Source organism: Juglans regia, chromosome 11 (genome assembly GCF_001411555.2).
Source record: "Juglans regia cultivar Chandler chromosome 11, Walnut 2.0, whole genome shotgun sequence".
NCBI lineage: Eukaryota > Viridiplantae > Streptophyta > Magnoliopsida > Fagales > Juglandaceae > Juglans > Juglans regia.
Window position 1 is genome coordinate 6,209,123 of NC_049911.1, and position 72,089 is coordinate 6,281,211.

The following is a 72,089-nucleotide window of genomic DNA, read 5'->3' on the forward strand; positions in this document are numbered from 1 at the left end:
GATTTATTTGTTTGTATGGGTTTTTGACATTTTTCACCCATGTTTACTTATTGTATCTTGTAGATATTAGCTTTATCATATCTTCCCTCTCATTCTATTTCGATGAAAGTGATAGTTATTTGGGTGGAAGGCCTGTGTGCTAATTGGTTCAGTTTTTTTGGGAATTGATGGTATGTCGAGCAATAAGAAGTGGGAATGCTCTATTTTCATTTGAGTTGTATATTTGCTTAAATAGATCCAAAGTAGATAGTGTTCCGTTTAGTTACACAAATACATTATTTTAAAGCAGGTATACAGATATGTAAAAGACTAAAGCTAATGCAACTTATGTATATGGGGGGAGCATACAAACACCTAAACTGGAAAGCACTAACACTAGAAAGATGACTTGATAGGATGTGTTGGCCCTGCTCTACTCTCAGAAGCTTTGATTATTTTGTTCCAGCCCAGTACTCCACGTAAAACCCTTTTCAGGATGACCTTCTTTCTGCAAACTTTGCATGCTAACTGTCAGCAGCTCTGAAGACCCAAGACAATGCTGCAAGGGATGATCTACATACTCATTCCTTCTGCACATGCATCAATCAATCCCAAATTGTGCTCATTTAATCAAATTATCTTCATCAGGATTGTCTGGAGAGCTGCTGGAGAAACAAACAAAGCCACGTTGGTAGAACCATGAGGTCACCAAATCTTGTAATATTAACATTTTGCCTGTCTTGGGGCACTGAAGTGAAAAATTCTGACACTAACATGTTAGAAATGAACCCTGTTGCTATTCCCCTCCAGAAGCAGTGTATCACAAAAACCTATAGACACCCATTCACCAATCAGCATCAAGACTCTTGCTAGGAAATACACACACACACATATATATATATATCAATCTTTATGGAAATAGAAGGTGGTTAAGATACTATATACTCTTGATTTTATATTTTAATGCGTGTCTTGTAAATACGAGTGATTTTGTTTTTTTTTGCTTGAGTTGTACTTACACGGTATTTGAATTTTTGGTGACTTACAGCTTTAAGTAGCTCTTAAGTGAAGTTTCTATGCTATGTATTTGCCTCATAGTTTGCAGTTCAGTTTTATTTCTCCACGGTTTCACATTATTTGGCAAATATTTAATTTATTTACTTGTTTATCATGCTTTTTCATTGAAGGTTACATAAGCGATAGATTTGGTTAGCTAAGCAACATATTTTGTGTTTTGAATTGGTAGTTTACTATCAAGTTAGATCATTTTGCCTGTTTTAGGTGAGCATATTTTATTATCTCGATGCAGTTGGAAAATATTATGCTGTTGGATAAGCATAAGATTGAGAAGGAGCAAAATGCTCAGCTTAGAAATCAAGTTGCTCAGCTATTACAGTTGGAGCAAGATAAAAAAATGCAGATACAACAACAAGAGTCGACAATTCAGACTTTGCAGGTTGGTCCTTTATCTTTTTTTTTTTTTTTTTTGTCAAAAAATGTAAATACACAACTCACGTACATGCACGGGATTTAGTCCGTGACTTCACCCTCAATCCCTTATTTATGTGTGTAGGAGATGCCAATTGGTCCGAGGGCCATTGGGAAATTGTCAATGTTATGTTGATAATTGCATATCGATATTTTGGTTCCTCTCATGTATGGTAGACATAATAGTTTCTCCTTCTTGATAGATGTCTCTTTTGACATCATGAGTACTTGGGCTGCACTTTTGTGCTTCTAAATGAAGATTTATGTATTTATATAACAAAAGTTTCTATTGCAAGTTTCCATGCACTGCATTGGAATATCTTTTCAAAATGTTATTGTTATATTGATAAATGCTCAACTGTTTGTTCTTTATCAAGAGTGCTGAAAATCATTCTATCAATTAGATTGGATAACTTGGGAACATGTAAATTACAGTTGTAGTAATTACTCAATAGTAGTTATTTACAACACAGATTTTTTCATATATCTATTTATTTGTATTTTTGCCTTTCTCTGCTGGAATCTGGGTGACATATGCAACTGTAAGAAAAATGGAAAACATGTAATAAATTATCTGTCAAGACTGCAATATCTTCCTTGTGAAGGAAGTTGGATTAAGGACCCGAGTTATCAATGTATGATCAATTAGCAGGTTCCGTGTGAAGGAACTTGGCTGTATGCTATTTTGACTCAAATTTCACTTACTATAGAAAGGTACACTTTTCTAATCAAGAAATTTCTTCTTGACATGTTGCTACAGTATTTTCTTGTTATCACCTTTCTGATGTAGGCCAAAATTAGAAGCATTGAATCACAACTCAATGAAGCTCTTCATCCTACTGAAGCCAGATCAAAATCTGGCTCAGAAGGGCCTGGAGTGTTATCTTCCAATGCAACTGTGGATGGCATAGATTCTTCAGCAGTGACTGTGACCAAGAAGCTTGAAGAGGAACTCAAAAAACGTGATGCACTGATCGAGGTCTGTTATACTCAACAATCTGACGAGTGCAATCTTTCTAATGACGGCTAACTAGCTAGCTTCTTATCTTTGTGGGTCTGAGTCATAATTGTGAGGGGTCTCAAAATTTCATTGATGAGTTGTCCCTTTACTCTTCCAACTCTCCCACCATAATCATGACAACAAAATTGCCCGCTCCCACCTCTCTGCCCATCCCACTGATGGAAATACGCATCTATATATACATATAATTCTCAAGATTGTGGAAAAGCTTGTTTCCATGTGTTGACTTTTGATTCAATACTTGGGATACTTATCATAGCCAAATGGTAAACCCACGGCTGCCCATCGCTTGCTCTAAAATTTTTTTGTGAATAATATTGGATGCCATTCATGTGTTTCTAGGATCAGGTAGGATGGGAGTCTGTCTTTAGCCAGAGCCAGTATTGAAATATGCTCTCAATATTTGTCTCTTTTCTTTTGTATTTGTGGGAGGACGTATGTTTAGATCCACTTTTTAAGTCCCTGAAAATGAAAAACTTGAGCCATTGTGCACCCTTAAGTAGTATGTTGTATTAGAATGATTTGTATGCTGTTGTTGCAGAGGTTGCATGAAGAAAATGAGAAATTGTTTGATAGATTAACAGAGAAAGCAGCTTCACTCGGTTCGGCCCAGGTAGATTTTCTGTCATCTAAGATTGGAATAATCCTTTCTTCTAATGGTGTGAATATCTATATTGCAAAATTATCATTTTTAACATTCCCGTATGCATATTTCGACAGTATCCAATCTTAACATTTAAAGTTGTGTATATGCTGCATACTTTCCATTGGAATTTGATCCAGACAACTTTAATGGTGACATACAGTGCACATTTGATGTAAAACATGAGGCAGACCTATTGAAAGTAGGCATAGAATGGTCAAGTGGTAGTTATTAGTAGAAACTCTCTTCATTTCAGCCAATATAAATTAACCACTGTGCCACCTCCAAATATTTTTAAACTCATTGGTGATTGATTCTTCAATGAAGCTTGAGTGATCCAATTGAAACTTGGGTTAAGCTGGCGAGTTAATAGATTTTTTTTTTTTCAAGTAATAGAGCTCATTCCTATATTTCAAGGTCTTTAGACATGTAAGATAAGAATAGGATGATGCCTTCTCAATGACGTGGTTACCACAAATGGGACAACTGACCCACACCTTGCATCTATATATTTCCAAATTAACAACATTCTGTTCCTTGTTTGCTACTCTTGAGATATCTTTATGTAGGAAAGAACAATTTTTGTACCTTGAAAAACTGTTGATTATTGTATATGATCATAAATATATATGTATCTGATGCTTTGCCAAATTTTTTTAGCTATGGGACTTTTCGTAACTATATTTCTCTGTTTTGAAGGTTTGCATGCATTAAAGTGAGTATGGATTTATTTTGGTGGTTATGCCACATGAGTCCATCTAAATGGTGCCTCTGCCTTTTTATTTCTTTGATTTTCTTTTAGGCATCAAGTCCATTACCCAGAGGATCGGTGAACGTTCAGCCTCGGGACCAAGGGAGGTATACTTTCAATTCTTCATTGGGATTGCTTTGTGAATTTTACTTTTTACCATAATATCTGCTTATGGAATTTCTGTCATTTTTTAAAAGCAGGATTGATAATAATAACTATAATAAAGGCCGCTCTATGGATGCTGTTCCTTTGCCATTGGTAGCGGATAAGACAGATGGCACTCTTGCTTTAGTGAAATCTGGCTTTGAGAAAGTGAAAACAACGCCAGCAGGAGAGTATCTTACTGCTGCCTTGAATGACTTTGATCCTGAGCAACATGACAGCCTTGCTGCCATTTCGGATGGAGCAAACAAACTTTTGATGCTGGTATGCTTTGTAATTCTTACGCCATACAATCTGGAGTTTACTGTTACCTTATGATTAGATCTAAAAATGGATGAGAAGGTTTCCATCATTTTACCTTTTGTATCTGTCTTTGAAGGGAAAGTTGACAATTGTCTGTCATGACAAGCCTTGCACATATAATTTGTCAATCCTCTATTTTGAACCCTTAGGGTTTGGCTCTAGTGGTAAGAGCCTTGGTCTTAGTAGTTTGCTCCTTCTAGGTCTAAGGGTAGAAACCTTTGGGTGCAAACAATTTCTTGGAGCCATTGGATTGGGAGTAATGCTAGATACAGTCCTAGGGTGTGCAAGACTTGCACAATTCATTTGAAAAAAAGTGAGGCCCACCGTGAAAAAGTTGTTTTTTCATGCGGGTCCAATGTGTGGCCAGCTTTTTTTCAAAGGGGCTGCATGGAGCTTGCACACTCTAGGACTGTACAAATAATTTTCCTTGGACTGGGGGAGTTTCCCCTTGAACTACATAAGGTACGCTTGCGGGAAACTCTTTGCTGAGAGCTTGTGCACCCTTGAGATTAGTCGGAATTTGGTTCCCAGACATTGGGTTGCGTCGACTCTGGTTTGAAAGAAAAGCTCTAATAGGTTGTGACATCGGCGATCTGCTTATTGTAATTTGGCAACACATCATCATTCTTTCTGGTTATCAAATATGCACACCATCAACAATAATATCTCTCTTTGGTCGTGATGTATTTCTGTTGTGAATATCCTTTTTTTTATTATGTTCTGTCAGTGAGTCCTTACACCCAGAGAAAATAATGAAATGAATTAGGGCATGTTTCGGAAACTAATCTCATCTCATCTCAAAATTTCTCATAATTTTCTTCCCAAACATCACTTTAACACAAACACTTTTTAATTTAAAATCTTTAACTTTTTTATCTAATCATTACAACTTTTCCAAACTTCCAAACAAAACACAAAAATAATACAAAATTTTCAAATTTCAAACAAAAATAATATTAAAAAATAATATTTTAACAATATTTTAACTTTATAATATTTTTTATTCAACTTTTTCTCTCTCAATTCTCAAAACTCAATAAAACATCTTAACTCAAATCATTTCATTACTATTCACAAAATTCTCATCTCATCTTATTCCCCAATCATCCCCTAACTGTCCAGTTTCCGCTTTGCAGGTTTTGGCCGCAGTAATTAAGGCAGGTGCCTCTAGAGAGCATGAAATACTTGCTGAAATTAGAGATTCGGTGTTCTCTTTTATACGTAAAATGGAACCAAAGAGGGTAATGGATACCATGCTTGTTTCCCGAGTTAGAATTTTGTATATTAGATCTCTGCTTGCTAGATCGCCAGAACTCCAGTCCATCAAGGTAATTAAATTTCAGTTTTTACCTCTCATTTGAAGTATGTTCTTGCAATACTTTTTTGGCTTTCATTGAATGCAGTGTGTACCATTATTTTGGTTTGCAGGTTTCTCCTGTTGAGTGCTTTCTAGAAAAGGGTAATAGCGGACGCAGTAGGAGCTCCAGCCGGGGTAACAGTCCAGGGAGATCTCCTGTGCGCTATGTTGATGAGCATATCCAAGGCTTTAAAGTTAATCTAAAACCAGAAAAGAAATCCAAGTTCTCATCAGTTGTTTTAAAAATGCGAGGAATTGATCAGGTTGCTCCTATTCAAGTCTTGTACCTTTTTATTCACGTGTTTATTTACCGACTTTGAAGCCAATCTTGCCCTCTCCCCTCTCAACTCATACACATATGCATGCACGTACTTGTTCTAATTATTTACTAAAAGCTTTCATACTAAGATACTTCTGCATGTTGCAAATGGTCCACTGTACAGGATAGTTGGAGGCAGCAGGTAACTGGTGGAAAGCTTAGGGAAATACAAGATGATGCCAAAAGTTTTGCAATTGGAAACAAAGCACTTGCTGCTCTTTTTGTCCATACTCCAGCAGGCGAGCTGCAACGCCAAATTAGATCCTGGCTGGCAGAGAACTTTGAGTTTCTGTCTGTTACTGGAGACGATGCATTAGGGGGGACAACTGGTCAGTTGGAGCTTCTTTCAACAGCAATTATGGATGGTTGGATGGCTGGACTTGGTGCTGCGCTGCCCCCTAGTACAGACGCTCTAGGGCAACTTTTATTTGAGTATGCAAAGCGGGTCTACACTTCTCAATTGCAGCACTTGAGGGTATGTCCTAGGTGGGAGCTATTTTAAAATAGCACCTGCAAATTTGCAAATGTGCACATGGGCTTGATAAAATCTTTTAGGCATCTATTCTGCATCATCACTTGCTTACATCTTTTTCCTCAACCCTTCATTCCCTTCCCACTTTCCCTGGTGAAAGAGGGATCGACCGCTAGGTGTTTGCCACCACGTCTTAGTGTAGCTTTATGCGGCACAACCTCTGCTGCTGCAGTGAGGATCCTTGCGTAGGTGCTTGGTTCTTTATATTACCACATCTCAATTTTAAATTGTCTTTCAAGCGTACTCTACTTGTATGAGGGGAGGAGTTGAAGATAAGAATTATTTTCGAAGAAAGGGAAGTTCACCGTCCGCTCTTTCTACCAAGTCATGAATATGCATAATGCAAATACATTCTCATGGAAGAGTAAATATGGAAGGCAAAGGCACCCCTAAAGAAAATTTTCATTGAATGGACAGTTTCCTTGGGGAAGATTCTCACACTAGACAACTTCAGGAAACGCCGAGTTATTGTCATGGATTGGTGTTGTATGTGCAAAAAGAGTGGGGGAGTCCATTGATCATTTACTACTTCATTGTGAGATTGCCATTACCTTGTGGAATGAATTTTTTGCTTGGGTGAGATTAGCTTGGGTGATGCCGAGAAGGATGATCGATGTTCTAACTTCTTGGAGAGGCCTTTAGGGAAAGTCTCAAATTGCAACAATATGGAAGATGTTCTAACTTCGTTGGTTGGTTATAATTGATTTTAGTAGCATGAACTTTCATGACTTTCTTGTATCACTAAACTAGCACGCATAGGTGTTGCTCTTGTATATGTCCTATATACTTGAGCTCGTCTATTATTATGATCACTCAAATTTTGTTTACCGATAAAAATTTAATTTGTCTTTCAACATTTTCATAATGTACTCGAAATGGCATATTCTTTTTTTTAATCAGTAAATAAGAATTTTATTAAAATAGGCGAGGCCAAGTACAAATGGCATATACTTGTTTATTCTTCCTGTTCTTTGTTTATGATGGTGTCCTATTTCTGCACTCTAGAAGATGTTTTGACTAGATCTCATTGGACTCATGCCTATTATTTCATTCTTGTATCAGGATATTTCTGGTACCTTGGCAACAGAAGAGGCAGAAGATGCAGCACAAGTCGCTAAGCTGCGTTCAGCTCTGGAATCTGTTGATCACAAAAGAAGAAAGGTAGTCATATTTGTTAAACCATCATTGTGTTGCATGCCTCGATAAATATGTTATAATTGACATTTTTTTTCTGAAATTTAGAGCATGCCCTCAAATTACATGCACACACGCATGTGTGTGTGTGTATATAAAATTTCCAGGTTAGCACTGCTTTTATTAAGTTTTTGTGAACTAATATTATTTTGATCTAATACATAAATCGGCCCCCGACACCAGACAGGGCCGGCTCTTCCATTAGGCAAGTTAGGCAATTGCCTAAGCCCCCCCCCAAAAAAAAAATATATATATAAAGTAGAATTTAAAAAAAAAAATATATACCCAATAAAAAACTTTAATTAACTCAATGAGAATGAGAATGAGAATTTAAATAAGATCAAATAAATATTATATCATTATTAGTTTTTAAAAGTATCACATATAATAATTATTTTACCTATTCTCCTTCTAAGAATACATTTCTCTTTTGTCATTATTAGTGTAATATATAATTAATGTGAAAATTATAAATAGCAAAATTTAATTTTCCATGTTCATAAAAGGTTTTTGTATAATCCTTTGAAGATGCAAGGGCCCCTTTTTTTTTCAAATGTGTAAGTTGCTTATAGAATTTTATTGACAATAATGATTATAATTGTGTCTAAGAGTCTAAAGTACTTGTAAAACTAGATTTGATAAAATTCTCTATAAATCACAAATTTCCGAATAAAGATTAAAGTCAGTTATTAATTAAAAATGTGGTATATAATCTTAATAAATAATTTTACTTTACAAAATGATAGGAATTATTTTTAAATAAAAATATAATATAAAAATAAAAAATAAATTTATTTAATTTTACTTTAAGAAAAAAAAAAAGGCCTCACTCAGAATTTTAGCCTTAGGCCCCGGAACTTATTGAGCCGGCCCTATCACCAGATATAGTTCTTTAATCAGTACAAACCACCTCATAGTCTCAGAACCCAACAAAATTCACCCACCTTTAATGCCGAGAACCAATTTCCTGAGTATTCTCCCACGTCAAGAGGTACCTCAACCTCCCAAACCCCATTACCATCTGTGATTCTGTAGTAAGGTCTTGGACTCAAGGCCAAGTGCCAAGCTCCAGAGTTCCTGTAAAGTCAATACAAAATGTGGGGAGGTTTAAACCTTTACATGTTGATGTTCATTTACTTATAAAAAAATGTGGGGAGGCCGAAGAGGCCATTGCTTGTGCCTAGGGACCACAGCCTGATGCTCAGAACCTTCAGTTGATCTCATCGTCATTTTTTGTGCCACCTTGGAGCCACCACCTTTACAGATAGTTGTTTATTCACTGTCCACCTGAGCTGCGAGAGATATGCAGAGAACGATCCCTTTTAAGAGGGCTTTTGCTGAGAGTAGTCATGGCACCATGCCAGTGAGAGACAAAGCCTTTGAAGGAAGGTGATAGAGATAAAATATGATAGTTCATGGGGGTGCATTTGTGGCCTAACAAGGTTAATGGGATTTTATGGGTAGGATTAAGGAAGAACATCTGAAGGGGTTGGCGGCAGTTCTCTAGATTCATAAGATACGAGGTTGGAAATGGCTCAAAAATAAATTTTTGGTATGATGTGTGGTGCGGTCCTCTTCACTATTGTATTGGTTAAGGATTATTTGGTGGCAGATAATTCACAGATTTTGGAAGGCTCCAGTCAATGAGAAGTGAATTTAATATTGTAGCCTAGGATTGGGATTTTTTTTTTGATAGGTAATCAAGAAATTTTATTTATTTTTTTGAAGTAAGAAATTTCATTGATCGAACATAGGGAGTATTGGGAAATGGATTTGCTTGTTTCATCAATGCTCGGTTGTACTAAGTTAGGTTAAGCCAGAAAGAGAAGACGCTGAGGAATGCCTTCCAAGAAAGGGGCCTTTGAAGTGTAATCACTTTACCGAGTGTTCTCCCATGGAAGTTCTCATTTCCAATGGAAGAATGGTTGGAGTAAAGTTCCCTTGAGAGTGACATTCTTTGTTTGGGAAGTGGGCTAGCAGCATTAGGGGAAATCCTGACATTGGATAATCCAAGGAGGTGGTGGGTTATAGTGATAAACCAGTTCTGTATGTGTAGAAGGATTAGGGAAACCGTAGGTCATTTATTTGTCCATTGTAATGTTGTTGGTGCTTTATGGCAACCTGTCTTTAAGGTCTTTAACTTGAACTTGGTAAATGTCAGAATGGATGATGGACCTTTTCTGTTGCTGGAATGTTTGGCTTGACAGTCAACAGAAGTGAAGGCTTGTGGAAAAATGACCTTGATTTGTCTAATGCGGTGCATGTGGAGGGAGGATAATGATTGAAGCTTTGAGGATTGGGAGAAACTAAAACTTTTCCTTGAACACTATACATTGGATGTCAGCATACACGTTTTCCTTCAGCTATAGCTTTGAAGAACTTATTAGTCTTATTCTCTTTCTAACTAGGTGAAACTATTGTATATGCTTTGTATAATTTAATGGTGCCATTTTTGTTAATTAATAAACCTATCTTATTTATCCAAAATTTTGTACATCGAAAAGGAAAGAGAAATACCATACAGAAAGTATGGATTAAATTTTACTAGAGTACTTGAATTATACAAAGTGCCTTTTTTATGTAGTGATTAAGTTCTTAGCACGTTTGGTGCTTCCTAGTCTCTACTTTTCAGATTTGTGTTTTTTAATGCATATGTATATTTATTTGTGTCAAGATAAGTCAAAATATTGTGTCTGGTCGAATCAATGGCAGATGAGTGATCTGTATATTATATATGAACTTTACAAGATAGCTATACATGGAAAGAAACTAATTGCCGAGTGATTCTAGCCCTATATGGAAACTATATTCTGTCAAAATGCTAACTGTACAAGCCTAAGTAAATTAAGGAAAGAAAAATATACGGAAAGAATAATAGAAGGAAAGAAGAATGATTATGGACAGCTTTGCTGTCTACTGACAGCCCCCCTCAAATTGATGCGGGTTGATCAATAAGCATCAATTTTCTACTTAAGAAGCAATGTCGATGGCGAGTGAGAGCTTTGGTGAAGATATCAGCAATTTGTAATTCAGTGGAAACATGTGAAAGAGTGATAACATGAGCTTCAAATGCTTCACGGATAGAGTGACAGTCGACTTCAATATGCTTCGTGCGCTCATGATAGACAAGATTGGCCATGATTTGAATAACACTCGTATTATCAGCATGTAGAGGTGTAGGATCAGTCTCAGAAAAATCTAGCTCAACAAGCAAACCTTGAAGCCAAATAATTTTGGAACAAGCAAGAGACATCGCCTGGTACTCAGATTCTGTAGATGACTTAGAGACTCTGTCTTGCTTCTTACTCTTCCAGGAGATCAATGCATCACCTAAGAACACACACCAACCAATGATGGAACGACGTGTATCCGCACAACTAGCCCAATCAGCGTCGCTATAAGTAGTAAGACGAGGAGAAGTGCCTGAAGGAAAGAATAAACCACGGGTAGAAGTGCCCTGAACATAGCGTATGATCCTACGGACATCAACCAAATGAAGATGACGAGGAGTCTGAAGAAACTGACAGACTTGCTGTACTGCAAAGGAAATGTCCGGTCTAGTAATGGTGAGATAGACAAGACTACTCACCAACTTCTGGTATAAATTGAGATAAGCAAGTAAGTCACCCTCTTCTTTGCGAAGCTTGACATTCAATTCCATGGGAGTATCAACAGAGGTGGCCTCCTGCAGTCCGGCTGTAGCTACCAGGTGACTAGCATACTTCTGTTGGTTGAGAGAAATATCAGATGGACTACAATGCACCTCAAGACCAAGAAAATATGTGAGAGACCCAAGATCTTTCATATGAAATGACTCGGAGAGATGAGTCTTAAGTTGGCCAAGTAAAGCAGAATCAAAATCAATGATCACAATATCAACATAAACCAAAAGAACAACAATACCCAGGTTTGATTTCCGAAAAAACAAGGAAGTGTCATACTTGCTTTGCTTGAATGAAAATTGTAATAAAGTGGTTCAAAAATTTTCAAACCAGGCTCTTGGAGCTTGTTTGAGATCATAAAGAAAGCGACGGAGTTTACACATGTGAAGTCAGAGAGGGAAACAATCCTGAGGGTGGTTTCCTATAAATGCACTCTTTAAGATCCCCGTGAAGAAAAACATTCTTGACATCCATCTGATGTAGTGGCCAATCATTAGAAGCAACAAGAGCTAGAATTGTACGAACAGTAGTCATCTTAGCCATATGAGCAAATGTTTCTTCATTATTGATACCATATTCCTAATTATTACCAAGTGCAACAAGCCGAGTTTTGTAATGATCCAAACTTCCATAAGATTGAACTTTGACTAAGTAAACCCATTTGCAACCTAGAGGAACAATGGTGGGAGGACAAGAATCAATGTCCTAGGTGTGATTGGCCTCTAGAGCGGCAATTTCTTCCTGCATAGCTTGTCGCCAACAGTCATGCTTGACAGCGTGTGAGTAGTATGTAGGAATATCAAAATTGGACAATGCAGCAGTAAGAGTTGAATAGAATAGCCATAACTGGAAGAAGGAAACCCATACCTATCCTGAGGTACAAACACTCGATGAGAGCAACATATCGATGACTTTGGAGGTGTTGCAACTGACTGATTCTGGAGCGTGGTAGGATCAGATATCGGGTGATCTACCGGAAGAGACGGTGGGCGGGAGCGTCTAGTATACACAATACCTGGTTTAAAGCGAGAGCTGACTTGATGAAAATTTGAGGATTGTTGCTTAAAGGAGGGGAGGACCACAATAGAAGAGGAGGGCACATAAGACACATAAAAGAAATGTTGATTTTTGAAGAAAATAACATTCCTAGAAATGCGTGTATGATGTAATGTAGGATCATAGTTAACAAATCCCTTTTGACACTTATATCCCAAGAATGCACATCTAACAGATTGAGCAGATAATTTATGTCGCTCATGAGAGGTAAATGAACAAAACATACACAATCAAAGATACGAAGATTATCGTAACTAGGTTGCTTAGCAAACAAGCGGAAATAGGGAGACTCAATGTGTAAGACTTGGGAAGGTAAACGATTAACCAAGTGAGTAGCAAGTTTTCAGAGCCTCAACCCAGAACATGGATGGAATAGAGGATTTTAACAAGAGAGTAGATACCACATCTAGGAGATGATGATTTTTGCATTCGGCTTCTCCATTCTGTTGTGGAGTAGCTGGGCATGAACGTTGATGAATAATACCTTTAGAAGCTAAGAATGCCTGAAACTCAGTAGACAAATATTCACCACCAGAATTTGTGCGTAATGTCTTAATAGAAGCAGAAAATTGATTGTCAACATACGTTAAAAACTCAGTGAAAGTTCGAAAAACCTCAGATTTAGAGCGAAGAAAATAGACCCAAGTAAATCTGCTATGATCATCAATGAAAGTCACATAATATTTAAATTTTTCAAGGTCCCCAAACATCACTATGGATAAGATAAAGGCAATGAGAAACTCTACTAGCATGCAAAAGAAATGGAAGAGTTTTGCTTTTACCAAGTTTGCAAGAATCACACTCGAGATAAAGAAGAACATTTTTTATTACCAAGAAAACTAGAGTGCAATACAGGAGATAAGATCTGAGTATTAAGATGACCTAAATGACGATGGCACACCATACTAAGATTTGGAACATTATTACAAGCAAAAAACTTAATAGAAGAAACTAGAGAAAGTGCTGGAATAGGCAAAAGTAGTGGAAACAAGCACCCCACTTTAGGTCCCTTCGTGATCGGCTCCCTCGTTACCTGGTCTTGCACAACACAACCATCGCCAAAAAAATTAACATCACAATTGTTATCAATTAATTGACTAACAGAAATAAGATTCGTGGAAAGCTAATGAGCAAGAAACACATCAATGAACTTAGAAGAGGCATCTCCGACAGCAGCTATTGGCAAAGAATTTTCATTGGCAGTCTGAATAGCAGATTGACCAGCGTAGGGCCGAACATGACACAGAGCAGTGGGAGTATTTGTCATGTGATTAGAGGCCCCCGAGTCCACGTATCATAGTTTAGTAGAATTGTTACCTTGGAACCTCATTGCTGATAATGCCAAAATTAGCATCTGTTGCACCATTTCTGGTGTACATTAATTCGCTGCAGGAGGTACAGGAACAGAGGAAGCACCTGAAGAAGAGCCATGTGCTACAAAAGTCGCTGTTGGAGGGGCAATATCAGAAGTCTGAAATGCTTGGGCCTACGTATACGACATTATTTGATAATGTGATCCTTCTTCTTGCAATAAGAACAGTATTTCTTAGGACAATTGGCAATAATATGCCCATATTCCTTACAGTAGAAACACTGCAAGTTTTTAGAATTCATAGGTGGTCCTCGTCCTTGGGTAGCATAAGCCACAATTTCCGTGCCTGAACTACCATGAGATTGTTCCAGAATAGCTTGAGTGCTAAGACGTCGTTTTTTGCGAAGTAACTCACCAAAACAAATATCAAGAGAGGGAACAAGAGATCTGTTCAATAGAGAGGAGCGAACATATTCATATTCCGGTCGTAGTTTCATAAGAAACTGATCACGCCGGCTAGTCTCGTGAAGATTTTGAATAGTCAAAAGAGCGGCAACAGGAACATCTGCGGTAACCAAATCAGTATATTCATGCCAAAGAGTTAGAAATGCCGAGTAGTAGTCTTGGATGAAAAGACCACCATGTTGAAACATGTCAATCGCATGTTCTAACTGAAAGCGATGAGCATAATTATCTTGATGATAAACCTTCTTCAAGTAATTCCACATGGATTGAGCGAAGCGATGAGCCCGCAAGTTGGTGACAATATGTGGCTCCACCGAACCAAGAAGCCAAGACATGATCTGAGCATCAAGTGCAACCCATGAAGGAGAAGCCCCGAAATCTTTGGATTTTTCAGTATTGGATGTTTGTGCGACATCCGTGCCATCAATATGACTCCAACGATATTATCCCTTGAGGAAAAGTTCAAGCTGAAATGCCCAAGTAGAGTAATTTGTGCTCGTAAACTTGACACACACAGATGTAGAGTCCATCACAAATAAATGAATCTCAAGACAAAGCAAAAAAGAAAAAGCAATGGAAATCAATAGAGACCAAAAATTAAAATGAAAGTTTCGGAAGTCACGAACCACAGTTCAACAGAGAAACCAAGAACCATACAATACACTGACCAAGCCGAAAATCCCACGTGAGGGTTGCTGCGACAACAGAGCACCCAGACCAAGTCGAGAAACCCACGAGAAGCTGCTGCGACAACAGAAAAAAAACTTGAGAAAACCAGACGTGCCGAAAGTCACCAGAGGGCTACGACGACAACTACGAACACACAGAGACGCCGAAAACACCACCAGAGGGCTGCTCCGACAGTCACCCAACCACAGAAATTTCCGAAAGACCTAGAGAAGTCTGCGCCGACAGCCACCCAATTACAGAAATTGCTGAAAGCACCACAGACCCAAAACGGGATTGCCGAAAGTCTCAAAAAAATTGAAGAAGGCAAGAAAACTAGGAGATTGCTCTTGATACCATGTCAAGATAAGTCAAAATATTGTGTCTGGCCGAATCAATGGCCGAATGAGTGATCTCTATATTATATATGAACTTTACAAGATAGCTATACATGGAAAGAAACTAATTGCCGAGTAATTCTAGCCCTATATGGAAACTATATTCTGTCAATATGCTAACTGTACAAGCCTAAGTAAATTAAGGAAACAAGAATAGAAGGAAAGAAGAATGATTAATGGACAGAAAGCTGTCCATTGACAATTTGGAGTAGAGTCAACCAAGGTTACTGAGTTCTTACAGGGTAATTTTTTATATGCCACAGGAAAATTGGAATTCAGATCGATGGTTTTGATCATATATTCATTTCACATATTCTAGTGCATTTTCTTTTAGTTCTTCAATGGATTTCTGATGACTTCTTATCCCCGGTCATTGTGCCTGTTAAATCAAGAGATTTCTGATCTCATTTGCAAATGTTGCTATACTATATCTTTATTTTTCTCCATGTAGGCCTGAGCAAGTTGACTATGCTTGACTTTTTATCTAGTCTAAGAGCACTGGCATTGGCTTAGCCATATTCCAATATTAGGTAAAATTTAGCTAATCAGACATAAAAACCTCTGGCATTGGATTAGGTATAGTAATTTAACTTTGGTTATGAGCTACAGTACTTCAGCAAATTTGTCTGTGCACAGTAACTTTTTTTTTTTATTAGTAAGAAGTAATTTTATTAGAAATGAATGTATAGGCAAAGCCCATGTATACAAAAGAAAACACCTAGATACATTGTAAGAAACAGAAAGCAACAACAGAAAATCGTGAACAGAAGCTCCGTTAATCACTATAGCGGAAAACCTAAGCAATAAAGAGTGCACAAAAAAGTTCTGGATTTGCTCCAAAGTATGCTCCTTGTCGTTAAAACACTGCTCATTCCTTTCCATCGAAATGCACCACATAAGACAAAGGGAACCATCTTCCAAGCCTCATCCACTTTAGCACAACCATGAAGCCCGGTGCAACACGCAATAAGATCAATCACTCTCAAAGGCATCACCCTAGCCAAACTGATTCTACAAAAGATGCCTTCCCGCAAATTATGACAAAAATACTAGTAGATATGCAAAATATGACAAAAAGAAATTAGATAAAAATAATAATAAAGTAAAAAATAAATAAATATTTTATTATTAAATAGAGTTTAGATGAATAATCCAATGTGGAAATATTTTTTTGAATGAGATAGGCAAAATGCAAAAAGTGTGATTATAGGCAAGTTTTGTCTAACGGGATAGCCAAACTGATGCCAGTGCTCTAAAGAGGTTGCTTGTGGTATGTTTGGCACAAGGGTTAGTAAGCCTGATATTGGACATGTCTACGGATTCTATTTTAATGTGTCTATCCCTCTCTGTTGATCGTTGTTACTGAATACAGTTTTACCTTAGCCTATATGCATTTCCTGCCATGGAAAATATGTTAATATCAACTATACTTTTTTTTTGCTAAATTAATATCTGAACTATACACGGAAGCAAAAAATACTACCTCTACTATTACTACGTCTACTATATTTTGTTCCGAGTGTAAGTTTGAATGGGTATATTCTGATGCCATTTTGCGGGGTTTATAATCAGCTTTTGCAACAAATGAGAGGTGATGTAGCCTTACTGACATTGGAAGATGGTGGTTCGCCTATTCAAAATCCTTCTACTGCAGCTGAAGATGCACGATTAGCATCTCTTATTTCCCTTGATGGCATAGTGAAGCAAATCAAGGTTTTTTACCTTTCTTGAAACTAGTTTGTTACTTTATTGATGATTGGTTATGTGGTATGGAAATAATCAAGTTCGTAAATGTATACTGACCAGGATATATTGAGGCAATCCTCTGTAAGCACCCTCAGCAAAAGTAAGAAGAAAGTATTGCTTGCATCTTTAGATGAACTTATGGAACGGATGCCTTCCCTTCTTGATATTGATCATCCATTTGCTCAGAGGCAAATTGCTGATGCTCGTCGTGTGGTTGAGGTATGTAAAACTTCTACATTTTCAAGAGAAAATTTGTATTCAATTCTTGTTTCCAGTTTGTTGGAAGAGAATATAGCTTGATTGTTTATATTTTTCTATTAGTGTATGCTTTACTGGCGGGGCAGCCTTGGCTACAATAGGGTATAACAAGTTTACAGAGAAAGTATGAAAAATATATCAGGGTTGTCGTGATTGAGAAACCAGGCATATTTCCAATACTCAATGTTCATATCTTTTTCCCTTTCATGCATCTCCGAGAAGATAAAATGGAAGAATGAGCTCATATAGTTACATTTGCAATGATCTGAGTTGTATAGGTCCGAAACATAAATTCAATTGGTGGAAGAGAGAAAATGGACATGTCATAAATGCATCTGGAACAGTGATGCTCTTGACATATTTTTTTCTTTTTTGGTCAAATACTACATGATAATAAGAGGATGTGGATGTGTGGAACCCTTGTATACCCTTTCTACGCCCATTGCTTTGGACTTTTGTCCAAGAATGTACTTGATAGATTTTTCTCTCTGTTGCTGGTCGATAAATTCAATTTTCCCTACACTGCTGCAGTCAATTCCTGAAGAAGATGACAACATTCCAGAGTTATCAGACGCTCGTAAAGCATCTGCCGATTTGGCTTCTGGTACTGAAATTGATGTGGCTCAGTGGAACGTCTTGCAGTTTAACACTGGCTCAACCACCCCATTTATAATTAAGTGTGGGGCAAACTCAAATTCAGAACTTGTTATTAAAGCAGATGCCCGGGTTCAGGAACCTAAAGGTGACGAGATAGTGAGGGTCGTTCCGAGACCATCGGTTTTGGAAAATATGACCTTGGAAGAGATTAAACAAGTGTTCTCTCAACTCCCCGAGGCTCTGAGCCTGCTTTCCCTAGCAAGGACTGCCGATGGTACTCGAGCTCGTTATTCTAGACTTTACAGAACTTTGGCCATGAAAGTTCCCTCATTGAGGGATCTAGTTGGCGAGCTTGAAAAGGGGGGAGTACTGAAAGATGTGAGGTCTTGAGTGCAAGATTGTGTTGTGAAGTTGTGTTAGATTCCACTTATGCGAGCTCTGTGTTTATATAATTTTGGGGGGTTTGTTGAAACAGTTTGTTATTATGTAATTCATGGCATGCTCTGCCTGGCCGACATTATCTTTGTATTTGCAACTGCTCTCTCCATAATGAACATGCATTGTCTACACCTTTTTTTAGGCAATTAGTATTTTTATTATATAGATATTTAAGGTCCAAAAAAAGCGGACTCAGATCATTATATTGCCAAAGAACTTCTAGAACCAAGCGTTGAAAGTTCAAAGAAACATAAAAACTAAAAACAAACATGGAAGTTGGGAGTAATGGAGTGGTTTTGATCTCATGATCTCGTGCCAATAGACTTGTAGTACAATAATTAGGGTTGAACCATTTTTTTTTAATCTGTAAGAGCTTTATTAAAAAATAGGCATAGCCAAGCATATAGGACATATACTAGTGCAGCACCTATGCATGAATTTCTAAAAATGTAAGGAAATCATGAATGTTCATACTATTAAAATTTATTACAATCGACCGTGAAATCAAGTATTAAGGAAAAAAAAATGAAAAATGTTCTAAGTATGTTCATTGTCTATTTACAATCCTTGAAATTTTGGCCATTCCTTTCCATCTATATGCACCACCATAAACATATCGAGTCTATTTTTCACATGGCTGCTATTTGAGAGTTACCTTGGATGCTAGTCGGCATGCAGCAACTATCCTTTGTGGCATCACTCAATGGAGTCCTACTCTAGCATAGATATCATCCCACAAGCTCATAGTTACATCACAATGCAATAATAGGTGGTCTATAGACTACTTTTCTTACACATATAACATCTGTGAGGGGAGAAAAAATAAAGGAGTCAAAACAGGCTTAACCACTAGGTCTAGCCCACTTGGATTAGGAGTTAGGGGACAAGAGGGGGGACAAGAAAAGTCAGGAGGTAAAGGGAGGTGTGGGGCTGTTAGGAGGTAGCGTAGGTGCCCGGGGGGGTTGGTGGGGTAAGGTGGGTGTATGACCTTCTTAAGGGGGGCGTGGTCAGACACGCAAAGGTTTGGCCTTACTTGCAGGGGCACACGCGGGAAAAAACAATCAGATAAATAGAGGGGGCTCTCTCTTCTCCTTGAGTTCTTCTTATTCTTCTCATTTCAGAGTTCTTATTCTCCAGAGAGAGTTTTTCCTTCCTCGTCTTCTCCTTCGAAACCAGATACGCAGGGAACTCCAGTGAAGGCCTCTTCTCCAGTAAATTTATATCCAGCATCACTATTATACAATGAGATATGAGAGACCATGAGAGAGTGTAAATAAGAATATTATAGAAGATTTCTCCTCCCCAAACCCTTGTGGACATAGGCTGAGTGCCGAATCTTGGTGTCATATCTCTTTACTTTTTCTGCACTTATTTTCTGTTTACCGCCATGGATGTACGCACTGTTGCCATACAACCGCACCGGAACGCTGCTGGGGGCTCCATATAACGTCGATCGAGGCCCAAGTCGCCCCAGTGGGCCGAGAATGACTATTTCTCCTCTTTCGGCCAATTGAGCGATTTTTACCGCATCAATAGTGGTGCCGTCTATGGGATCTGATTTCCTCTCTCAACCAGAGGTGGGAGAAGGACAATTTTTCGACTCACTGAATAAATCACCGGACAGACAAATAACACCATCCCAGATGAGTATTCTCAATTTCTTTAACGTTTACATTTATGAAAAATGGACGGATCGTGGGCGAGAAAAAGATTAAATCTTTCTTACCCAGGCGAGGGACTTAGTGAGCTCCACGCCCCTGCACTCAAATCGCTCTACCACATAAAAAAAAATACACTACTCGGGCACTTGCACTTCCGAGTTGTTAGTGGGCAAATACTGTGCACTTGATGCTCGATGCCTTTCGCGATCCCGCTTCCCACTCATGACCATTCAGGATGAATTTCTTCTTATTTTTGTTTATTTTCTTCTTTTTCTAGCCCGATGCTAGGGGTACCTTGTATCGGTTCAGGTTCTTGTAGCTACATGAATACTTAATGAATATAACTTTTGGCATTCCTTTTATCCTGTGATTGTGAGTCTGTGTCTTCTTGGTTTGTTGTCATCTTTCGATTTATTGGGGTCTGTCCTGTCTTGGCGCGCTAGCCTAGGGAATGAGTCTGGGTCAGAGGTCGTGACTAGGTAGGATCTGAAATTGACCACGTTGGGTGGCGAGGGGGGTTGGGACACTTGGGAGAAGAGTTTCCCCTACGCCGGTCAAAGCGCTAGCTTGGAACATCAACATAAGTAACTAGGCAGGATATGAAATTGACCGCACTGGGTGGCATTCTGACGTCGAGATGCGAGCGCGGAACATCGGCCTAAGCAACTAGACGAGATCTAAAATTGACGTCAGTGGGTGGTGAGGGAAAACTGGGGCACTTGGGAGAGGTGTTCCCCCTAACGCCAGTCGAGATTCGAGTGCAGAGCATCGACCTAAGTAACCAGGCGAGATATGAAATTGACCACGCTAGTTGGTGAGGGGATTATGACACTTGGGAGAGGTGTTCCCCTTGTGCCCGTCGAGGTTCGAGCGCAGAGCATTGCCCCTAGTGACCAAGTGAGATCTGAAATCAACTGCATTGGGTGGCGTTTGGACGTAGATGGTGGTCGTTGAGCTATACAATCCACATGTACACGCTTATAAATGAAAACATCACTTTTTATTATTTCCATCATTGGTTCTTTACATGAGGAGTCATCAGATGCAAAAGAAAGGAGGAAAAAAGGAGGCTTTAGCTTACATCGGAATGCCTCGGACCGCTAGTTGGCGAGACACTGGCTCGGTCGGCCAAGGGCGGTGTCAGGAAGCGAGAGGGTGTCCTCAACATTGACGAAGTTGTCAGTTTGGGATTTTTTGCTCAATTTCCGCCATGAAGGGGCTTAGGGGAAAAATGCCGCCCAGGAGTGCTGCCAAGGTGATCTTCTTGTTATGGTCATCCGTAGTTATCCACTCCTTGTTGAAGCGTACAAGTACGCCTTTAATCTCTCTTCCTCCCTTTGCTTCACTATGAGAAGGTAAGCAGCCGGTCGTCTCCTTTTCCTATTGGCCATGAATCGAGTCAAAAAATTAGCCACCCAGCTCCTCGAAGTTGCAAATGGTGCCTGGTCGAAGGGTGTCGAACCATGCCTAGGCAGAACCTTTCAACGTTAGGAGGAAAGCTCAGCACGCTATCTCCCCCAAGAAGTTATGGAGCATCATGTGAGTCTTGAATGTTTCCAGGTGCTTGGCCGGATCCTTCGACTTGTCGTACATCTCTATTTGTGGGGTCCTGAATTTTGGGGGAAGTGAGACTGCCATCACCTCAGCGTTGTAGGGTAGGTTCATGTTGTTGAGTAGCTAGTCCACGGTGGATGACCCTCCTGTCTTCTTTACCATCTCCTCATACTTGCTCATGAGACTGCGCAATTCGTCGCCCATCTGCTTATGCTCTTCGTATTCGGGCGGTGCCCCGCTAGTGTTTTGCAACTCTCCTTCCATCCGCTCAATCTTGCTTGGTTCGACACCTTCCTCAAACTCGGCATTCCCCTGCTTTAACATTTCATTATCTCGTTGGAGGGCTTCTGCATATGAGGTCAATCATTTCACAAGTTCATCAATTTATTTGAACCTTCCTTCCATGCTCGCCAATGTAGACTCTTGCTCGAGAGTCGAACGAGAATGCATTATGGCCGGCATACAAAAGGCACGCTGACACTATTAGGTTGAAATAATATCAAATCTCACAGACGACGCTAATTGTTGATGCGTGTTGTGTAACCGCTAGGCAACGATAGCTCCCTGTACTTGCGAGGGCAGAAAAAAGGGGTGGCAAGAGTGGTGGTGTCACCTCCGATGCCAAAGTTAGATCCTTTCTCTAGGTTCCGGGCTAGCTAAAAGCTATAAGATTTCTTGTGGGATCCTTCTGTCGCGGTAATGATCGCCTTTGTCTCGGATGACATGATATCACATTTAATGCGGCTACTCCTGTCGGCTACAGGGGTCTGGCCTTAGGGCTGTCCACTTCGAGCCGTATTTAATACGGTCGATCTTGCAGGGGACAAGATCTTGGCTTGTCTATTCCCATTAATGCGTGGTGACTAGAGGAACTGCTGGCTACCTTACCCCTTCATGGGCCCCTAGGTTCGCCTGGGCTTCCCCCAGTTAGGGGTCATGGGCCTTGGCATGAGGGGTCTAGGCCCAGCCTAACTGTGTACCAAAAATCCCCTTTCTAGTATCAATTTTATAACCTTTGGAAGTTCTAAGGAAGATGACATTCCATTGAGAACTACTAGATAGAGTCATAAGGTTTGCAATTGAATTCTCCTGTCTCCATGCAATACTGTAGATTGCTGGGTAAGCTTCCTTTAGTATTCGATCACCACACCATAAATCATTCTAGAATTTGATTTTGGAACCACCTTCAATTGCAAAACATATGTATTGAGAAAAGATTGTCAATCCTTGTCTTATGTGTTTCCAAAGCTCCACTTCATGTGATCCGTTCACCTCATTTGAGCACCATCCTTCTCACAATCCACTATATTTTAGATCTATTATAACCCTCCACAAAGCATACCTCTCTTTATGGTATTTTTACAACCAGTTACCCAATAAGGCCTTTATTGAAAGCCAACAAGTTCTGACTTTCCAACCCCCAATGTATCGGAGTGCAAACCGTAGCTGAATTTAACAAATGGAACTTGAATTCTTCGTCCATTCCTCCCATAGGAAATCCTGTTAAAGTTTCTCTAACCAGTTAGCCACCTTGCAAGGTAGTGAAAATAGTGATAAAAAATAAGTGGGCAAGTTGGAAAGAATACTTTTTGTCAAGGTAATTCTACCACCTTGGACAAGTATAGCCTTTTCCAGCTAGCAAATTTACGCTCCATTTTTTTCAACACCTCATCCCATATAGAGACTTTGGCTTAAATGAAGCACCCAAGGGAGGACTAGGATACTTCATTGGCAAGGTCGAAACTTTGCGCCACAGAATATTGGCCAAGATTAATATACTTGGAATATTTCCAACTGGAACTAGTTCTAACTAGGTGAGACTCACTTTCAAGCCCGACGCTGATTCAAAGCAAAGTAAGAGAGCCCTCAAAACTTGAATGTGATTTTGCATAGCTCTATAGAAGACAAGGTATCATCTGCAAGTAAGAGGCGAGTCATCTCAAGATTTTTGGTTCTTGCTTACCCCACCACAAATCCTGATATAAATCATCTTCCACGAGATCAGTGATCATTTTACGAAAAGCTTCTATTATGAAAACAAAAGTAATGGAGATGGGAGAACACCTTGTCTTAAACCCATCAAGCTTCCGAAGAAACCCATGGAATACTGTTCACTAATATGGAGAAACGTACGGTGGATATATAGAATTTAATCCAAGAGCACTATTTCTCCCCAAGGCCACACCTCTCAAGCATGTGTAATAAAGAAATTTAAGCTAACATGAGCATATGCTTTCTCCATATCAAGTTTGCATAGTAACCATAGTTCACCCAACTTAATTCTATTATCTAAACATTCATTAGCAATGAGAACCAAGTCAAGTACAAATGCATTTTGGGGCTTTAAAATAATCTTCTCCAATATTGTACTCAATCTCTTAACCAACACCTTCGAAAGGATTTTATACATTCCACTCACTAATCTAATGGTACAAAAATCCTTAATCTTTACCACCCTTGGCTTTTTTGGAAGGAGAGCAATGAAAGTAGCATTAAGGCTTTTTTAAAGTTACATCTTTCATGAATCTCATGGAAGAAGCTAATGATATCATATTTAACTAACTCCCAGCATAAGAAAGCCATAATGAACACATCTAGACCCGAAGCTTTGTCGCCTGCCATACTTTTAACCACAGTACAAATCGCTACCTCTTACAATAGCTTCTCTAGCCAATTTGCTTCTTGATGGTTGAGCAACTGAAAATCCAATCTTGATCTCCCCAAAAAGTATTCTGAGTGTAGTTGTTTATAATAGTTGGTGATGTGATCCGTGATCTCATAAAGATTTGATGTAATCCTCCCATCTACTAACAATGACTCAATTACATTGTGCCTTCTATACGAATTAGACAAGTGATGGAAGGACTTGGTGCATTTGTCCATTTCTTTTAACTATAAAGTCCTCGAATTTTGTTTCCCGGAAATCTCTTCTATTAAGGTCATTCTTTCAATATCTGAGGTCACAAGCTTTTTGCAAACTTTTTCTTATTTTGAAAGACCCTTCTCTTCCTCCACACCCACCAAACCCTATAATTTGCTAAAGAGGGACTTTTTCGGTGTTCCACATTTCCAAATATCTGCTAATTCCACTTCTTCGGATCTTTCTTTAAAGCCTTCAACTTACAAGCCATCGCGTAACTAGGATTGCCTTGTATGAGATAGGATGATCACCATTGTCTGACTCTCTAAATGAAGTCTTTTGATTTGAGCCACATGTTCTCAAACTTGAAATATCTTTTACCTCATTGGAGACCTACACAATCAATGCTAATAGGGAAGTGATCCGAGCATAACCTTGGAAGTCAGTTATGGATTAGATTCGGAAAATGTGCTTCCCAAGGACGAGAAGGATGTCCAAAAGACCTCCTTTTTATTTATTTATTTATTTATTTTTTATTTTTTTTATGGCGTTAAAAAAACTCATCATTGCAGAACTAGAGCTAGGACCTCCTAATCGTTTGCTTAGGAAGCAGGTGGCATTAAAATCACCCCCAATGCACCAAGAAAGGTACCATATGCTACAAAGAATAGCCGATTCATCCCACAAGCCTCTTCTCGTAATATGAATTAGGGCCATAAACACCGACAAATGACTATTGATAACTATCTTCAACATTCTTGAAAGATATGGCGACCATAAATTCCCCCACAAACTCATCCGTCTTTTCCACCACCTTGTTATACCATATTATCAAGATACCTCCTGATACAACCATCCCACTTACAACAACTCTACAAATTCCATATGATGCTAAGGGAGATGAACTCCAATTTTGTCTCTTGTAAACATACAACATTTACTTTCCAACAACAGAGTTGATTTCTTACTTTGATGTGATTCTATAACTCGTGCAAGCCCTTTACATTCCTAGAGACGATTTTGAACTTCATAAAACCACCGATTTTGCCCAACCCTTTGTCCTATCGCGACTCGCACCCCTTCATAATTCACTGACCCTGTAAGTCTCTTTAATTCCCTTTCCATTTTGTTGACTAAATGACACTCCATGGTTGAATGAGAATGTCTAGTTTCAATGGCTACGAGTAAGGCCAAGAATTGATATTCAAAATCAATGTAGAGGAATCATACACATAGTTGAATCTCCTTGGCTTTAAGTAGTACCCAATCTAATGCTTGTATATGATCATTCAACGGATATACTGAATTCAAAGGGGTAGGCTCATCTCGAGGATCGTCAACACAGGTGTCCATACCATCTGCTACCTCTAGAACCTTGTCTGCTGCTGATTAGAGCTCCTCCTTCTTTTTAATGTGTTTAGAGGCTTTTGGCATAAAGACTACTAAAGTACCAACATCTATTTTGGCATCTCCTACACCCAACGTTTCGGTATTATCCACCATCGGCATCTTAGTGCTCATTTATGGTACATCCCATTCAAACAGAGCAGCTGTAGGACTTCCAAATGTCTCAGAAGAGCTCACCAGCTCATTCTGACCCTCTTTCGTTGCCTCAAAACCTATCTCATGACCGAAACTGCCATTCTCTGCTTCTAACTCTGTCAACGGCCTCAACTCTGGTAACCCATTGATTGGGATCCCACCCTCCAGGTCGCCTGCTCCTGGCAATGGGTTCTATGTTGTCATTGGGCGATGGTTAGATGACATCGGCATTTCTTCCACCCTTTCCCCTCCATTTCTTTAGGTATGGAAACAAAATTCCGTCTGCCACAACCTCTGTATTCCATGAACGTATCGACCTTGAGAATTGGAACATCTCTGTGTGATATAGCTTCAATTACCATCCTGTGAGGTTGCAAAGAACTCATTTTTCTTGCCAATCGAACATTCCTCAAGTGCTCTAATGAACCAGTTTACCATGAACATCTCTAGGATCATCTTTTTCATAACCTTCTAACTTCTCTCTACCATATGGATCCATCAACTACCTTCTTCTGATAATGCGAATACTTTAGACTAAATGAGAATCTATTTCGAGAATTCCATGATCAAAATATGAATTAAACTCAAAATTTCATCATTAAGCACCAGCAACCATCATCACTGAAGTGTACGAAGATCAAATCTTAAAAGAGAGAGAAAAAAGCACATTGCACCATTTCTAAATGAGTTTTGAATAATAACTTTCCATACAAGATATGTACTGACAAATAATTATAAGAATCAAATTTTGTTGATATGGTATATTAAAAAGTGATGATAGTTTACAAGAGTAATATTACTTTTTTTTGCCGATTTATCACATATAATCACAATGGTTGATATGATATATTTTTTTAAAGCCTAATTGATTGTGAATTATATAACATCAATGAACATGATTAAGAATTGAGGAGTAGAAATCAATGAATAATAACCAGTTTGTAGTTATGAAAGAGGTAATGCTTTGGGATTTAACTGAATATAGCTTGTTGAAGAGCATTAAATTTTTACAAGAAAAATTATAAAGAAAAGAAGGGAGAAATGTATTTCTAATAAATAAAAATAAAAATAAATAAAATATGTAATCGTGCCATTTGGCTGGTTAGAGTGTAAGTACGGTTTGGATAGTAATATTTTATTTAGTTTAACTTATTATTACAATTTATTTTAAATTTTTATATAAAATATAATAAATAATTTAATTTTTTTAAATTTTAAAATAATAATAATATTAAAAAAATAATATTTTAATAATGTTTTATTTAATTTTTAATTTTTATCTGTTCATTTCATACTGTTAAAACCACACCTCAAACGTAGACTGTGCGAATTTGGGAGAAAGAAAACAGAAAAAGAGAGAAGAAAAAGCATTGTGGCTTGTAGCTTAGGGAAACATTTTGAAGAAGTGAGAACTAGAAGGGAGTTCTACATAGGAGACGGTGTCGTAGCTTAGGGTTTTCATTTTGATCCTTGTTTGCACCCTGCAAATGTCTTCTTTAACGTGCGCGAAACTTACACTATTCTCCATAGCTGGAGTTGTTATCCAAATCATTGGCCTCTCGCTCTTCGTTTATGGCTTCTTTCCCGTCAAACCAGCCCTCTCTGGCATCAGGTATAAATTCTGTATACCCCCCCCTCCCGCAAATAACACGTCACATTTATATACAAACTCATTTTCTCATCACTGAAAGAATTGGTTATTCATCTTTCTGTTTTTGAGACTTATAAGCTTGTATACTTTTGGCTTTCCTTTTCTTTCTTTTGTGATTTCAGCGGTACCGAGAGTTTCCGTGTGCCTCGGTGTAACTCGGTTCACAATGAGAGCGAGGGAGATCTGCCTCCGGACCAGCTAAAAGCGCTCTATGAGGTACTTCATATTTGTTTAGGAAGCCTGCTCATTGATTTGTGCTCTATGGAACCTGTATTTAGTTCTGAATCACTTAACATATGCAGCAAACAATCTGTGGATTTGGAGTTGGGCCTGTTTTCAGTTCCACGGCTGTAATTTCTTTTAGTGTACAGAGCTTATCCGTAATTGATTATTTCAGTTATTAATAAAGCAAGAGAAATAAAGCATAGAATGTGTTTGACAAAAGGACTAACAGAAAATATTCCTTTACAGCATTACGGCAAAGCACCACTCCACTTTCTTACACTTTTACAGTGACCAACAGACTATATATAGAACTCCACTCACAACAGATTCTCACTACACTGCCACATCACTAATTCTGTTACATTTAGAACCTTCATGAATATTTGCTGAGGTTCCAGAATATTCCTTTGAATTGCTGGCAGATAATTCGACTTCCTTAACAGTTATGAATAAATGGGTTGTTTGATATCGAGTAATATATCACGAGCATTTTCTTTTCATGAGTGTTTTGACTGATGGTTTTAAATGGGCTCAACATTGTGAAAATGTTGTGCGAGTATGCAAGCCTACCAAGAAAATAATGGTTTCCTATTTTCAAATTCTGGCTGAAAATTGGGATAGTAGCAGATGCAGCTGCTGGCTGGTAATGATGGTAATACAAGAGTTCTACAATGTCAAATATTTTATAAAAGCTCTCTATACCCCACAGGAGTATGCTTGTTTCTGTTGACGTTGTTGCTGACTTAGTGCTGTATTAATTCAACTGAGGGTCTCAACTTGACAATTCTCATACTTAATAATGATATCTTAGTTCTATATGGTTGAATCACATGGTTCTTAATGGAGCATGCAAGAAAATTCAAATGATACCTTCTGTATAGCTTAAGTATTTCTTTTTATTTTTTAAAATTCCTATTAATGCAATATTAGGTGGCAAAAAGTGAGTGGAATTGCTACTTATCCTTTTGTTACTAACTGGGAAATTGGTTACACATCTTAATGTAGGAACTATCAGGAATCCACCCGTTTGACCGACTAATTTTAATGGTATGTAAAGTTTGTTCTGTGAGCCAAATCTGTCAAATTGGCTGCTTTAGAAATCAATGCATGTTGGCTGTTAATGCGATAAAATGAATAAGAATCAGCTTGTCATTTACAACCATGTCAGTTTAGGTTATTGATGGTCTTCCAGCAGAATTCGTCCTTGGCAAGGACCATCAGCCTCCACCCAAGGCTTTGATGAAAGCTATGCCGTATACTCAGTCATTGTTAGCAAATGGAGTGGCAATTGGGTACCATGCGAAGGCTGCACCTCCAACTGTAACAATGCCTCGTCTGAAAGTGGGTGTGTTTGCAATCTTTTAAATATGAATAAACTGTTAAAACAAATTTTAATCCATTCTATTTTGGTGTAAAATTGCAGGCTATGGTTTCTGGGGCAATTGGGGGATTCTTGGACGTGGCTTTCAATTTTAATACACAGGCTCTGCTAGATGACAATCTTCTTGGTTAGTTGATACAGTCATGTTATAATAGTTTTCACAAACCCGTCTATGAATCCAATTGACATGTTCACTCTCCTGATGTGAAGGCCAGTTTTTTAGTGTTGGTTGGAAGATGGTGATGCTTGGTGATGAAACATGGCTTAAGTTGTTTCCAAGATTATTTATGAGGCATGATGGAGTTAGCAGTTTCTTTGTAAGTCCTGCATTTTTTGCATGCAGAGTACATCCTTTTGTTCGTGTGTGTGCTAAATACCTTTTTAGGTATTCATGAGTCCATTCCATGGGATGCACCCATTGAAGTCATAAATTCATTGTGTGAATACTTTCAACATCACCTATAAAAAAAAAAAAAATACTTTCAACATCATTTTTTTATAGCATATTATATTAATAAGAATAGACATAGCTCAAGTACACAAGGGGTATACAAGAGTTTACACCTAGTTAAGAAGAAGAAATAGTAACAAGAAAAATATGAAAATCTAGGCCATTACAATATACAACATTTGCCGATAGGAACAAAGTTTTAACAAAGAACAATCTAATCTCCTCCAATGTTCGCTCCTTATCTTCAAAAGTTTGATCATTTCTTTCCTTCCAAAGGCACCAAATAATACATATAGGAACTATCTTCCACACAACTGGATTTGTGGAATTCTGCCCAAATTCTTCCAATTGACCAGGAGCTCAACCACCGTAGCAAGCATAACCCAGGCTAACTCCAATCTTCTGAAGACATTAACCCATAGCAATCAAGCGACCTCACAATGCGGTAGAAGATGATCCACAACCTCACTATTCTTTCTACACATATAGAAAGACATCACCCGGCTTTTCTGTAAGTTATCCATAGTCAAAATCTTACTCAGAGAAGTTGTCCAAGTGACAAAGTTCGCCTTATTTCTCCAATACTTTTCCTTGGAAAGCTATCATGCTGCGGATTGATGAGGGTCCTTGAGTGCTCAATCTCATGGTGTACATGGTTTTGAAAAAATGGGCAAAGCTGCCAACTTCCCAATCATGGGCTGCCCTTAAGTTCACATTCCATTGGGTTGAGCCACCGGACATCTCCATGAGATCCGCCACTGATGCTTCCTATTTACACGCAATCCTGAAACTTGTACGGAATGTGTCCTTAAGGGCTCAATCTCCATACCATAAATCATTCCAAAATTTTGTTCTAGATCCATCACCCATCACTATTCTAGTGTGTCGAGCAAACACCCCCCAACCACTTTGTATGTACTTCCAAACTTTCACTCCATACACCCCTTGTACCTCCCTAGTACTCCACCCCTTCCACATACACCTGTAATTAAAATCAATCACCAACTTCCATAAAGCTTCCCTCTCCACGTTATACCGCCATAACCATTTCCCAAGAAGAGCCCGATTGAATACCCTCAAGTTTCTAATTCCCAACCCACCAGTAGAAATTGAAGAGCAAACCTTATCCCACTTGACCAGGTGAAACTTAAACTCGTCCCCCAACTCACTCCAAAGAAAATCACGTTGCAGTTTCTCTATTCGGATCGCCACACTTGTTGGAATTGGGAACAAAGATAAGAAATGAGTTGGTAAATTGGACAACGTGCTCTTGATTAGGGTGGTCTTACCACCTTTTGACAAAGCAATCTTTTCAAACCTGCCAATCTGCGTTCAATCTTCTCTATTAATCATCCCATATAGATTTAGCTCTGAAAGAGGCCCCCAAAGGAAGACCGAGGTATTTCATGGGAAATGAGGAGACCTTGCATCCAAGAATGTTGGCTAACCTCTGGTGATTACGAACGTTTCCAATTGGAACCAACTCCGACTTGTTTAGATTCACCTTTAATCCGGACACCGCTTTGAAGCAAAGTAGGAGTGCCCATAATGAATGGATAAGCCTTACAAAATATGAAAGTGTCATATGCAAACAACAAATGAGAAATGTTAAGAGTATCCCGATTGTCGTCACCAATCGAAAATCCAACCATAAATCCATTGTAACCATAGCGGACATCATTCTACTAAGCGTCTCCATAACAATGACAGAGAAGAAGGACAACAGATCACCTATCGTAGACTGCATGAACTGGTAAAGAAACCAACTGGACTGCCATTCACTAAAACCGAGGACCTCGTAGTCGAGATGCAATATCTAATCCATTAGCACTATCTCTCCCCAAATCCACACCTCCCAAGCAAGTGTAGTAGAAAGTCCCGGTTAACATGATCATAAGTCTTCTCCATATCCACATTTGTGGCTGTTACTAGCTCTGTCGATAGTTCCTTCTCTATTGTTTTTTTCCATTTAATTCACCGACAACGTTATGTTGGCCTATTGCGAGTTAGTCTGAAGCTTTTCCGGTGTGGGTGGCTAGTTCTCGGCGGCCGACGGTTCACATTCTCCTCGGAACCACCACATTTTTTTTTGATTGGCAATCAAAGTAGTTATTCATAAAAGTAGGCAAAACCCAAGTACACAAGGAGTATACATGAGAAATACCTAACTAGAGTTTACAATTGATAGTAAAAAGTCATGGACACTTAGTCCGTTACAAACAATGGCCCCCACCCACGAGAACAATGTTTTAAAGAAAAAGACTTTAAGCTTCTCCATTATCTTCTCACAGTTTTCGAAGCTTCTATCATTTCGTTCCCGTCATATACACCAACACATGCAAATAGGAACTATTTTCCAGATTGCTGCGACTTTTGAATTCCCTCGGAGACCTCTCCAGCTAGCTAGAAAATTCACCAATCTAAAAGGCATGACCCACGATACGCCAAGTCCTGTAAAAAAATAATCCCACAAGGTCCTCGCCACCTCACAATGTAGAAACAAATGGTTTGCTGATTCACCCTCTTTCCTACACATGTAACACCAGTCTAACACCATTATTTGGCGTTTCCTTAAGTTATCTATGGTGAGAATTTTGCACAATGCTGTTGTCCAAACGAAAAAGGCGGCTTTGGAAGGAGCTTTCGTCTGCCAAATACTTTTCCATGGAAATGTGTGCATGCCTGGACTCGTTAAAACTCTATAAAGTGATCTGAAAGTGAATTTACCTTTCGTGGAAGGGCTCCAAATCATTTGATCCATGGTACCCTCGGTCATACATACTAAATACAGTGCCACATAGAACTCTATGATCTCCTCCAACTTAGTCTTGAGTGGCCCTAATGAAATCAAACATTCCATTGAGGGGAGCTACTAGAAAAAAAGCAAGTGGTCCGCTATCGCTGCATCCTTCACTCGCGCAAGCCCAAATATAGCAGGGAAAGTGTCTTAGAGACTTCGTTCACCACACCAATTGTCGTACCAAAATTTGACACGAGAGCCGTCACCCACTACAATATGTCTCCGGAAGAACTCCCAACCCTTCCTTATGTATTTCCATAGATCCACCCCATATGGGCCATGTACTTCATTCGAACATCTACTACCCCATGCCTCCCCAACCTGTGCATCTATAACAGTCTTCCACAAGGCCCTGCTTTCGTGTTGATGCTGCCACAACCATTTACCCAATAGAGCTTGGTTGAATTTCATCAAGTTATGAATCCGCAGTCCATCCCTAGAAATTGGATTACAAACCATTGACCAGTTAACCAAATAGAACTTGAACTCATCCCCCAAACCACTCCACAAAAAGTCGCATTGTAGCTTCTCAATACGGTCGGCCGCTTTGTTGGTAGCGGAAGCAAGGACAAAAAATAGGCGGGTAAGTTGGAAAGAGTACTTTTAATCAAGGTGAGCCTACTACCTTTAGACAAATACAACCTCTTCCAAGATGCCAGTCTGCGTTCCACTTTCTCAATCGCTAGATTCCAAATCTGCTTTGATTTAAAGGGAGCACCCAAAGGTAAGCCAAGATACTTCAGGGGTAGAGAAGATACCTTACATCCCAAGAGGACGGCTAGAGCTGCCGCTTCGGGAACAGTCCCCACCTGTACCAATTCAGACCTTGAGAGGTTAACTTTCAAACCTGAGACAGTTTCGAAGTAGAGAAGTGGAGCCCTCACAGATTGGATATGCCCAAGATTTGCTCTGCAGAAAATGAGAGTATCATCCGCAAACAAGAGGTGAGAAACATCAATAGAGCCATAATTACCATTTTCCACCAAAAAACCATATAGAAACCCACCTTCCACAAGGCCCACAATCATCTTACTAAGAGTTTCCATGACAAATAAAAAGAGTAAGGGAGAGAGTGGATCCTCCTGTCTCAAGCCACACGAGGAGTCAAAAGAGCCCACTGGTGAACCATTCACCAATATAGAAAAGCTAACTGTTGTGATGCAAAATTCTATCAAATTCAACCATTTCTCACCAAAACCACATATTGTAAGTAGATAAAGTAAAAACTTCCAATTTAGATGATCATAGGCTTTTTCCATATCTAGTTTGCAAAGTAACCTTGGTTATCGAGATTTGAATCATCCATCCAACACTTCATTAGCAATTAAGACCGAATCCAGAATTTTTCTGCCTTTGACAAATGCATTTTGCGGCTTCGAGATTAATTTTTCTATCACCGTGCTCAATTGGTTTGCTAGCACCTTGGATAGAATCTTGACGATAGTCTCGAACATCCACTGATCCCGCCTTTTTGGGAATAAGTGCTGAAAAGGTAGCATTCAGACTTTTTTCAAAACTAGCCTTACTATGGAATTCTTGAAATTCCTGCATAAGGTTGCCCTTTAACACTTCCCAACAGATTTGGAAAAAGCCCATTGTGAAACCATCAGGGCCTGGGGCCTTGTCACTAGCCATACCTCGAACGACTTTGCATACTTCTCCTTTTTCAAAGGGCCTCTCAAGCCACCCTGCACACTGTGGATCTAGTACAGAAAAAGTCAAACCACCTACTGCTTGTTTCCATGGTAGTTGTTAGGCTAGTAGATGTTCATAATATTGTGCAATGTGGTTATTGATGATTGACTGATCCAAAGATACTGCTCCATCTATCATCAACATATTAATAGTGTTGTTCCTCCAGTGCGAATTAGCCTACCTATGGAAGAATTTTGTACACTTGTCTCCGTCCTTGAGTCATAGTACCCTTCATTTCTGTCTTCAAGAGATCTCTTCCATCAATATGACTCTTTCAAGTTCTGTAACTATCTAAGTCTTGCGAATTGTTTCGGATTTAGAAAGAGTTCTAACCTCCTCCTCACCCTTCAAACCCCGTAGGTCCTCTAGAAGGGAATGTTGCTGTAGAACTACATTGCCAAAGACTTGTTCATTCCATTGCTTCAAATCTTGTTTTAGCGCTTTTAACTTTTTTGCCATTATGAAGCTTGGAGAGCCTTGGAAATCATAAGAAGACCACCATTGTCATACCCTGATCTCTCACTTGGGAAAGGAGAGACATTGAAGTCACTCCCTATGCAACTTGGTAACTCCCACCAACTAAGAAGTCCTGCCAATTCTTCCCACAAAGACCTTCTTTCCGCATCAATATTAGGGCTGTAGGCTCCTGCGAAAGCCCACTGGAAACCATCCTTTACATTCTCGAAGGAGCATGCCACAGTGAATTCTCCCACACAGTCCTCTAACCTTTCCACCACCCTTTTATCGAACAGAATAAGAACACCCCCGGATGCTCCTTTAGAAGGCAGATACGACCATCCAACATGATGTCCCTCCACAAACTTCAAACTATTTTCCTTGTAATAAATCCTACCCGTCCTTTGAGACGCCCCTGGCTAGAGCTCCTCTCCCCTTCATCATCATTCATAGCCCACGTTAGTCTTTTGAGTTCTCTCTCTTTTTGTCCAAATTAAGAAAATGATCCATTATAGATTGCGCACCTTCAGCTTCAATAAATGTAAGTAATGCCAAAAATTCTTCTTCAAAACCCTCACATGTTATCCCCACACAATGCTTGATCTTTATGGTTTTCTGAATTACCCAATCTGACACCCTCAGATGAAACGAATTCAATGGAGTTGGTTCCGCCCCCTCAACAGAGGACTTGCCCCTTCCGACGTCCACCCGACTTTCAACCATCATTACCTCTCCCTTTGTAGCCTTGAAAACAACCAGAGCCCTGTCTAGTGCACCCTCCTCTGAGTTACCCAGGTCTCCCACACTGTCTGAGTCGACATAATGGGTTTTCTCGGCAACCAGACCACTTTCCGATGCCAAGATGCCTTCTTGCACGGCGTGAAGGTCAGAGGTCGCCAATTGGAGTTTCTGTGGCTTCTTGCCGTGCTCCATCCCTACCGACTAACCTCCTGTTGTCTCCTCTGCAGGGATCTGAGATATCTCCTCCACCGGCGCCAAGGACGGCACTAGAACCGCCACATAGATCAAGATATATCAAGGCTCGATTCCATTTTGTTTTTCCCCTTGTCTAGGCCCCTTGCTTGAGGCCCATTGGAGTGGCTCACCATATTAACCCTGGGCTTCATGGTTTGTTTCCCCCTTCGCCCTATCAAAGCTTGAGATTCCATCCACTGGGTTGTAGCACTGGGCCATTGGGTGGACTAGGCCCTTTGGATGGTTTCATCATTTGTTTCCCCTGGGCCACTGTTGAGGAGCCTGAGCCCAAGCCAAGTCCGTTCTCGTTCCTTTCTCTACACTTCGAATTAAACTATTCACTTTCTCTTGCAAATCCGCCGACTGCATCTTCATCTCCCATAGCGTACGACAGACACCCCCCTCTGCCAAATTTCCATCATGCTTGACACCACCACCTCCTTTCAATTGATCAACGGGTGGGCCTGCAGTACGTTGTGCCTTCATTACACTCCATTGGCCGGCAAATCCCTATAACCTCTCCCCTGTTTTGAGCTGGGGCCAATACCATCGGCTACTTAGTGCCTCCTTGTAGGAACGATTATTCTTGTGATGAGCCTCCGTCGTTGGCACCAGAACCAACTTCCTTCCTCCATTAATTTCCTCCATTTGACCAGAGCCCAATCTTCCTCTGATGTGCCCCGCGTTACCCCCAACCTCCAAACTGTCTAATTTCTTGCAGAGTAACCACCAGTTCTTCCATCTCCTACTGTCCATTTCTTCTGGTATGGATAAAAAGCTTCGTCTGCCACCATTTCCATACTCCACTAGTGCTATGAAACGCCTGTGGACATTAGAACATCTCTGAGCTACAAAGCTTCCATTGCTGTCCGTCCCTTAAAGAAGCATAAAATTCCTTTTTATCGCCTGACGTACAGTCCTCCAACATTTTGATGAACCATTTCACCGTATAGAGCCCCAGTAACAGCTCCTTTGTGACTTTCCAACTCTCCTCAATGATATGAATGGAGTTGCCTTCCGCCGTGACTGTAAAACCTTTAGACTCTAACAAATGCTGTTTTGAGGCACCCATACTGTCAACATCATGATTGACAGTATCTTGATATTTATCCCTCACAAGAATGTTGCATGCTTGCTTGTAATTATTTGAATTGCTTCTATTCAGTTTTTAGAAAATATGTTTCATACCTGAATAAAGTGGTGATATTGTCTTATGTTGTGCACATGTGTGGGCTTGGTTATGTTACCATGATATCCAGTTAGGTCAGTATTCTTCCCTGGCAGGTCATTTCTGGTAGGCTGCCTTTTGTCCAGCAGTTAATGAGCAACCTGTTTTTTGCCGTTTACTTGTGATGTTTTTTGAGCTCTTGGTTCAGATATGAAAATTTTAGCATAAGCTAATTGCAAAAGTACTCAAGTTTCTTCTTGCTACAGGTAAAAGATACTGTACAAGTAGATCATAATGTTTCTCGACATTTGGGTGATGAGTTAAGCAGAGATGACTGGCATCTTCTGGTTAGTACTTGTTACTTACCAATAAGTAGTAAATGGTCAATAGTTTTTTCCAGAACAATATCTTTTTGGTACTTCCCTGGTGAAGATCGTTATGATGTCTTTAAATTAGCATGTCTGCTGACAACATGGGTTGCCTCTGTGCTTTTAGTGTGATTACCTTACATATAAAAAAAAAGCATTTCTACTGACTGCTGCATTAGCCATAATATATATTTTTCTGTCTTTAATTTATTCATCTGCTTGTTTTCTTCGGCTTAGTGCAAATGCTAGGGAGCCCATTCTGGGCTCCCCTTTTTTTTGCCCGATTGGGTTTTTTATTTTTATTTTTAGTTATTTTTTTTGACTTAGTGATTAAGAAAATATTGTTTAATAATATTGTGAATTTTTTTTAAAATATTTAAAAGTGTTAAAAAAATGAGGTGAAAAAAAAACCAAAAAATCTTTAATTTTTTTTTTCACATCATTTTTTAACACTTTTAAATATTTTTAAAAAAAGAAAAAAATTCACAATATTATTAAACAATATTTTCTTAAAAAAAAAAAATCCCAATCTGGCAAAAAAAAGGGGAGCCCAAAACGGGCTCCCTAGCATCTCTCTATGATTTTTCTCCGTTTTTACTTTTTTGCTGTCTTAATGGAGTGGTCTGTATCAGCTAGATCTATTATTTGGCTTACTTCTGTGAGTTCAGGACTTGAATGTCGTCTTCTATGTTGTCAAGCAATTTTGGTATCTTGTGGCATATAACGAGTCCATGCTGATACTTATAAAAAAAAAAGAAAACGATTCCATGCTGATACTTGAGAATTTCTCAACTCTTCCCTAATTTGCTCATATGGTACGATTGGAATATTTAAATATATCTTTTGAGCCAAGCCTCAGGAAGATGAGACTATTATAACAAAGAAGCCAATGAAAAAATTCATAATTTGTAGTAAATGGAAGGTCTGCTCTTGTGTTGTAAGGACTGTGATGTTTTTTTTTTTTTGATAAGTAAACAGATTTTATTAATAAAGAATGGGCAAAATGCCAATTACAAAACTCTTATGCCCTAGCTAAGTAGGAGTAAGGACTGTGATGTTTCCAGGCGATATGCAGCTTTCACTGGGCAGAATCATGAAAAGATTTGTGTTGCCATTCTAATTTTGTTCAGATAAGGCTTTTTTGTGTTTGGTTTGGCCCTCTTTTTAGGTTTGACTGTCTTGTTCCTCCTACCCTTACTAGTTACCAAGCATATTTGTAATGAGAAATACTATGCATCAGCCACTATTCATAGGGTGTGGGATAGTGAATAGTGGCCGATGAGAATAATTTTTCATGTATAATATCCAAAATCTTCACTCTCCTATACTTGCACTTTCTGTGTTGCAAAAGCATCCAATGTACTTTTTCAGGTTGATGTTTGTGTTTCATAATTCTTCATATTTAGATAAAATTGAAAATTTGGATGAGGAATTTAATTTCCATTTGGAGTCATACTTCATTTTCTTGAATTTAACTGAAGCTGTTGTTTCAGATTCTACATTATCTAGGCTTGGATCATGTCGGACATATTGGTGGGCGTAACAGGTATTGTACTATGAATCTTATCCAAATGTTTTTATGATATCATTTTTTGAGCTCATTTTGGATTTTGTGAAATCATTTCAGCATCTTAATGGCCCCTAAACTTTTAGAGATGGACGAACTGGTGAAGATGATTCATACAAGTATTATTGCAAATCAAGATAATGGCCAAGGACGGACACTTTTGGTTTGTGATACCTCTTTCCTTTTTTTAGTTTGCTTGGTTGATATGTAATCCAGATTGCTTTGATGTATATCACTTAATGAATATGCAAATTCTTTATTACTAATGTCAGCGTAGTTTGTGAGCTTGATAAATTTTCTTTGGCCACAGTTTAAGATTTTAGGCTTTTGGGATTACATATCTCTTATCTTTTTATTTAAAAATTGTTGTCTTTTCGAGCGTCGGCCACAATTTTCTAAGAGTGCCCCTTTAGTATATTGAAGGTGATGAATTAAAGGCCCTATGGGGAGTGTTTTCTAGCCATACTAGACTTAGGTTGGTGATAGCTTTAGGACTAGATTCTGGCATGACTTATGGTGTGGTGGTAGGGCCCTCATGAAAGCTGTTCCAGAGCTGTATACTATAACGCGTGCACATGAGGCTTTAGGGGCTGATCTATTTGAGTTCTCCAGTGGCTCCCGTCTGTGGAATGTTTGTTTTTTCTGAGCACTGAGCTGCCCATAATTGAGAGTTCAAGGAGTCGTTCAATCTCATCTACTCTATAGACTGTCTTGTACAAAAATATGATAGAACTAAACATGGATTAATTTTTTCATCATTGTATTCAATAAGAATGGTAGAAAAATTAAAATGTAAAACATGTAGTTCTTTATTTTCTTTAGTTGAACAGAAACAATTAGGAGATAAATGAGTATTTTGTATTAAATTTGTGGTTGTGCATAAAACACTACCTTTGTCATGTGCTTATAACTTAATGGTCTCCATCTTTTTCGTATATGAGGCAAAAAAGAAAGTGGACTGAAACTAGTCAATTAATTTATATTATATGCTCCTTTATATATGACATTAAATGCTTGAATTGCATTATATGTGATTTTTAATATTATTATCACATTGAAATAAATTATTCAAAATTTTCATGAATTGCCCAATTTAGTTTGTTGAAATTTTGAGGATTGAAAGTGGAATATGAAGGAGCTTAGAACTTTATTTTTCAATTCTTTGTTCCTATGGGTAGCTTCTCTAGATTTTAAATGAGCTGAGCTTCCATGCTTTTCTTATTTCTTTTCCTCATTCTATTTTGGTATTCCTCTTGTAAACTTCCCATGTTCTGTTTTTTAATAAAATCTTCAGTTACTTATACATAAAGAAGACATTAAATTTCTTATACACCTGCCTCTTTTTTGAATTTTGCATATAGGCGGTAGTAAGTGACCATGGCATGACAGACAACGGTAATCATGGAGGTTCTTCATATGATGAGACTGACTCCCTTGCTCTTTTTATTGGCCTAAAAAATCATGCCTCTGAGCATGCTTCATACACCGTCAACACTGTTTACCAGGTAGCTCACATTTCATGTTTCTTTTAAGCTGTTTTCGCTCTTTATTTCAATGGAACAGATGTTCAGTTGTAATAGATAACTGCAATTCAAGACAGTAATTTCATTACTTGCCTCTAATTCTTGTGATCCAGGTTGACATCGCACCCACATTAGCTCTTATATTTGGTGTGCCAATTCCTAAAAACAATGTAGGTGTCCTTATCTCGGGAACTTTCGATTCGTTTACAGGTCATCTCTCCCTCTTTCTTAGGGTTGGTTGCAAGAAGAAAAGAAAGTTTGACAAAAAGAGTATAAAGAAAGAATATAAATGAAATGAGTATTAAAGGAAAAAGCTACTTGAATTATGAAAAATTCATTACTCAATCCTTTCAAAAATTAGATTTCAGCTCTACTTTCGTAAATGCTGTCTAATGTAACTCTTTGTTTCCTTCTAATACGTGATTAAATGTTTATATCAGGAGGCATTTTATGTTACATGGATAATGTGACACCATTCATCATTCTTGGGAATGGATCAATGTCTAAATTGTTTATGAACATCTGAAACTTTTCCTTGAGATCATTGACAGATCAATGATTTTAGGAGCTTGGCTTGATACTTTTTATGCCTTTAGTGGTTTCTTGTGCGTTCTTCTAAAGTGAAGTTATTTTTGGTTTGTTTAATTAATTGAAGTCCATGCTGATTTGTTTTCAATTGATTTGTCATTCTAATGAATCAAATGTTTATTAAATGTAAACTCAGGTTCTTAATAATCATATGCACATCTGAAAATGATAGATTTTTTTTTGATAAGTAAGAGCATCTGAAAATGATAGATAATGTCGACATGTTTAGTGTACCAGAATGAAGAATAGACTCTTAATAATTTCTGTAGTATCAAATCTTGTCTTAGATTAGTCGGATTAAAGGCCAATGTGGAAAATTACTACATTTTATGTTCATATAATTGTGAACTTGTGGATGCAAATTTAATGGGATTATGGCTTCATTGAGTTGTGTTCATAGATATATGAACTTTTGTCCTAACATTGTTTCCTTGTTTGTGATGAATACAGATGAACAACATCTGAAAGCATTGGAGTTGAATTCCTGGCAGTTATTCAGATTACTCCAAGCACAGTTACCTGGTTTATCATGTGAAAATTCCCCATGCGAGAGCTTTATTGATGATCAAGGGCCTAGAAAAAGTAAGTGCAATGGGAATCTGGAGAATATGATTTGTTGTTTATACTTGAATGCCGCAGTTCTTCACAGTTCATGGAAGTCTAAGAATGTCTCCAGGTGGGTTCATACGGTATATTTCATATTAACCATGAAAACAAAATTCATTGCAAACATGGCTGATGCCCAGTGCTGCTTCATTTGTTATGATTGTAGGTCTTATAGTAGGGCAGATTACAGTAGCATAGTTGCAGCATATTATGAGTTTCTGAAAACTGCAAGTGAATGGTTATCACGCAGAGTCACTGATGTATGTTTATTCCTTTTTAAGAGTTTCTGAGTTGATTGAAAGCCTTTTTCCAATGTGAAGATGAAATTTTTTTTTTTTTTTTTCTTTCCCGTGTGAGGGGATGCATGCAAATTACTGACTTTTTTCATCCTGATGATATTGCTTTCCTATTTTATCCCTTATACTGAAAAGTTCTACCGTTTTGCAGAAACCTGTTAACCTACTTGCTTTTGGAGTTGCAGCAATGCTGCTATCATGTCTGATACTGTCGTGCCTTATATTTCATGTCTGCAAAGAATTTTGCTTTAGACAGAAGAAAAACTTTGACTTAGTTGATGGTATGTGCAATTGGAATTTAGATGAGGCTTTTATTTTGGGTGTCATCTTGATTGTTATTATAAGTATGGGTTCAAGTTCTATGGTAGAGGAAGAGCAATATATTTGGCATTTTTTGACTTCCACATTGGACCTGTTATTACTCCGTAAAACGATGCAGTTACTCCCTGTGAAAAAATCGTTCAGATTGTATGAGGGAACAAAGAAAATTGGTTTCCAAGTGTATTCCATCTTTGTGCTTATTATTTCTGGAAGAACTTTGAGAGGCTGGCATCAAGGAGGCGTGAATTGGACCCATCTTTCCGATGTTTCCAAGTGGCTCGAGCAGGCTGGGAGCAATAATGTAAAACTCGTTCAGCTAGTCTCCTGCCTCCTGATCATCAGCTTGTGTTTTTTCACTCTGTCTGTACTGGGATCAAGGAGGAAATTTGTTTTGGTGGTTGGGTTTAGCTTTTTGGTGTTTGGGCTGTTGGTGTTGCAACATATCATGATATATCAGGAGAACACTATTGTGCAATCAAGTTCTACTGCTACCTTAATGGTACAAATCATCTTTGCAGTTCTGGGCATTACTGCAATTGGAACTTTCATCGTCTTGCCATTGGTTATGCCTATTAGCATATCTAAGAAACACTCAAGTCATGATAGCTACATGTCAACTTCTGATCCTATTGAAATTCAAAACAAGTATCCACTAGCGGAATTAAAAGATTCTTTATATGTGATTGGATGGACATACATTTGCTACTGGTGTCTTCTGCAGCTACTGCTCCAACAACCAGTTAATGCAGTGCCTATATTATTAATTCTAGTGCAAATTCTGGCAAGCATGATTTATTCTTCTTATAGTGGTCTACATCAGAAGCAGTGGGTTGAGGTCAGTTATGTTATCATCTGGTTAATGAGTACATATTGGTTTCCTCTCTTGTATGTGTTGAAATCAAATTTTTATTGTTGGTGCTGATAGACTGTTCAATCAATAAAGGTAATCATGCTGGAAAATTTTTAAGGGGAGAAATATGAAGGAGCAGGCTTAAGGGTGACATATTCAAAATTTGAGTTTCTTAAGGTTTAATTAAGAGAATTTAGAGTTGTATGGTATTCAAAACAGCTGTGTGGATGGGTCTTATCTCAGAACAAGGACTAAGAATCCAGGCTCAGATGTTGATGGGGTTTATCAGTATAAAATACGATATTACTAACATTTAGATAGATACTACATATTGATTCAATTCATACCGCCAAGTGAATGCCTGCATCTTTGACTAGTAGCAACACCATAAAATGCAAGTAATTGCAGTATTCAATCAGAGTGTTGAAACTCAAACCTAGCGATCAAGATGAGTTCAATGTGTTTAAAGCATTTTCACCAAAAAATCAATTTCTTGAGAGCTGATAATCTTGCTTTATTTGGGATGGGGCCTCTGCCAGTTTAATGGAATTGATAGGTAGGGATGATGGTGCTAATTGTGAGGATTTTTGTTTTTGTTTTTGTTTTTTTCCTGATCAAGAAGGCTTTCAACTTGACAAATGTGTCATTCATGGAGGCATTGTAAAATCTTTGAAAATGTTATTGTGTGTGCCCCTCTTTCCTCGAAAGCACTTTGTAGGTTACATATATGATATCTTTTCTTTAATGTGAATTCTAGTTTCCAGAAAAGTTGGAATTATAAAGAGAGATTAGGGCCAATTTAGAGAAGTTTTATATGTAATCATGTTTCTCCTAATATCAATATATGATTGAATGTTAAATTTGCATTCTAGGGTGTACAATTTAGCTTGTATATAGGTTTCATAATGTATACACAAAAAATATAGGTTTCATATGTGCCATTCTTTTTAGATGAATTGGGTAAATATATTTGAAATTCAGAAATTGGGAGGGGCATGAATATAAATTAAGGTGACAAAAGTTGGAATATTTGGTATGCGTTAAGTATTATTATCTGAAGTTGTGTGCTTTTGTTGATACCTAGCTCTTTCTAGGTTTCAATGGAGGAATTGTAGCATTGTCACTTTCTTGTATCTCATATTTTTATTATATACGAGGGTTGGCTTTGAGATTGATGCCATAATTGAACTTGTACCAATCTTGCAAAATAGCTTAGATGCAGTATTGCATCGTATCTAGTCGCAGACTTGCGTGATGTGCAAGAATCGCTAAATTTATTAAATTTAGAATGCTATATGTTACCAAACTTGTGTGATGTGCAAGGATAGCTGAATTTATCAAATTAGAATACTATATGTTACCAAGTTAGCATAGCTTGGAGCACCATAAATAGGTATAACTTTTGAAAGAGCTTCAATGCTAGTGATTTTCAAAATTTGGTTGAGCACCTTGATCTTCTCTCCTTCCTCTCCCATTTGTATCACAAACTTTGCATGAGTGGAGACACTAGAGAGAGAACAAGATCTATTTACCTTGCTATCAAGAGTCATAACTCACTGTCTCTATAGAAGTTTAACCTTTATGAATCTCTTGCTTAAAAAACTAAAAAGACATGAGGTTTGAGACCAAAAAGACATGGATAAGGAAAACTAAATGACTATTAACTTGGAATGAAGATTAGTAACTTGATATATTATTTTACATTTAAGAACTTTAATTTAATTACATGTATTATTTAATTTTCATTTAATCACATAATGGGGTAATTGATCATGAAGCTGAAAAAAAAGCAATGCGTCTGGTTTCCAAAAGTATATATCATGATAAAATGTATACACCATCTTGTTTATGTTAAATAAAATACAATTCAAGTACTAATGCTGTGCTATTTTATTTTCTCCTCCTAGATTGCTGCATTGTACTATTTGGGAATGGCGGGCCATTTTGCCTTAGGGAACAGCAATACTTTGGCTACTATTGATGTTGCTGGAGCTTTCATTGTACGCCACCTTCTTGTCTAATGCAGTTTACTAAAAGGAGAAACAAGTACTTTGTAGTGTACAAACATTATTTTCTGCACTGTGTTTGTGATCCAAGAAGCAATGAACATTTAATTTTAATTGAATTTTCCATTGCCAGGGCATGTCAAGTTACTCGACACTACTATCTGGCATCTTGATGTTCATCATAACCTATGCGTCCCCCATCTTGTTTCTTATTAGCATGGTGATGTACATCTCAGTGAAGGACACAACCCATCTCCTAATTTCCCAGAGTGCAGATTCAGGATATCTTCTCAAGATCATGCTTGCATTGCCTTGTCTGGTTCCACTGGGCGTGAATTCCATTCTCTTGACTGCATACACCATCGTACTGCTGTTGATGAGGAATCACCTATTTGTTTGGAGCGTCTTTTCGCCAAAGTAAGTTTTCATTGGATCCGACCTGATCGTGAATAAATAATTGAAATGCGAATATGAACTTTGGCATGTAGTAGTAAGCATGGGCCAAGGGATTGGTTTCATTCCATTATCCTAACTGAAATTCATCATATCCTTCTTTGTCTTCTGGTGTTTTTCACTTTGAAAGGATGAAATTTTAGCATATTATCCCCCACTTAAGTTTACATCAATTTTAGTCTGTTACGTTCTAGTTGGCATCAATTTACATCAATTTAAGTTTACATCATACCCTCTGCGCCTCCTGACCTTTTTAGTTGGCATAAAAAGTAAGATACTGATTTGCTTGTTTAATGTTCTACATTTAGCTCTTTCCATTCTATTTTGTTTTTTTAAAGTGCCTTGATGTAACTTATTGTGTGCATTTTTCCTGCAGGTATCTCTATGTCTGCGCTACAACTGTATGCGTCTATATAGGTGTATCTTCTGTGGCTCTAACTGTGATCTATTCATATTTGGTGCTGGCCTTCCGGAAACGCATGCAGTGCTCATCTAATACTGACGCAAGATAGAACTTGGCCCCCAAGAAACCCAATTTTGATGCTTAAAAAACCAATTTACAATTTGTTCCCATTGTTTTCGTTACACTTCAAAACTATGGTATCAACATTGAAGTCAAGGAATTAGTTTTGAGGTTTTTTGGGAAATATAAGTTTTAGTAGAACTTACAAGGACGGTGTCTATATCTCTTCGAATTATATAAGATAAATACTACAGTCACAAAGAGATCTTATAAAAGTAAACTTATAAATTGATATAGTTTCATATGATACGTTAGATTTATTTTACAATAAAAATAGTTTTATAATTTAATATATTATATCAAATCACGGCAGTTTGTAAGAGATCTCTTTGTAACTAAAACATTTTTCACATTTTTCATTGTAGAAAGAGTTTGGGTTAGAAAACTTTAAAGAATTGTATCCGTTCTTATTTGTGGCCAGTAACTGCTCATCTTTTTTTTTCCTACTCACCAGCTGCTTTGTTATTTGAGCCAGAGAAACACCAAGACATGAGGTGGTTCGAATCTCTAAATTTAGACTAATCTTGATTTTTATGATTAATTCCCACTATGCACAAGAGTCATTAAACAAGTTGTAGCTTTACTACGAAATACAACTTGAGTTTTGGTGGGAGACCTCTGGCCAGCTTCTTCCATATTCTTTTTATAAATGATGCAATTGGACTGATAACTGGTGATTAAAAAGAGAGAAAAAAAGAGATTTGGTTTCACTTGGGTTGAAGTTGAATTTAGTCAAACCAACGCCCACGTATCCAGGTTTTATTTTAATAACCGGATTGGCCCAATAATAAAAGATCCATCGACGGAAAATGAGCACAGCACTAAATTAGCATATGATAAATTAACTACCCATTGAATATGCAGGAGGCAATTGGCTACATAAGTGCTGTAATATCAACATAAATTCATTACATTATCTTACATTTATATCATACTTTTCTTAGAACAACAGCAAAAGTGATGGGTCTGATTTCTTCTTCAGCCATTTCTTCATCCACCATTCTTCCGTAAATCTCAAACAGATTGTCCAAAATCCCTTCTCCGAAATGGTGGCAAATCATTGATTCTTGGATGGCTCTTACTGTCATGGCGATTGCTGTTCCATAGCTCCGACCATCCTTGTCATGATCCCTCTCTATTTCAATCATTTCAATTCGGTCTACATTAAAAGAACCTTCCTTTCTCACTTCATCTTCTATTTCATTCTTTGATGGTGCATAGAAATGCACCTCATAAGAATCAAGCTTCTCTTTTTCAACTTCTCCCTTAAAAAATCAGCCCAAAAAATGAAACGTTATTGTCACAACTTCCTTCTATACATAAATATGGAGCCATATACTCCGAATGATAGCATTTATAAATTTGGAATTTAATGGAGCTAGCGTACCTTTGAGACCAATTCAGCGAAGGACCTTGAGAGAAGTTCCCAGAAGAAAGAGTTGCCTCTGTCCACATGATCCTGACTTTCCCTACCCAGCAGGATTAGCACCATTCGTCCTCCAACAACTAGCTCCTGAGACCGTGAGCAAAGGAAATCATTGAAGTCATCCTGAAATTGCTTAAAATATGCCTCGGAAACCAGTGGAGGGCTGGATTCAGATATGTAAATGTTGCCTTTGTTTATGGAACTGTTTTGTTCATCGTAAAGGGCTGGGGGAACCTGCATGAAATAGTAGTTAGTTTTCTAGCTCATGAATCATGATGAGCATGCCCTCATTAGTGAAGTACTAGTAGAGATATATATGACAGGAAAAAGAAAAAGGGAAAGGAAAAAATAAAACAAAATCCCACCCTTGAGAGCCAGTGCAAACTGTATGATGAATAGACAAAGTGCAAGCAATTGTTGGGGAAAAGTCTTCTATAAAAAGAGCCAGCGTAGCCACCTATGAAAATAGAAGGACCCCCACCATTTTTTTCTACTTCAAAACCCTTATAGAATTCCGGCAAGGCCTTAAATATTGAGTTGAAGTCATTTGTTGGCAGATCATTAAGGTAAACTCGAAACTCTGGTGTTGGGTGCAACATGTTACTGCTTGTCCCTTGAACAGCTTCCACGATGTCTTTGATAATGGTCAAGGAATTGTGTCCAGAAGAGCAACCCAAATCAGCTATCCCCAAGCTCTTTGGAGTGGTGGAAAGAAAAATTTCTAGTACTGTTCCTGTGGTTAGGTGCTTCACCATATCAGATCCTCTCTTCTGTCAACAAAGAAAGGAAACGAAGATAAGGAAATAATGGTACAAATCAAAGTAATAACCATGACAGAAAAAACGAAATGAAAAAGAAAGGTAGACCTGGAGGGAGGAATTTTCTGCATAGCTAGTGACACCAATTCCTCCATTCATGTGGAAGACTTTCTCCACATCCATGTGTACTATCAAACGTTTGGCTCTCTCTGTCTTGAAATTGGTGCGAATTGGCGTCCTTTTAAAACAAACTCCATTTGATGTTGGGATGTTGGAAAATAAAGATAAACTTATTTTAATTTAATTTTAAATTGAATTTAATATTTAAATATTTAATTTTTAAATTATTAAATATTACTTAATTCAAAACTTCTTTACATATAAGATCTACAAATTTTTTTAACTTAACACTTCTTTACATACAAAATTTATAACTTTTTTAATTTTTTATAAATACATTTAGGCTGCGTTTAGATGTTGAGCTGAATTCAATTCTTTATGAATAGTAATGAATTGAGTAATAGAGAGAATTATATGAGGCCATCTAAATCAAGTTTAAAATATGTTTGGATGTTAAAATGAGTTTAATAGTTTTTATGAGAAGTTGAAAAATGTTGTGAGTTCCACGTATAAAAATGTGTTAAGTTGAAAAAGGTTATGGATTCTATATATAAAAAAATTTTGAGTTGAGATGAATTTAGTAATTTAAGATTTAGATATTTCAATGTTAGACTCAGTATAAAATTAGACTGAACTCAACTGAGTCTTATAACTAAACGTAGCTTTAAATTCATCTTAACATCTAAATATATCTAAATTCATTTTAGATAAATTTTATAAAATTCATTTTATCATCTTAACTTATTATTATTTATAAAAAATTTAACAAATCTCAATTCAATTCAATATCAGGACGTTAATTTGAGTGTCATAATAATTACAGTACTGTCGTGGCCGGGTATGAGCCATATAAATATTGAATTTGGATTGCTAATTTGGATATCCACTGCCTGGTTGACATTGAGTGCAAGCTCACATGCACCCTAGCTGGTTTGAGTTTTGGCTTGTCTGAAGCGTGGTCATCGATGCAAACTAGCTAGCATGGAAGCTGAACTTCTTGTGTACGTTCTTATTTGTATTCCAGGCACAAACAATATATTTTATTTTCTTTTGCTCATATTTATTTACTTATTGTGCTCACTCTGAGGTATTCCAAACCATCTCATGAGTTAAGATTAATCCCTCATGAATTGGCATATAATTTTCCACTCAAAGCGTTTCACCCCTGCAAATTGTGTCACACGCTCATGAAGTTCTTAAGTCATGAAGTTTGTTGTCGGCCATTTTTGGGGTCTGACTCGAGCTCATTGGTGGAGAAAGCTTGCGTTGGGCTTAGGGTCTCATAATGTGGCCTCTTGGGTGCTCTCTGACGAGTTGAATAGATTGATCACTCTCACGAGTTTCATTATATATATAATAGAACCAATTATGGTGGTGTGCAAAGAGACGTATAAAAATGAACAAAACTCCAGTAGAAACTGTAGTGAATGGAGGGCGCCCACAGGGTACCCGCCTTGCATATTTTGGCCAGACGTTACACCTTACACATTGAAGTACTAGCCAATATTGCAAATTAAAGACAATGGCAGGTCATAAGGTTAGCCATGGTTTGGGTCACTTTTGAGTATAACATTTTAGATGGTCATTTCTTATCCGAATGGACCTTTCTTTGAAAAAAACAAAAACCTAGAAAACATTTTCACAACCAAACAGTACTACTTCTGTCTCGATTTCCCTGCTAGCTAGTGATCTAGTAAAGCATGCAACTTTGAGTTGATCAAATCAGTCTAGCTTGTGTTGGAAAGATGAGATTCTTGCAATCTATCAGCTTTTGTCTCCATTTCTCCCCAGCTTTTGAAAGCAACTTTGAGTATATCATAACAGTCTGGTTTGGGTCGGATAAAAAGAAAAAAAAAATGAGATTCTTCTTGTCTATTGTCTTGCATTAGCATAAAAGAGGTGCAGTGCCCATCCACGTACCTACATGTCAACTTAGGGAATATGAGTCTGAAGGACCACTTAGTGGATTTGTGGGCACCATAATTTGGACATTTCCACTTTCTACATGCATGAACTTATCTCATATTCCTAGATAGAAAATAATTTTTATAGTTTTTTGTAATTATTTTAAATAAAAAAATCTAAAATCTACAAAAAAACTTATTTTTATTAAATTAAAATTATGTTTAGATGTTATGTTGAGTTGAGTTGAGTTGAGTTGAGTTGAGATAATAAAATAAATTTTATGAGATCCACCTAAGATAAATTTAAATATATTTGAATGTTAAGATGAATTTAAATGTATTAATGAAAAATTAAAAAAAGTGATAAATTCTATGTATAAAGAAGTGTTGAATTGAAAAAAATCTTATGTATAAAATATTTTTAAATTAAGATAAATTTAATAATTTAAAAATTATATATTTAAATATTAATTTAATTTAAAATTAAATTAAATTAAAAATTCAGACGAATTTAACAACTAAACAAGACTTCAGTGAGAATTGTATACTCAACTCAGATTGAACTGGATCAAATTTGGTCTTTTTTTAATTGAAGATATTCACAGCACAACACAAGTCAAGCAATCAAACAGTGTATGTTTAAAAAAATAATAATCAAACACTGTAGATGCAGGGCCAAATCACAAGTGCATGAACACGTGTCAAAAATGTTAGCTAAAAGTTGGACTAGCGGCCGGGGTCCAAGCTTAAGTACAAATGCATCAATTCACTTTCTCTGCCACAAGTGACCTGATAAATGTCCCTATATAGCAGCTGTTTAGCCTGCCTACGAATTTCCATCAAGTACTATAGTTTTACGAATTTCCATGTTCATTTTTCTATTTGATAAAAGAGTGAGTTTGTGGACGAGAACGTAGGAACTCAAGTGAAGATCTGGATCAAAATACTCCTCCACATATTCATATTGGATTGAAATATCCTCTTAAATATGTTGACCACTATGCCCTTGTTATAGTTCTCGAATTAGACTAAAATGTCTATGCTACATATTTGAACGGATTAAATTATCCCTACAACAGATCAAATTAGACAAAACACCCTAAGTGATATTGTCCGTATTAGAACCATCAAGACCAAAACACAAAGTGGTGTCGTCGGTACAAGAACAAGTGATCCAAGACAATGCATTGTGTCAGCTCAATCAAACCAGACCAATGGCAGCGTTATGGTCTTTGGTGCGTAGACCCTTGTAGCACCTTGGTCTCTGGTGCGGAGTCCCACGACAACACAACGCCATGTGTGGACATCGACCTACGAATAGGCCCATGACACCTCTATAGGTTTAGATAGACCATGGTGTGAGCCATGACAGAGATGGACGACAGTGCCAACATGGCCAGATTTGGACTAGATTGAATACTGGGACGCCCAGGTAATCTGAGTAATTGATCGGGCACGATTCTCAAGCTGGATTCCATATAATTCGAGCAAGTGATCGAGCAATTGATCAGGGGCCAAGCTCCTATATAATTCGAGCAATTTGGTTGGGCATGACTCTCGAGCAAGTAATGCGAGCGAAGTACTGTTGCATGGGTATGAGATGTTGTTGCTCGCCTTGGTCGCTTGGACAAGCACTACTGTCTTCATGGTGTTGCTATATCTGGAGTTCAAGCACTCCATGCTCACATGAAGTGCTATCTCCCCGAGGTGGGTATGTTGTTGCTCACCTTGGGTTCGTGCTTGCCTTTGTGTGAGTAGTGTTGCTCGCCCCTTTGTGGGGGCACTCTATCCTCGCTCGTGGTGTGAGTTATTATTGCTCGCTCAGATTCCGAGCACTGCTTCCCTGTGGTGCGATTGGATACTGTTACGTCCATGTAATCCAAGCAATTTGATTGGGTACAATTTTTGAGAGCCGAGCTTCCATGTAAAAATGCTCAGGAGCCGAGCTCCTCTATAATCCGAGCAATTTGATTGGGCATGATTCCCAAACAAATAATGCAAGTAAAGTGTTTGCCCCAAGGGTTCGAGATGTTGTTGCTTGATCTTGTTGATTAGGCGAGCATTTTTATATTCATAGTGTTGCTATAACTGGAGTCTAAGCACCCCATGCTTGCATGGGGTACGAGCTATCTCCCTTAGGTGGGTATGTTGTTGCTCACCCCGTGTTCGTGCTCACCTTGGGCGACTAATGATACTTGCCTCTTTGGTGTGTGCTGTTATTGCTCACCCCGGGCTAAGAACATTCATTGCTTGACCCTATAATGAAGAGCGCGTCTGCTTCCCTGGGGTACGAGCTTGCTCGTCGAGGGGTATGTGGTTGAAACTCGCCCCAAGGTTAGAACACATTGATGAGAGTGAGATTTTGTTGGTTGCCTTTCAGGGTTTGCAATCTTACCTCTCTCCATTTCGAGCACCTTTTGAGGTACAAGCACTATTATTCGCTTCCGTGGCCTCGAATGAGAGCATTATGCTAAGTTTGACCGAGAAATCTTTGCTCGCCATCTCAAGCAACAAAAGAGGGCCATGGGTGCTTCTAATCAACATTGCCTTTGTCTGACAGTAGCACTTAGCCCCTGGTTGATCAGGCGAGAACTATTTTCTTCATGGCAAGCATTGTTTTCTTTTTTCATCTAAGCTTCATTTTTCTGTCCTACCTTTATTTTCTATTCTCCCATCATTTTTTCGTGTGAGCATTGTTTGCTCGCCCTCAGGTTCGAGCACTGTCCCATACTATATCTTTATTAAGTTTGAGCAGAGATTTGATAAGCTTTGTTTTCTGGTAAAAGGGAGCAAAGAAAAATAAAATCAAAAGACTAGAAGATATTGTTAAGGACGTATTTCACACGCCAGAAATTGCATCCGTGTCAATTGGAATGATTCACTTATTCCTGTAATAAAAAAGGTGAGTTTGGCCTCCTTGGTGGGGATGCCTAAGTTAATTGCCACCAAAGGTATTTTTTGTTGATTACTTGAAAGGAGATAGCATAGGAGATTATGAGCGTACCTTTAGGTTTCTCTGTTTTTCTTATTTGTAGCTTTCTTTCGGTGGGAACTTCACATGCTACTTCCAACATTTTGGTCGTTTTACTTCCCAGAGAGAGCATTCCATCGCATATACTGTGGTTACCCCTTCGGGCCTCAAGGCCATGCCTGCCTATCCCGGACTTGCTTTCTTGAGGGGGTGTATAAGTGGATTTAATGTGGCGTGCTTTCTGAGGATGTTGGCGAGTCCTTCCTGACAGGGGTAGGTTCACTTTGCATGCCAGCCAATGTGTTCCTCGCGACTGGTTTCTATGAGGAGGTGGGCTATCACTTTTCCCTTGTAATCTTGCCCTCTTCTCTAAGTGACAGACCCTTAGGCCGCTCGCCCGACCTTTCCACCATTCATGCAGAGTTCAGTTCGGTGTGCTCGTTCAATGGGCCTGCTTAGGCTCTTATCTTTTGTAGACCATGGCGAATGGGGTTTCCCCTATTGGGGTTTTCGAAGTTGTCCTGTACGCCCACAAGACTCCTGGAAGTTCCTCGGTCTGTGCTCCTCTTTTACTTTTTAGCCTTTTCCTTAGAATAATAAGCACAATCTTGTTAGTGGCCTCGACTTTCCCATTAGCTTGGGGATGACCCAAAAAGGAGTATCGACCTTGATTCTGAGTTCTATGCACCAATCATGATAATGGTCGGAATCAAACTCCCGTCTGTTGTTGGAGATTATGTTTCGAGATATTCCAAATTGGTACACAACAACTTTCCAGAGGGATCTATTGATGTTGTTTGTTGTGATTGTAGACAAAGCTTTTGCCTCCACCCACTTCATGAAATAGTTTACGACAATGATAGCGAACATTACTCCTCCTTTTCCCGGGACATGGGTCCCACAATGCTGATCCCCCACTATGCAAAAGGCCAGAGTGCGGTGATCGACGTCAACTCTTTCGGTGGGCAATGGGGTATAGGTGTGTGCAGTTGACACTTTGCTCATTTCCTAACAACTTATTTTGCATTCTTAAGGGTGTGTGGCCAATAGTAGCCTGACCTCAGGACCTTTGCCACCATATCCCTTCTGCCAGGGTGGTTTATGCATACCCCTTTGTATATCTCTGCCATCACCTACTGTGATTATTCTAATGAGATGCACCTAAAAAGAGGTAGCTTCGCTGGTATAATATCCCATCCACGAGAGTGAATCGAGCTGCTCTGTTCTTTATTTTTCTCAATTCCCACTTCTCGTCGGGGAGGTTGTTGCTATTCAGATACTTCATAAGACCGAGGGCCCATTTAGCGGTTCCCAAACTTATTCATGACCTTGCTCCCAAATTAGGGGGTTTCAGCTTTTGGGTCGTCACTTCCCACGGTAAGGTTGACTCATCCATGCCAGAGAGCACTTGAGCAAATTTATCCGCCTTCGAGTTATCTTCTTGCGTTATTTGCTTCATGTCGAAATACTGGAAGTGACGACCCAAAAGCTGGTTGACTAGATATTCTCTTTTTACTAGATATTCTTCTGTTACCTGGTTGACTACAACTTGGGAATCTGCCCGCACGTCGACTTCTTTTGCCCTTAATGCTTTCGCCGCGGCGAGTCCTGCCAACAACACCTCATACTCTGCCTCATTGTTAGTAACCTTGAATACGAGCATCACATAATAGATTTCCTTTCAAACATCGGTTATGATATGTACGCCTACGCTCCCTCCCCCTGGCCGATGTGGTAGAAGGAGCCATCGACAAAAACTTGCCAAGGCTTACCTGTAGGCGATGCTCATATTTTCCTCGGGAAAGTTGGTAAATCCTGCCATGAATTCCCCACTTATCCTTTCTTGGCATTCAGGAGAAGATACTCGATAAATAATTTGCTTAGCTCAATCAACCAGTTCATGAGGCACCTAGATGTATCGGCCCTCCGTAACACCTTCCTCAAGGGAGCTTCTGCTAGTACCTTGATCGGGTGGACTTGAAAGTAAGGCCTCAATTGGCGGGTTGTCGTTTTTAATGCAAATGCAACATATACATGTGCGAGTAGCGGGCTTTGAGTCCTCTCAAGGCTCGGATCGTGTAGTACATCAATTTTTGGGCAATTTCTTCTTCTTTCATTAAAATGGTTGAGACTGCGTATGGGGAGATCAACAGATACAAGTATAAGGCTTCCCTTTTCCTTGTTTGACTTAGTAGGGGCATATTGGACATGTACTCTTTCAATCACAAGAACGCTTTGTCGCATTTGCTATTCTAGGAATGGGCCTCTCGCAACACTTCATAGAAGGGAAATCATCTATTTGTTGACCTAGATACAAACCTATTGAGAGGTGCTATCATGCCGGTTAGTTTCTGTACTTCGTTGAGATTTCCAGGCATCTTCATATCGATTATTGCCTTCATTTGTTTTGGGTTTGGCTTCGACCCCTCTTTCTGAGACCATGAAACTTAGGAATTTGCCCGAATCACCACCGAAGGCGCATTTGGCCGGATTGAGCTTCATCTTGTATTGTCTCAGAACGACAAAAGCTTCGCACAGGTCTGCTATGTAGTGTTTGGGTTCTTTGTTTTTGACAAGCAGATCGTCTACGTAGACTTCCATATTATGCCCAATTTGATCCTTGAACATGAGATTTACCAATCTTTGGTACGTGACTCTGACGTTCTTCTACCCAAAAGGCATTACCTGGTAGCAGTATAGTCCCCTATCCGTTATGAATGAGGTATTTCTCTTATCTTCATGGTTTATTTGGATTTGGTTATAGTTGGAATAGGCATCCATAAAACTTAAAATCCGGTAGCCTGCCATGGAGTCGTCTATCAGATTGATGTAGGGCAGAGGAAAGCTATCCTTTGGGCACACTTTGTTCAACTCATGAGTTCGATGCACATCCTCCCTTTGCTATTCGACTTTTTCACTAGGACCACATTGGAGAGCCATTCTGGATAATGAGCTTCCTTGATGAACCCCACAACCAGGAAGCGGTCGACTTCCTCCTTTATCGTTGCGTACTTCTCCATGCTAAAACTCCTTCACTTCTGGTGGATCTTCTTGGCTTTTGGTTCAACACAGAGACGATGCTAGATGAGCTCAATGTTGATTCCTGTCATATCCCCATGGTTCCAGGTGTCCAAGTGAACACACATGTGTGTTCGATTAAGAGTCGCTTTAGTTGGCACCTAACTATGGCCTTCATTCTGATTCCAATCCTCACTGTTTCTTTCGAGAGGTCTCAATCCAAGCTTATGTGCTCTAAGAGTTTGTTGGCTTTTCCTTCAATTTTTGCTAGTCTTGCATCTCGATCTTGTGCTGTGGTGGTGGCAATGCTTCTTCAATGCTTGCCCTCTTCGCCGCCTTCTTTACACGCACATCTCTTCCTTTGTTTCTAAGTTTTTGTACATAGATTCACGTGCCAGTACTTGCTCGCCATGGACCTTGACTGCTTTCAAACTATTTAGAGTTGGGCGCTCGATGATCGCATTGTAGTAGGAATGAGCCTTAAATACTAAGAAGTTTGCCATGGTGGTAGCTCTGTACAACCTTGCTCCTATAGAGACTGGTAGTGTGATGGCACCTATGGGTTGAACCATCTCTCTTGAGAAGCCCTTTAACGGTGTTGGCAGTGGGTTCAAATGGTCCGGGTTGATTCCCATTTTTGTGAAAGTATCCTGGAAGAAGACGTCAGCTGAACTCCCATTATCAATCAAGATTCTATGGGTGGTGTAGTTGGCAACTAATATCGTCGCCACTAAAGCATCATCGTGTGGATATTGTATTCCCTCACACTCTCTGTCATCGAAGGAGTTGGTGATGGGTTTTTGGGCCTTCATCTTTTTCAGTGGTTTTTCCATAGTGAAAATTTTTCAGTATCTCGCTTTTTGCACATACGCTTTCCTACTATAAGAGGTTAACCCGCCCCCAGTGAATCCTCCCGCTATTGTTCAGATATTGTCGTAGGGGGGTCGTTTCGGATAGAGCTTTGTTGAGGATTCCCTTTGGCGCTCCCCCACATCATCTTCCTTTACTTTGGACTCTCACTTCTTTGGGATCCCGGGGTCGTCTTGGCCACCTGACCATCGGTTGCCCTTGGGGTGACGTATGCCGAGCAACCAACCACTCTAAGTCCCCACTCTTTCGCATTGCCTCTATCCTCCGCTTGTGGCAGATGCAATCTTCTATCCTGTGCCCTTTTCGGGTGCTCCCCACTTCCTGCTTGTACATTTAGGTTTGCATGTGTTGTCCTAGAGCTTCATCCACTGGAGGGTTATTTGCCATCTCTCTTGCTTTTGTATGAATACTTCCTCGCCTTTCGCTCCTTCTCGTGACCTTTGTTGCCTTTGGCTTCTTTCGATATTTTTTTTGCTTGCTCCAGCTCAAATTCCCTTAGGGGGTTAGGGCTCTTAGGGTATCCTCTGCGTTGACAATATTGTTTGCTATGTCCATGAACTCCCGCAATGTCGTAGGAGTTCTTCTTGCTAACTCTGCCATGAACAGGCTTCTGGGCCAGATGTCGCCTAGGAATGTTGCTAGTGTAATTTTCTCTTTCTGACCATCCATTGTCATGCGCTCCTTATTAAACCTTGTAAGGTATGTTTTTAGATTTTTGTCTTCCTTCCGCTTCATTGTGAGGAGGTATGTGGCCGGTTATCTCCTATGCTTGCTTGCCATGAACTAGGTTAAGAATTGCCTATCCAGCTCCTTAAAGCTATCAATGGAACCTGATTGTAAAGCTCCAAACCATGCCCTTTGGCCTTTCCACCCCCTTGGGTGTTAAGGGAAAAGTCTAATAAGCAACTTCTCCATGGAAGTCATGGAGTGTCATGTGAGTCTGAAACATCTCTAGGTGCTTGAAGGGGTCCCTGGACTTAGGTGGGAGTGGTACCATCATGATCTCTACGCTATAGAGTAGATCCATGGTCGACCGAAGAGGATGAGCCTATCTCTTTGGCCATTTTCTTGTATTTATCCATGAGGTTACGCAAGTCATGCATCTTCCTCTTTTCTTAGTCATCCAAGGTCGACCTGCCCTACCTTGGGACTCGACTTCGTTCTGCTTATTGTGGCTTGGCGCAACATCTTCACCGGACCCCTCATCTCTTCATTTCAAAGCTTGGTTCTCCTTCCGGAGGTTCTTCATCTCTAAGGCCATTTTTTTAGTCTCACCTTCATTTATGCAAATCTCCTATCTATGATGTTGTTTGTTTGCTCACCTGTAGCGGTAGCTTCTTGATCGCGAGTTGCTTGAGATCGTGTTGTTGCAGGCATGCAAAAAGCATGTTGAATTCGTCAATTTCATAGACAATGCTAACTGTTAAGGACGTGTTTCGCATACCAGCAACTGCATTCTGCGTTGATTGGAACAATCCAATTGTTCCTGAACTTTAAAAAAAAAAAAAAGGTGATTTAGCCTCCTTAGCCTGGGTATGCTTCTGATGCCTAAGTTAGATGCCGCCAAAAGTATGTTTCTTGATTACTCGAAAGGAGAGAGCATGAAAGATCATGAGGGTAGCTTTAGGTTTCTCTCTTGTTCCCTTCAGTCAATCATTCGGTGGGAACTTCACTTGCTGCTTCAACAGTTTGGTAATTGTATTTTCAAGAGAGAGCATGTCGCGTATTACAATAAAATAATATTTTTTAATTTAAACATACAAAATAAAAGGAATAATCAACAAAATTTTAAAGAAACTAATATTTATTATGTGATTGTGCCAAAGTTGTGTACGTTCCAGTAGTGTCCTTACCATTTTTATTTTTATTTTTATTTTTTGTAAATCTTTTGAAGAGTTAGTATGAAGGGCACAAACAAAAGAGTGGACTGTTTCCTTTTAGGTTTGTCAATTTCCAATATTATAAGTTATAACCAGTACGCGGGCATATGCACCGCACAAAGAGGAGCACCAAAGATGAAGAGAAAGCCACATCTTTTGGAAGAGACAGATGTTATGGCTGACAAATAAGGCCCTACTATTTTTCTTTTGCTTGCTTTTTTAGCCTTTCGCTTATGAGAAACGATTGGGATCCGAGCATTTTTATCAGAGACTTTTTATTTAGTAATTAGGTAAGTTTAATGATATTGTGATGTTTTCTTTTAAATATTTAAGGGTATAAAAAAAAATGAAAAAAAAGGCATTTAGCCTAATGGATCCATCCTCCGTGGGTGTAACATGACTCTTTTTTTTATTTCCAAACATTGGCATTTGGCTCATCTATTCTAGAGCTTATTAGAGTTTTGTTATTTATCATCTCTAAACACTACATATCACACTTATTTTTATTTTTTTTATTTTATTCTAATTTTTAAATTAATTGAATTCTTTTACTCATCATCTATATATTATATACTTGATAAAAGAAAAAAAAATAAAAAATTATATATGATATATGGTGTGTAGGAATGATGAGTATAATTTTTTTTTTATTTTAATTATAATCTTTTATTTTTCTTATAAGGATCATTTGTTAAGATTCATAATTCGTGAAGAGAGAAAACGTTAAAAAATAATTCAAAAAACTTTACATTAGATTAATTATTACAAATCATTGAAGAAATAATTAATCAGAAAGTCATGATCTTGAATCATATGTATAAATCTTCAAGAAATCTAAAAAATGGGTCATATGGTAAAAAGAAAATTAAAATCCGTCATGTCACGTCGTTGGAAGCGTGCATTTTGTACTTTTATTTTCCCACTGTCTCATCAAATTCAATGACATCTTATTATGTTTTGTTTTGGTGTCCTTCAATAGAAAGAAGGGGAACATTCGGGTTTGATGATGGGATTTGATAGATTTTATAATGGCTTTGAATTATTTTGAGAAGATATATCAGTGCAAAAATGACAATAAACGGTGAAGATTATTGTCTACGTATTTTGTACATAATTTTGACTACGATCGAGTATTATAATTGCACGTACATATGATTCTACCAATTTAAAAATATTTTTTTGGTGTGCACATCGTGATCACTACGCTACACCTGATGGTCTACATTTCGATTTCAAAATCAGCCGCTTTCTTATTCAAATCGTCAATTTAAGTTTTTTTTTTTTACCTTTTTTAAAAATGTTTCTCTTTCACTTTTAGGAATGATTTTGATTCTGATTTGAGCGAGATTTTAGATTCTTATTTAATTAAAAATTTTATTTAACATAATAATTGAGATTTTGTATTTTTAAAATTCTCATAATTTCGGATTACCATAACTAGTTATTTGAGCTTGACTTGTGAATTTTTGAACTAGTATTCGAATTTTATAAATGAACTTTACTCTAGTCTTAGTGCCTAATTCTGTTAATTGATGAGCTGTCAAGATAATCATAATTTTTTCTGCGTAAAGACCTTGTCATTAGTAATATAAAACGTGCAATCTAGTGAGAGCATGAGAAAAAGATTGGAAGGAAGGGGTCGAGAAGAAGGGACTAAAGGAGTGCTCAAGAGGTGAAGATAAATCGACTCAGAGATTTTAATGGTGGGGCGTTTGTCGAAAGAAAAGACTTGAGCAGAAGTTATCATTTGTTTTTATATATAGATAAAATGAGATTAAAATTAAAAATTAAATAAAATATATTTTTTTAATATTATTTTTATTTTAAAATTTGAAAAATTTTATTTTATTTTATATGACAATTTAAAAAAATTATATTGATTAAATGAGATGAATTGAAAAAAATTATAAAAATAAACAATACAGAGCTAAAATTCAGAGAACAGATTCTCCTTGAAATATTTTTCTGAATTTAGTAAAACATAAATTCTCTAAATCTTAAAGTTCACATATTTTAAAGGACTGATCATCCAATGCCAGCATCTAATTATAATTAATGCGTTCAAAACTTACGATGTTCGCGGTCGTGTACGTACTTAGTACTACTGTTGGCTATAAAGTTTAGAGCAATCGTGAAAATACACGAAGTTATAAAACAAATCTCCTACTCATTGCTCATTTAATAGTTATCTTTATAATTAGCTTCTTGTTTGAGCCCTAAGACTATTAGCTTAACTGACTCAACATTGGAGCATTTCAACAAACAGCAGACGAGCATGCATTGCACATCAGCTACACCAGAGAGGCAACGTGGTGGTTCACGCCATATATAACAGACACATAATATTCCTTGAAGAATAGCACAATAGACAATTCTGGTATTATTCTCTCAAGTTATTGTAACCGTATTATTCCTTTATGCTTGTCCTATTCTGTGTATAAATACCATAAATGCTCAATGAGAAATCAAGGAAGTTTTTCGCCTTTTCTTCTTTTGTTGACATGGTATCAGACCGATTTGACTAATCGTCTCTCTGATCCATGGCTGCATCATCTTCCTCTCCCACCCTCTCATCCTTCTCCCATATAGTCACTACCAAACTATCAAATGAAAATTACCTTCTATGGAAGGTACAGATTTCTATGTACTTATGCGGCCAAGAACTCTACTCCTACATAGATGGGTCTCTTCCCTCACCTCCTGCTCTTCTACTCGCTTGTTCAGATACTATTCCAAAAACTAATCTTGCCTTTTCCTCATGGAAACGAACTGACCAACTCGTTTTGAGCATCCTCTTTTCTTCTCTCAGTGAATCCATTCTCGATCATGTCCTCTCAGCTATAACGGCTCACGAACTTTGGACTTCCTTGGCCTCCATGTTCACATCCCATTCTCATGCAAAAGGGTTTTAGGTTCGCTTCCGGCTCACAAATCTCTCAAAAGGAGATCAATCCATCTTTGATTATTTTGGGAAGGTACGCTCCCTCGTGGACTCACTGTCTGCCATTGGTAATTCTCTCCATGACAAAGAGGTAGTCACCTATCTCCTAAATGGTTTAGGCAACTCGTATGAGTCTTTTATCACTTCTATCACAACTCGGGCAGAGCCTCTCTCTTCCCATGAATTGTTTCAACTCTTGCTTATTCATGAGAGTCGTTTATTTCACCAAACCAGGAGTGTTATCTCCTCGGTTGAGCCTTCTGTAAATTTCAGTACCTTTGGTTCTCAAGATCATCATGGTCATGGCACTTTTTCGCTCTGGTCGCCAGGGTTGTGGAAGGGGTCATCATTTCAACAACAACAATTGTGTAGGACGTAACTTCTCTTCCAACCCCTTTTCACAGCAGACGCCTGACTCCAATAGACCCATATACCAAGTTTGCAACAAGCTGGGACACGTTGCTCTCCAGTGTCACTATAGGTTTGATCATTAATATCAGTACGATGCACCAAAGTCATTCTCTGCTCATTATTCTGCCCCTGATTCTGTAACTAACTCTGCTTGGTATCCAGACTCAGCCGCTACTCACCATATTACTAATGACTTGTCTAATTTGAATGTTTTATCTGAACAATACTCTGGTAGTGATTTTATACGAGTTGGCAATGGTTATGGAATTCCTATTCAACACGTTGGTGATTCTTACTTCTCTGCTAATTCTTCCATTTTTACTCTTCGCAATTTACTCCATGTTCCAGCTATCACAAAGAATCTTGTCTCAGTTTTACAATTTTGCATTGATAATTCGTGCTACTTTGAATTTCACTCTTATCATTTCTCTGTGAAGGACAACAAGACCATGAAAGTGTTCCTCACAGGGCCCACGCATAATGGGCTTTATGTTTTTCCATCTCACTTATTCCACTCCTTCAGCCCATCTGTCCATCTTGGTGAATGTACAAGTTTGGCCTAGTGGCATCGCAGGCTCGGGCATCCATCCTTGGACCTTGTCTCTCGTGTTTTGCACTCCAAGTACCTTCTAGTTTCTTCAAATAACTCTGCTTTTATTGTCTTGAATGCCCACTTGCTAAAAGTCATCAACTAGCTTATTGTAATAGTGGCCCACTTCAACTAGGCCTTACATTTGCTTTGTGTTGATGTTTGGGGTCTAGCTCTTATGTTTCTAGACTTGGTTATAAATATTATATTTCTTTTGTGGACCAATTCACACATTATACTTGATTTTTCCCATTCAAACTCAAATATGATGTTGCAAATATATTCACTACCTTTTTACCTTATATTGAAAGATTATTCAATACTAAATTAATTATCCTTCAAACTGATGGTGGATGAGAGTTTAAGCCTCTCACTTCCATTTGTAAAAAAAATGGCATTACACACCATTTCTCCTGTCCTCACACGCATCAACAAAATGGAATCGTCGAGAGAAAATATTGACATATTGTCGAAACCGGGCTTGCCCTTTTGGCCCATTCCTATTTACCTTTTAAATCTTAGACAGATGCTTTTAAGACTTCGGTCTACTTAATAAACCTTCTTCTTTCACCCATCATAAAAAATAAATCTCCTCATTTTCTTGTGCATCACTCTGAGCCTGATTATAAAATTTTAAAGGTGTTTGGGTGTGAATGTTGGCCTAATCTTAGGCCCTATCTCTCACATAAACTCACTTTTCAATCTGCTTCTTATGTTTTCTTGGGTTATAGTCATTCTCATAAAGGCTATAAGTGTTTAGATTGAGTAAAAATTGGATGTATATTTCTAGGGATGTGGTTTTTAATGAGGCTTCCTTTCCATTTTCAAAATCTTGGCCCATTACACTTGCACATCCCCTGCTTCTGAAATGACCACCTTACCAGTTCTACCTTCATCCATACTTGGACCAGGCCCAAGCCCAACCACTCCTCTTAATGTTTCAACTCCTCCATCGTCTTCAACCTCTCATCCTTTTCTTTCGTCTGCGATTAATTCTTCTCCCACTCTATCTCCACCAGCTTTCATACCCCCAAGTTCCCCCATCATCACACGTGCACAAACCAACACTTCCTGACCCAGAACCTTCATTGACTCATCTCGTTACTATTTTACTGCCACTGTTTCAGTTCTTGATGATCCATCAAGTTATTCAACTGCATTTAAATTTGCTGACTGACTAGCTACTATGCATCAGGAATTTTTGGCACTACAGCAGAACAATACTTGGAGCCTAGTTCCTCCTTCTCCTACAGCTAATGTGCTTGGTTGTCGATGGGTTTTCCGTACTAAAACCAAAGCCGATGGCTTGCTTGACAGAAGAAAAGCACGTTTGGTCGCTAAGAGATTTCACTAGCAACACAGTTTGGATTATCATGAGACCTTCAGCGTTGTGGTCAAGCCATCCACAATAAACTTAATACTCTCTATTGCAGTTACTCGTGCCTGGCCATTAAGACAGCTTGATATAGAAAATGCCTTCCTACATGGTTCCTTAACTAATGAATTATATATGCAGTAGCCTCAGGGATTTGTAGACCAAGCTCATCCAAACTACATTTGTAAGTTGCACAAGGCCATCTATGGCCTCAAGCAGGCCCCGAGAGCATGGTTTGCTCAACTAAGCAGTTGGTTGCTCGACTATGGCTTCAGTTCCTCTAAGGCAGATCCCTCTCTTTTCATATTCAACCACAATGGAGTTCAACTTTATTTTCTAGTCTCTGTCGATGACATAGTGCTTGCTTCATCTCATCAGTCTGCTATTGATACTCTCATTCAAGACTTAAGAAGTGCCTTCCCTGTTAAAGATTTCGGCACTCTCTCTTACTTTCTTGGTCTTGAGGTTGATCATCTGTCAAATGGATTGTTATTGTCTCAGAGGAAGTACATTAAGTCCCGACTTACTCGGAGCAAGATGCTTTTTGCCAAACCCATTTCCTCTCCTATGAAGCCTCACTAAAGCTATCCAAACATGATTCACCAGATTTTGATGATCCCACACTATATAGAAGCATCGTTGGAGGGCTTCAGTACTTGTCTTTCACTCGGCCAGAAATTTCTTTTGCAATGAATAAGGTATGCCAATTTATGCATAACACAAAGACCTCACATTGGACTGCCGTCAAACGCATTCTAAGGTACCTCAAGGCTACAATCAATTTCGGCCTGATCTTCAAACCACAAACCAGTTTTCAACTTTATACATATTCAGATGTGGATTGGGGGGCTGCCCCAATTACCGTAGGTCAATTGGAGGCTATTGCATCTACTTGGGTCATCATCTCATCCCGTGGAGTTAAAAGAAAACAAAGCACTGTGGCTCGCTCATTAACTGAGGCAGAGTATAAATCCCTTGCCTCCTCTGCCTATGAAACCATATGGTTACAATCTGTCCTTCGTGACTTAGGCAAACCTCTGTCCAAAGCTCCGAATCTATGGTGCGATAACATAGGCGCCACGTACCTCTCGGTGAATCCAGTATATCACGCTAAGACCAAGCATATGGACATTGACTTCCACTTCGTATGAGATTGAGTCACTGCCAAAGCCTTACAAGTTAATTTCTACAGCTCCAAAGATCAAATAACATACGTGTTTACGAAATTAGTTGTTGTAGATCAATTTCATCATTTTCGAACGAGTCTCAATGTAGTTGACACTCCCATTAGATTCGAAGGGGCATATTAGCAGAATTGACTCAACACTTGAGCATTTCAACAAATAGCAGACGAGCATGCACTGCACATCAGCTGCGTAGAGAGGCAGAGTGGTGGTTCACGTTCACGCCATATACAACAGACACATAATATTTCTTCTAGAATAACACAATAGATAATTCTGTTATTATTCTCTCAAGTTATTATAACCATATTATTCATTTATTTTTATTCTATTCTGTGTGTAAATACCAAAAATGCTCAATGAGAAATCAAGAGTAATCTCAACGACAGGACAGGATTCCAACGGCCAGCGACAAACACGTACTAATGTCAACATGCGACATAGTTGAAATGACAAGTCTTGAGAAAAAAGGAGCTATCATGATCAGTACGTACATATTAATGATATATATGGATGATTCCGTCTGCAAAAGCAAAAGTCTGTCCCGAATTCTTTTCATATAAACGGAAAATGAAGTTGTTCAAGTAATTTCACAAGTCACAACCATCTGGAAGTCACGTACCTGCAGACTAATAATTAATGAATACATGAGTGGTCGGTAGGACTGCTAACTGATCAGGAGAAATTCAGCAGAGGTTTGGATTTAAAATTTATCACATTTTATCTTATCTCATTATTATAATTTTTTTAAATTTTTATATAAAATATAATAAATAATTTAATTTTTTCAAATTTTAAAATAATTTTTTTAAATTTTTATATAAAATATAATAAATAATTTAACTTTATTTTACTATTCACAAATCATTTCAACTTATTTCAACTCATTTCTGAATCTAAACATTTTCTAAATCTTTAATTAATTTGATATCCAATCAAATAAGTGATTTGTTTGAGAATTTTTATTAGCTTACCAATTAATTAAAGAAGATAATCTAATAAATATTGTGTAATTATTTAAAAAAAATTAAAATTTACTATTAAAAATTTAATTTTTTATTTTTTTATGTGAGTTCGTATTTATTTATTTTTTTAAAAAATTTATATGACATGCTTATATACTACATAACTATAAATATTATTTTTTAATTAAAAAACCCTAACTATGGCATGCAATAGGAACCTATAGAATAAACAAAATAATATCAGATCAACACAACACCAAAAGATTCCCATTATCGCTTATAAAAACAAAAGTCACACAAAAACATAAAATGTTTTCATGAATCCATGTTGTTAGTAAATGGGGACCCCATGATTTATGTAGTGTCCGCATAGATAAAAAAAGTTATAAGCAAATTAATTTCTTACCACTGATAATTAATTTAACTTTTAGGTAAGTTAACTAATCATCCCATCATGAGACTCTTTAAATAAGAGTCTTACATACGTCAGTTTTATGTGAAAAAAAAAGAGTGAACTTACAAAAAAGGCATATTCTCTCCACAATTTTTTAGAACAACCATTTTAAGCTCTTGATTTTGAAGTGGGATCATTTTGAGAGACTCTAGTAACCTCCTAAATGGCGTAGATGTGTAATTACAATAGTTTGACGTGAGTGGTAAGATGAGCAAAGATACGAGCTTGTGAGAATTATGTTCTGCTTGAGGCAATTCGAATTAACCTTATTTAACATTGGTATCAGAGCCAGTGCTGTTTGTTTTCACCCCTATGAATACGATTACGTTGTTTGATACTTTAAAATGGATTTAAAAGGATGTAATTGATGATATGCCATGTTTGTTTGAGTTTTTGATTTTTCATTAGAGGATATATATGTTATGACATGTTTAAGATCAAATTCTCTAAGTGAAAACATTCCTTAGAATGTCAGAAACATGTCTCTTAAATTTGGTAAATTTTTTTACATGTAGAGGGAGAAATCCGACTAGAAAAATGGCCAAAGAAGAAGATGAAGACCAATACTAAAACCTCACTCTCGGTCTTGGAGAGTGTAGTTCACTCTAAATTTTTGGTCCATTTTTCTCATAGTATGTACAAACATACATAGTAGGATAAAAAAAATCTATTATGTTTTGACATTAAAAAAATCAGAAATGGCGGAGGTGATATACACTCTGCGGTGCGAGTGTAAAAGGAGCAATGTTGTTTCTTAGTGAAAAGCAAAGCCCACACACGCTAGGCAAGTGTAGGAGCGTGCAATAGTTTACGTCACCAATGTTTTGACACTTTTGGCAAGTGTAAGCTTGGGTTTCTTTACTAAGCTAATACATATGATTGTTTGTTTAGTTTGAGTCTCGAAAATATTTTTTATAAATTATATTTAGGTAAAAGGCTTAAAAAATGATGGTAATAAAAATTATTTTTGGAACACTTGTTATACTTTATCAAATCCAGTTTTTCTAAGTTACATGAATATTTATACAGATTATATGATTTTTGTTAAATATGTGGATGCATATTTTGAATTGTTATAGTAAAATGCATGCACATATTGAATATGCATCCCAAGATTTGATAACCTATTAAATTCCTTCTTGTTAGGCAAGAATGTGGGCCCTCTAGCCATTGAATCATCATGCATACTATTACAATTGAATGTTTGAGTTAATTTTCTATTATTTTTTAATCAAAATTGATAATATTGTCATTGATAATTTGTTGTGCGCATATGTAATCATATATTTATTTCTATGGGATGGATAAGGTGTGTAAGGGGATTTCTCCCCCCACCCCCTTTAGACCTAACGGGCATGTGAATGAAAGTTAAGGGAATTAAGACCAAAGGCCTAGCCCAGAATGAACAAAGTCTCCAACCCGACTCATGGGTATAGGGTCCTCTAGACCCAACCTGTAGGAGGGAGTGAGCTGCAGGGGATGAGACTCGTCCTTTTGAAGGTCACTCGAGTAATGTCCAGCTCTCGAGTGCTCGTCCGCATCGTGGGCGTAATGTGTGGGGAACCCTCGATCTTCTAACAGAAAGGAGATCGATAGACCACCAATGATGATATCTGGGAGAAGGAAATCGAAAAACCATACCGCATTAATGGCATCACAACCTTAGCTACACGCCACATTAATGACGTTGTCCCAGAGCCACGCTGTATTAAAGGACTCTGACACAGGGAACAATATGAAGGACGTGAACTTCATGGAGGTAGACACGATCTGTCCCCCCAGGCTTATGGTATAAATAGCAAGTCACAGGTTCGAGAAAATCCTCTCTGATTTCTAAACTCTCTCACTTATTTACAAACTTCCCAGAATATATACTAACTTTAGCATCGGAGACTCCTCAGCCCTAAGACAACCCTCTCCAAGTTAACTTCTCTCCTATCTTTTACAGGCCCGTTTCAGAAGAATTGAATTGTCGGAGCCTGGCCCAAAAGTCTGCGAAACACGAAGTTAACAGTGGAACCGTCTGTGGAATTTGAACCCATGCTGCATTAAAGGACTCTGACACATGGAACAGTATGAATGAAGCGGACTTCATGGGGGCAACACGATTTGTCTCCACAGGCTTATGGTATAAATAGCAAGTCTCAGGTATGAGAAAATCCCTCTGATCCCTAGACTCTCTCACGTATTTACAAACTTTCAAGAATATTTACTAACTTTGGCATCAGAGACTCCCGGCCCCAAGGCCGCTCTCTCCTAGTTACATTCTCTCCTATCTTTTGCAGGCGCATTTCGGAAGACTTGAGTTGTCGGAACCTAGCCAAAGGTGTGCGAAACATAACGTTAACAATGGCGCCGTTTGTGGGATTCTTGTAAATCTTATGTGTCTTTCTCATGCCTACGACAACTCGTTCCGGACAATTAGAAGAGACATGGGAGACGCCATGAAAGTAAGATTGAAAAACATGGAGGAATAACATCGATGAGGTGCAAACACTTTGTAAAGAAAACGAGGAACTCAGAAAACCTCAGTAGGAGTGGGACGACGGAGTAGAGTCCAACGATAGTGAGCATGTGGGGTCCTGGAACATGCAAGCTGGATCGAATAGGGAAGAGGAGGATAAGAACATGCAGGACTAGCTTCATAATCTTAAGGGAAAATATGAGGGGATAACAAAGAAGGTGGGTACGTCGTCAACGGTGGACCAGCTGCTCACAAGCACTGGTCTACCCTACACGGAAGAGGTGATGGCAGTGTCCTTACCACCAAAGTTTAGGGTCCCAGTTATGGAAATATATGACGGAGGAAGGGACCCTCTTGAGCACCTGGAAACTTTCAGGGCTCACATGATCCTGCATGGTTTCCCAGGCGAAGTAGCGTGCATAGCCTTTTCGCTATCCCTGAAGGGGCGGACACGTGTATGGTTCGGGTCTCTAGCACCTGGATCAGTGGACAGTTTTGGCGAGCTAGCCAGATTGTTTCTGACTCAGTTCATGTCGTGTTGAAGAAGGCAGCGTCTTGCAGCGTACCTCCTCACTATCAAATAGGCCGAAGACGAAAGCCTAAAGTTTTACCTAGCCTTGTTCAACAAGGAGCGCATGGCCATTGACGACCAAGATGAGAAGATAATCTTGGTAGCGCTTCTAGGAAGAGTTTGGCCGCGATCCCAATTCATAGCCAAATTGGCAAGGAGGACTCCCGTGATGTTGCTAGAGTTCATAGACCAAGCTGATAACTTCATCAACACGGAAGATACTCTTTGGGCTTTGACGGAGGCAAGAAAGAAGGAGTTGGAGCGAGCAGCAAAGAGGGCAAAGGCCACGGCTAAATTTAAGCCCCACGAGAAGTCGAATAAGAGCTCCCAAGACAAGAGGTGAGAGGAAGTCCCAACAAGGGGACCGGGACCTCGGTTCGACCGGCCCAGATTCACCATCCACAAGGCTGACACCTCTGCCGCCCGAAGAGAGGACGACCGGGTTATAGCACGCTGCTACTACACATACCACAGGTCTACCTCACATAATACCGATGATTGCTTCTCCCAACAAGGGAAGAGGGAATATGAATAACAAGAAAGGAAATGTAATAGCCCGCTAGAAATTCAATAGTGGAATTTCTATTGGCTTTAGGAACCTCGTGAAAACCCCATAAGTTTCATGAATCGACTAATCGCATAGGTTTCAATCTGTCAATATAGTCAGTGTTATAACTCACAATGGTGTCAGAATTGCGATTCTAATTATTTGAGGAAGTTATAAGTGTCAGAATGCATTATGTTTTGCGTTATTAGACTCAGTTGATTATTTAGGACTTTATAGCGCAATAAGTCCATTTTCATATTTTTAGACGAAACGCTTGAACTAAGAAATTATTTTTAGGGATACTTCAAGGTTGAAATTCGGTAAATGATTTTCACTGTAGGTAAATATAAATATTTAGAATTTTTTAGTACTAAGTTTATTATTCACTTTTCTAGAGTGAATAGTAACCTTGGTAAGCGCACCAAGTGCAGTGTTTTTAAAATCACATTGTGGAATGTCCAAACTAAATTAGAGAAGTTTTATTTGGACACTTGGTAAGATCTTAGCCACATATAGTGAATACTACTAGACACTTGGCACCATGAGGAACATTTAATGGATTTGAAGGAATTAAGGTGTCAGATCATGCCATCTAAGCAAAAATCCTATTCCATCTGACCAATTAAATTGTGCCAAACCAAAGAGTATTTCCACCCAAGTGAAATCCTATATAGTTGGAATCCAACTGAGAACCCAAAAGCATGGTTGAAATCGAAATCCTAAATGGTTTTATCCAAACCATAAAGTTGACCTTCAAAACCTATATGAATCAGTTTCTTGCATTGTGTTTAATCGCTTGATTAAATTACTTCTACATGCCATTAATCCTTCAAATTGTGTTAGAACATCATTATCCAATCCACTTAATCTTGAAAAATTGATTGGGCCAAGAGATATTGGATTTGGACTTGATAACAATCCAAACCCTCTTAAAACCCCAAGAGTTTTGCATGGGCTGACGAATTTGACCACATTAGCATTGCTTCTTGGCTAAGTTTTGTACCTCCACTTGGCTGGCTAGGTCTTTCCAAAAGAAATGCCTAGAAGGTTATTGAAGTAAAAGGCTAAAAGGCCACCTCACTCTTTCAGTTTTAAACTCAACCTAGAGAAACTATCTTGGGCTGATTTTTGTATATTGTATTGGGTAGAAAGACCAACACTCAAGTTTTATTTCAGCCTTATCATCTTCCATTGGTTGTATAAGAAGTGCTCCAGCCCACTTCACACGAAAAATAATATCTCCTTTACACTTTTCTTTGATAAGACACAAAAGACACTTTCGGGCACCTTTTCTAAACTCTTTTGTATGCCTGATTCGAAACTTTTGTAAGTCCTTTTTCGGAATGTTTCCTTCATGAAAGTTGTTTTTTTTTTAGTATAGTTTACGTGTATATTTTATTTGTTCTATTTGGAGATCATCTGTTTGGTAAAAAGTTGTTTAAACCCCATAAAGGTTATTCTAGGCCATAAACTGGAGAGTGTGTTATATTTTGGAGTTTTTGACCAAGTTAATAAATAGATATTGGTCCAAAATTTTTATGGGGTTAACATGTGTATATGATTATTGGTTGAAGATTTGTTGCATGATTAAAAGTTTTGGTGAAAGATTTTGTTAGATCTAGAAACTTAGAAATTGGAAGAGGAAAAACAATTTCTGTTTTGAGAAAGGTAATCTTTTATGCTTTAATCTTATTCTAATGGCTTTGAAATTTTTATTTAAAGATCTTAAGCCTCTTATATACATGTTAGAATGCATTTTTGAATATATTTGATG

At 38.3% G+C, this 72,089-nt stretch overlaps 3 protein-coding genes across 6 annotated transcripts in view; 2 read left to right on the plus strand and 1 right to left on the minus strand.

Annotated features, from left to right (window-relative positions):
• LOC108980319 (kinesin-like protein KIN-14B) overlaps positions 1–18,493 on the plus strand; it is a 25,405-nt gene extending 6,912 nt beyond the window's left edge. The window contains exons 12-23 of the mRNA XM_018951184.1: positions 1,289–1,435; positions 2,258–2,446; positions 3,030–3,101; positions 3,934–3,989; positions 4,083–4,308; positions 5,484–5,675; positions 5,776–5,967; positions 6,148–6,498; positions 7,618–7,716; positions 16,881–17,021; positions 17,115–17,273; positions 17,844–18,493. Coding sequence (XP_018806729.1) covers positions 1,289–1,435; positions 2,258–2,446; positions 3,030–3,101; positions 3,934–3,989; positions 4,083–4,308; positions 5,484–5,675; positions 5,776–5,967; positions 6,148–6,498; positions 7,618–7,716; positions 16,881–17,021; positions 17,115–17,273; positions 17,844–18,299 — 2,280 coding nt within the window. The 3' untranslated portion in view covers positions 18,300–18,493. The remainder of the gene's footprint in view (positions 1–1,288; positions 1,436–2,257; positions 2,447–3,029; positions 3,102–3,933; positions 3,990–4,082; positions 4,309–5,483; positions 5,676–5,775; positions 5,968–6,147; positions 6,499–7,617; positions 7,717–16,880; positions 17,022–17,114; positions 17,274–17,843) is intronic.
• Positions 18,494–27,310: 8,817 nt separating this feature from the next.
• On the plus strand, positions 27,311–46,053 carry LOC108980326 (GPI ethanolamine phosphate transferase 2). Of its 4 annotated transcripts, XM_018951196.2 has the most exons (17): positions 27,311–27,576; positions 27,738–27,831; positions 28,846–28,887; positions 29,014–29,181; positions 29,264–29,348; positions 29,432–29,538; positions 37,033–37,113; positions 38,628–38,680; positions 38,762–38,864; positions 40,063–40,206; positions 40,338–40,434; positions 41,263–41,488; positions 41,585–41,678; positions 41,866–42,870; positions 44,793–44,885; positions 45,025–45,308; positions 45,721–46,053. In XM_018951196.2, the coding sequence occupies exons 1-17, from the start codon at positions 27,452–27,454 to the stop codon at positions 45,854–45,856; spliced, it is 2,937 nt and encodes a 978-aa protein (XP_018806741.1). In that variant the 5' UTR covers positions 27,311–27,451; the 3' UTR covers positions 45,857–46,053. The 4 variants fall into 4 exon arrangements, with proteins under 4 accessions (XP_018806741.1, XP_018806745.1, XP_018806744.1 ...); XM_018951200.2 differs by lacking the exon at positions 27,311–27,576 and having other exon boundaries at positions 27,792–27,831; positions 29,036–29,181; XM_018951199.2 differs by lacking the exon at positions 27,311–27,576 and having other exon boundaries at positions 27,815–27,831; positions 29,009–29,181.
• A 624-nt stretch (positions 46,054–46,677) lies between these two features.
• Positions 46,678–48,299, minus strand: LOC108980327 (salicylate carboxymethyltransferase-like). Its single transcript, XM_018951202.2, has 4 exons — positions 48,160–48,299; positions 47,659–48,063; positions 47,255–47,527; positions 46,678–47,132 (listed from the first exon to the last, which is right to left on the minus strand). The coding sequence occupies exons 1-4, from the start codon at positions 48,232–48,234 to the stop codon at positions 46,797–46,799; spliced, it is 1,089 nt and encodes a 362-aa protein (XP_018806747.1). The 5' UTR covers positions 48,235–48,299; the 3' UTR covers positions 46,678–46,796.
• Between the last annotated feature and the right edge of the window lie 23,790 nt (positions 48,300–72,089).

What these genes read in the sequence shown, in the direction of transcription:
- LOC108980326 (XM_018951196.2), top strand. Translation starts at nt 27,452, where the DNA reads ATGTCTTCTTTAACGTGCGCGAAACTTACACTATTCTCCATAGCTGGA. An exon ending in TAACAATGCCTCGTCTGAAA is followed by an intron (nt 29,182 to 29,263) that starts GTGGGTGTGTTT and finishes GTAAAATTGCAG; the next exon opens with GCTATGGTTTCTGGGGCAAT. An exon ending in ATCAGAAGCAGTGGGTTGAG is followed by an intron (nt 42,871 to 44,792) that starts GTCAGTTATGTT and finishes TTCTCCTCCTAG; the next exon opens with ATTGCTGCATTGTACTATTT.
- LOC108980327 (XM_018951202.2), bottom strand. Translation starts at nt 48,234, where the DNA reads ATGGATGTGGAGAAAGTCTTCCACATGAATGGAGGAATTGGTGTCACT. An exon ending in GTTTGCACTGGCTCTCAAGG is followed by an intron (nt 47,528 to 47,658) that starts GTGGGATTTTGT and finishes TATTTCATGCAG; the next exon opens with GTTCCCCCAGCCCTTTACGA. An exon ending in TCGCTGAATTGGTCTCAAAG is followed by an intron (nt 47,133 to 47,254) that starts GTACGCTAGCTC and finishes TGATTTTTTAAG; the next exon opens with GGAGAAGTTGAAAAAGAGAA.